Source organism: Pseudorca crassidens, chromosome 6 (genome assembly GCF_039906515.1).
Source record: "Pseudorca crassidens isolate mPseCra1 chromosome 6, mPseCra1.hap1, whole genome shotgun sequence".
Classification (NCBI taxonomy): domain Eukaryota; kingdom Metazoa; phylum Chordata; class Mammalia; order Artiodactyla; family Delphinidae; genus Pseudorca; species Pseudorca crassidens.
In genome coordinates, this window is record NC_090301.1 from 2,825,555 (window position 1) to 2,885,536 (window position 59,982).

The following is a 59,982-nucleotide window of genomic DNA, read 5'->3' on the forward strand; positions in this document are numbered from 1 at the left end:
TCTAACTCCTATAAAATTCAGCTGGATCCTGGAAAATGACAGTGGAGTACTGCAAACCCAAACAAGTAGTAGCCCCAATTATTGTATGTTTTCCAGAGCAGGTCAACACAGCCTCAAGTCCGCGGGAGGCAGCCAATACATTCTTTTCCATCCCTACTAAAAAGGAGGACGAGAGGCAGTTTACACTCATTTAGGATGGACAGAGGGCACATTGACGGTCTTGCCCAGGGTTATGTTAACTCTTCCCTCTGTCCTAACATAGTCTGGACTGTCTGGGTGCTCTGCCTGACACCATATTGGTCCAGCATGTTAACGGTATCATATTAATTAAACTGGATGAACAAGAGGAAAACACATCAGAGGCTTTAGTAAGATACATGCTGCAGAGGGTGGAGAGAAATCCTATGAAGACTCCGGGGCCTGCAGGAGTCCAGTGGTTTGGAGCATAACAGACACCTGCTCCAAAGGAAAGGACAAAAAAAAAAAAGGAGAGGACAAATACTGCATTTTGTACTTCCCACCACTTAGAAAGACCCACGACGCCTCGTAGCTTCTTCGGATGCTGGTGGCAGAGTGGGCCACACTTGGGAATAATGCCCCGATGCACTTGCCAAGTGGCTCTGGGAAAAGTCCCAGAACAGCAAAGAACTCTCGCAGGTGCAGAGGCTGTGGTACAAGCATCCCTGCCACTTAGACCATGTGATCTGGAAGATTCTGTGGTTCTAGAGGTGCCTATGCTGGGAAACGATGCCATATTCCTTTAAACCACTAAGCCTGTGGTAATTTTATGGCAAGCCCCAGGAGGAGAATCACAACGGAGACCCCTAGGTTTCTGGAGCAAGGCCACACACTACCTGCAGCAAAGACCCGTAGCTGCTGGCACGCCTCTGTGTCCTAGAGAAGGAGTGCCTGACCGCGAGACACCAAGTGGTCACCACGCCACTAGAGCTGGGTTCCACCAGACCCTCCAAGTTGCAAGGTCAGGCACAGCCAACTGCGATCCACTGGAAGAAAGTCGTATGTCAGGATCGGACACGCGCAGGGCCAGAGGACGCAAGCAAACCTCGTAAGCCCAGACCCTCGTATCACCGACTGCTGTTGCCCCAGTTACCTGTCCCTCACCTCCACCTATTGCTGTGTTGGGTTAGGGTGGCGCTTATGTCCAGCCGGCAGAGGAAGAAGGGAGCTGAGCTTCCTATGTGGATGGGTTGGCTCAGGGTGGGGCGCAAAGTGTGCCTACAAACAGCAGCGCTACCCTACAGCCTCACTCGGCGTCCCTGAAAGGCAGAGGTGAAACGAAATCTTCCCAAGCTCCCAGGGAGGAGAAACTTGGTGTGTTAGTTTCACTGTTGCTGCTACAACAAATTTCCACAAACTTAGGAGTTTAAAACAATATACATTTAATATCATACAATCCTGGAGGTAAGAAATCCAAAATGGGTCCCCCTGGGCTAAAATCACGGTGATGGCAGGGCTGTGTTCTTTCTGGAGATTCTTGGGGAGAATCCACTTCCTTGATTTTTCCAGCTTCTAGAAGCCACCTGAGTTCGTTGGCTTGTGGCTTCTTTCCAGCAATGACATCACTTCAACATCTGCTTCCATCGCCACATCTCCCTCTCTGACTCTGACCCTCCTGCCTCCCTTTTTCTCTAGTTAAATTGAGCCTGCCCAGATAATCCAAGATCACCTTCTCATCTAAAACTCCTCAACTTGATGACATCCAAAAACTCCCTTTAGCCATGTACCGTTACCTATTCCTAGGTTCCAGGGATCTGGACGTGAAGATCTCTGGGGGCCATCATTCTGCCCACCACCCTTGGGCAGCACACTTGGCTATTCGTTTTATGTAGAAAGGGATGTGACTTGAATGTATTCACACCCATGGACGGTGACTTAAGGCTTGGCTGCCGCTAGGCTGGGCCTGGAAGGATCCAAAGATTGAGGACCCCAGGAATTCTGTGGAGGGGCACGTGTGTGGATCGACCTGGGGGTGGGTGTGGTGCGAAGATCTTTGTCTTCCACGGTGACACCCACCAGAAAACACCCACCAGGGAACAGGCAATAACCAACCAAGCAGGCAAATGGTTTGACTGGTTGAAATCAACATGCCTCAGCCACGGGCCACTCAGCGATCAGCCGTGGTGGTGGGATAACAGGACGGCATGGGCCCAGCATGAGATCCTACCCACCGAGGCTGAGTCAGTTATGGCCTCTGCTGAAGTTCAACCTGACAGCACCAGGAGGCAGAGCTACCCCCATCCTAGCACCGCCCCTTGAGGAATCCCACAGGCTACTTTGTGGAAAGTTGATCACTTTGGACTCTTCCACCCTAAAGGGGGCAATGATTCATGCTGGCTGAATCAACGCAGAGTCCGAGTGTGGATTTGTTCTTCCTGCCTTTATGGTCACTCTCTGGGGCTTATAAGAATGTTCGATCGTCAGGTATAGAACAGCACATAATACTGCTCCAGACCAAAGGGCCCACTTGACAGCAAAGGGGGTGTGGCATTAGGCCCATGAGCGCGGGGTCCACAGGGTCTCTCATTTACCTCTCCACCCAGAAGCGGCGCGCCCAGGTGAGTGACGGAGCGCTCCTCTCGGAGGCTCAGCTGAGGTCCCAGGTGGGAGAAAATACCCTATAAGGATGCGACTCCATCCTTTAGGACACGGAATGTACCCTAAATGATTATAAATTGCTGTCTCCAATTGATAAAATGCATAGGTCCGGGAACCAAGGAGTAAGACTAGAAGTAGTGCCCTTTCCTTCACTTCCAGGCATTCACTGGGAGAATCTGTGCTTCTCCTCCAGAGGGAGACCACTTCCACCAGGGTACCCAGTAAGAGTGCCACTGAGCTGTGTCATGGCTGTCAGCAGTCACTTGGGGCTCTTTGTGCCCAGAGACCGGCAGGCAGGAAAAGGAGTCACCACCGGAAGGTGGGGTACCAATGTAAGGTCAGACCTCCTCAAGCACAAACAAATGGGAACGTGGTTGAATTTTTAAATAACCTTTTAAATAACTGTAAATCTGGCTACATGAACTATGAAACCCAAGCCGCTGTTCTGCACACTATACACAACATACGTTTTTTTGGATAAGATTAAAAAATAAAAACTAACCAAAGGATGCCCAAGGTTGCATCTCCTGTGAGACCTTCGACTCCCACCTCAGCTGGCCCCCAGGGCCCATCCACCCAACCCCTTTCTCAGGCCATGTCCTGGGGATCATTTTGATGGTCAGACCCCAGATGTCCTTCGACCCTCCCCTACCACGTCCCGCAAGGCCTGCACTGTCTCCTCCCCACCAACCCCACTCCTTTTCCTTTACTTTGTCCATCAAGTTGGTCTCTGATCCCCCAAACAAGCCTGTTTACCACCTTCTGAACAAGATTTGACATTCATTTCCCTCTGATGCACTCGCCTTCAAATCAAATCAACATTGTAAAAACAAAAATAACACAAGCCAGAGAAACAGGAAAATAACGTTTATATCAATTCCCACAATGCTCACTGTACGCAAACAAAAAGCTGAGGCGGAGGTCCAGGCGTGATGTGTTTCTTCAAAAGGCAGTATTTGGCTAACAATTTAAATGTTAGTCTTGCCCATTCACTCTGTGTGGTCCAAACAGATGAATTTTATATGTGCCCAGCAATTGTTACAAATTTAGGACAGCTAACACTAGGCATGATGGCAGCTTCTGGAAGAAAGCAGGGCTGCATCATTGTACGGAGCCATTAAGTGAGGCCAGGCCCACCCCTGAGACTCCTGGGGGTCCACACGCAGGAGGAGCAAGGAATAGTTTAAGAGTTAAAACAGGGCTTCCCTGGTGGCGCAGTGGTTGGGAATCTGCCTGCCAATTCAGGGGACACGGGTTCGAGCCCTGGTCTGGGAAGATCCCACATGCCGCGGGGCAACTAAGCCCGTGAGCCACAACTATTGAGTCTGCGCGTCTGGAGCCTGTGCTCTGCAACGGGAGAGGCCGCAACAGTGAGAGGCCCGCGCACCGCGATGAAGAGTGGTCCCCGCTCGCCGCAACTGGAGAAAGCCCTCGCACAGAAACGAAGACCCAACACAGCCAAAAATAGACAAATAAATTTTTTTAAAAAAGAGTTAAAGCAATTGGTTTTATTGTAAGTGCAATGAAATTTTACAAACAAACCAAAACCAATTCCACTTGCTGGGACTTAGTGGGCTCTCAGCAAATGCTTAGTGCACTCGGCTTGCCCTTCACTGAAGCTCTCTGCAAACTCAGGGCTCAGCCGTGTGCCAGAGCTGAGCCTGGCGCCTGTGAGGCGTTCATCACCACGGGGAACGGGGGCTTTCACGGGCCTGAATCCCAGGTACCAACAGGGGGTGATGTTTTCAGGGTATTTCCATTGCGCCCTGTTGACTTTATGCCTAAAGAGAGGCTTCCATTATGACTGAGCAAAAGGAAACCAGAGTCTTGTAAATTTTCCAGAAAGAAAGGAGGTGAGATTTCACAGGAGAGCCACGGCCAGGCTTCCTTCCCACCTGCTAAGCCCCTACCACGTCTCTTCAAAACAACCTGGCCCAGCTGGAGACACATTTCCGCTCTCCCATACACACTGAACAAAGGCTTCGTCGGCTGCAAGAAGGTGGCTGCAGAAAGTGGGTCAGTCTTTTGATGCCGGTGAAAGATGCTAGTCCCTGGTGATAGGCATTCACGCACACACATGTGCACGCACGCGCACACACACACACACACACACACACACACACAAACACCCCTCACTGGGCCATGCAGCCGGAGCCCCAGAGCCCCCAGGGACAGACATGGCTCTCCCAGATATCACACGCAGCCTTGGCCTGAGCACCCTCCAAAGACCTGGAGGGACAATTCCCAGTCAGAAGCTCCACGTACAAGCATGCCAGGAGCTCCTTTGCTGGCCGGCAAAGGGTGTCTCAGAGGAGAGTTCATCTCTGGAGTGACACAGATGTGGCCTGAAATCTTGGGGACCTGAACAACGAGGGGGAGAGAAGAGAATATTGAGGGAAAGGTAGGGGACAAAAGAGTTAAACAAAAACAAGGCAAAGGACTTCCCTGGTGGCGCAGTGGCTAAGAATCCACCTGCCAAGGCAGGGGACGTGGCTTCGAGCCCTGGTCCGGGCAGATCCCACATGCCGCAGAGCAACCAAGCCCATGTGCCTCAATTACTGAGCCCTCGTGCCACAACTACTGAAGCCCGTGCGCCTAGATCCCGTGCTCCGCAACAAGAGAAGCCACCGCAATGAGAAGCCCGCAAATCCGCAACGAAAAGTAGCCCCGCCCCGCTGCAACTAAAGAAAGCCCCGGCTCGGCAGCTAAGACCCAGCTCAGCCAAAAATAAAATTATTTAATTAATTATTTTTAAAAAGGCAAAAACATTTGGATAGGATGAGGTGAAGCTTGTCCTTGGAAAAAAGAGTGAGTTCCAAACAGATTTGAAGAAGAGCACTCTTAAACCTAGAGCCCAGGGTGGCGAGAACTTACTCCCTCAGAATAAAAAAGCCTCCATGATCCCGGGCAGGGACGCCATCAGATGTTTCCCGAAAGCGGCAGTTGGATGAGGAGTTCCGAGTGTTAGAAGAACGCTGGAGTCCCGAGGGTGAGGACAGAGAGGAGGACAGGAGAGGAAGTCGGGGACGGGTGGCAGGCATGGATGCGCAGTGTCCTTGCGTCAGGGCCGGCGGAAGGTGAGAGCCAGGGACAGATTCTGCACAAGGCGGCTTCCAGGATGCAAATCTGCCCGTACCCAGCGCTGACCGACGCTGTCGTTTTGGGGCCTGAGGTCTTCACCCAGATGACACCCAGGGCCTCGTCCAGTCTTCATGGACGGAGGAGCACGAGCAGGCAACCCGTGTTCCAACCCGGAGCCTGAGGGAGTCAGAGGAGGAAGGGGCTGAAAAGTGACCTGGAGCTGCGCTAAAGCCTCGTGGGTCCAGCTGTAAGCAGGTGGCGGGCAGGGGCTGGGTGAGCCCCCCGCCCGCCCCCAGGGCTCCCCCGCACTGCCCTGAACCGCTCCAGGAAGAGCCTCTTACCACATCTCTGCCTTAGCTCCCCAAAATCCCACTCTTGAGAGATGCCTGGTCTTTTTTTTTTTGAAGTAGAGTTGATTTACAATGTCGTGTTAGTTTCAGGCATACAGCAAAGTGATATATACATATAATATATATATTTATATATATATGTGCATAACTGAATATATATATATTCTTTTTCAGTTTTCTTTTCCATTAAAGGTTATTACAAGATATTGAATGTAGTTCACTGTGCTACACAGTAGGTCCTTGTTGGTTATCTATTTTATATATAGTAGTGTGTATCTGTTAATCCCAAACTCCTAATTTATCCCTTCCCCCTTTCCCCTTTGGTAACCATAAGTTTGTTTTCTCTGTCTATCTCTGTTTTATTAATAAGTTCATTTGTATCATTTTTTTAGATTCCATATGTAAGTGACATCATAGGATATTTGTCTTTCTCTGTCTGACATACTTCACTTAGTATGATAATCTCTAGGTCCATCCATGTTGTTACAAATGGCATTATTTCATTCTTTTTGTGGCTGAGTAATATTCCATTGTACATATGTACCACATCTTCTGTATCCATTCGTCTGTTGATGGACACTTAGGTTGCGTCCATGTCTTGGCTATTATAAATTGTGCTGGATGCGTGGTCTTTAAGCAAACATGCTTAGAAGGTTTGGTTTTGTTTTGTTTTGTTTAAAAGCTAGCTGAGAAAGCACAGGAATTAGCATCCCCTGTTTGTTTGTACAAGCAAAAGAGAGCTTGGAAAACAAGTGAGGAAGCCACTTCCACTCCACCCACCCGACAGAAGTGTATTCCTTTCACGTTTCCCCTCCCCACACTCCCCATTGGCACGTACGCTTCATATGGTTGTACGTGTAAGATACGTACACCCAAAAGCACAAATTTTGCTTTGTCTTTCCGCAATGTTGCCACATCTACATTCTTTGGTTTCACAGATACAGCCAAGCTCATCATTTTATTTATTTTATTATTTTACCTTTCTGTAGCATTTGTGTCTTGGCATCTTAAAAGCCCCCCAATATTGGGTGTTTTCTGTCCCACCTGAAAGCCCACTGCTCTTACTTCCATTGTTTGTTTGCTGCACTCATGGCTGTGCCTGACCTATGTCTGTCACATTATTTTCTGTGGTTTGTTTATTGTTCTATCATCTGACTTTGGCTCTGTAGAATATTTTATTTGTTTATCATTTCTGCAAAGGTGTGGACAATAAATATATGCTTGGTAAATCTCTAGCAGTGGTTGTTCAAAACAGCATGAAACTCATATTTATGTAATTATTGAAGACAAAAACTGGGAAATGAAGAGAAGTCAAACAAAAGTAGTAACTTCACAATATGAAGAATTCAGTGTCTTTGCTTTTCACTGCTCTGGTCCCAATTCTTCATCTCTATTGGAGTTACAAAGCCAGCCATTTTAAACTCATACTAAGCACCCTATTCAAAATTAATTTTTTAGCTCAACATATGCAAATCAATGTGATACACCACATCAACAAAAGAAAAGATAAAAACCACATGATCATCTCAATAGATGCAGAAAAAGCACTTGATAAAATTCACCATCCATTCATGGTAAAAACTCAAAATTAATTTTTGATTTATATTTAGTAGTTTATAACATTTAAAACTATATTTTTCTAATTATAAAAATTCTTATATAAATGTAGATTATCTAGAATTTATACAAATATATAGAACATGTAACGAATGCTTATTATAGAATATATGACAGACACTGAAAAGTATGGTATAAAAAAGAAAACTAATGCCACCCATATTCCACAACTCAGGGAAAAAAATCACTGTAAGAGTTTTTGTTTTTTTGCAGTACGCAGGCCTCTCATTGTTGCGGCCTCTCCCGCTGCGGAGCACAGGCTCCGGACGCACAGGCTCAGCGGCCATGGCTCACGGGCCCAGCCGCTCCGCGGCATGTGGGATCTTCCCGGACCGGGGCACGAACCCACGTCCCCTGCATCGGCAGGCGGACTCTCAACCACTGCGCCACTAGGGAAGCCCTCTGTAAGAGTTTTGATGTTCCTTTTTGGTTTTCTTCTATGTACACATTCACACAAACACACTCCCCTAAAAACATAGGCTGTTAACTGTGCACCTCATCTGGAAGGGAAGTCCATACTCTTTCAATAAAGTGCACGTCGGGCTCTCTCAGGCCAACATTCGACATCAAGGGCGGGGGGTTGGGTACAGCTCATCCCCTGCTGGCCATGCTCACCCCCCTGCCACTGAGGAACAATCTGTCAGGGACACTGAGACTTTCTGGTGACCTCCTCCTGACCTTTGACCCTGAGGACTGGCTCAGATGTGAGAGGCAGGGGCGGGAGGAAGCATCCCAGAGGGCAGGGGTCATTCCCAGGGGATGAGACAGGGGTGCCTGGCAGCCATTTCTCCTTCACTGGAGCCCTAATGACTTACACCGACACCTGGGCCCTCATTCAGGACGGAAACTTGAGCCGCCTCCTCTGTGCCGACAGCAGATTGTACAGCTGTGACGAGCAGGAGCGCTGTGGCTGCGGACTGGCCTGTCCTTGTCCCGAACAGCTTCTCAGGAGCCATGATTCCAAGCCCAGCGTGAACTGACTTACAGCAGAATCCTCTACAAGAGTCCTCAAGAACCCTGAGAAATGCTTGTACGATGAACGCTTTATTCGGATTATTCGGTAACACTTGCCTCTTCTTAAATCTCCTAAACAAAGAGTCGTGAAAAAGAGTCTTTTAGGTGTTGAACTTCGGAAGACCCATTTCTCCTTGCAACTGAGTGAATTCACTCTATTTTCTAAAGAAACGCTTCTGTCAGCCGTACTGGACTGAGTCCGGTGCGGATCTTTTCTCTTCACGGTGTGGCCTTGGTGGGCATTGCCGCTTTCCTAAGAGAGTCACATTGGTAGCTGGAAATTGGCCACAGTGGGGACACTTACACCATGACAAACATTTTCTCCCTCCAGAGACCCAGCTGTTAAACTTTTACCAGCACACCACTGGACTCACCCCCAAGAAATGATTAGAACAAGTTCCCGGTGTTCTTGCCAAAACGTTAAGTTCTAAATCACAGAAGAGTGCCCCACGCCGGTGAATCCTTCTCTAGCCACCGACCTAGCCTTGTAGTCCCCCCGCCCCCACTGCAGCACTCTGAAGACCCACCATCACACATGTACTTCAGGTCCTGTGGGTACAGGTCAGCCAGGCTTGCAGTTCCTTTGGCGTGTGGGCTGTTTCTTACCAGGGCAGGGCTTATCTTCCCCGCTCCAGCTATGCTGAAACCCGATCCCCCTCATAGGCCTGGAGTCAGAGAGGCGTGCTGAGAGTAGATCTTGAGGAGAACAGGCATCACTTTGCAGGGCACCTGCTCCAGGTGAGGCAACCAGCAAGGACAGTCAGTTCTCTGGAAGGCGGAAGTGATCGCTTCTGCCGACGAGGAGACTCCTGGGAACTTGGGGCTTTGAAAATTTCAGTTCATCCGTGACCCAGGATCATTCCCTATCTGACTCCTGACCTTGACATAAGGGACCTGTCAAGCCTGTGACTTGGTCTCCTTTGTAGCTCTGGGAACCTCACAATCAGAGTCTAGGCCTGATTTCCACCGGTCTACCCAGTGGCCGTGGGAGATGTGAATCTGCTGGGCTGCAAAGGGGCCCTCAGGCTTACAGACTTGGTCAAGTTGGCAGTGAGCTGTCCTAAGCCTACCATTTTCTTTTGCCAAGGTCTCCAGCCCCAACGTTAGGAGCCACCCTTCTCCATGATCAATATCATTACCGTTGTCCCCTCTGATGAAGTACCACCTCTGCTTGACTTCCCAGTACCTTGCTCTCTACCTGTGCCCCATCATAACCGACCACCCGTGAAAACCTAAGGAACTGCAATGCTACTGCGTGGTAAGTTATTACCAGCGGTCAGCAAACTTCTTCTGTAAATGGCCAGACAGTAAATAATCCAGGCTTTGTGGGCCTAGTGTGATCTCTGTAGCATATTCTTTGACTTTTTTTTTATTATTATTTCTTATTTTTTTTTGCGGTACGCGGGCCTCTCACTGTTGTGGCTTCTCCCGTTGCAGAGCACAGGCTCTGGACGTGCAGGCTCAGCGGCCATGGCTCACGGGCCCAGCCGCTCCGCGGCATGTGGGATCTTCCCAGACCGGGTCACGAACCCGTGTCCCCTGCAACGGCAGGCGGACTCTCAACCACTGCGCCACCAGGGAAGCCCTCTTTGACTTTTTTATTCCTCCTTTTTCCCTTTAAAAAATAAAAACCATTCTTGGGACTTCCCTGGTGGTCCAGGGGTTAAGACTCCGCGCTCCCAATACAGGGGCCCCAGGTTCGATCGCTGGTCAGAGAACTAGATCCTGCATGCCACAACTAAGACCCGGCACAGTCAAATAAATAAATACTAAAAAATAAAATAAAATAAAAATTAGAAAGAAAATAAAAACCATTCTTAGATCAAGGACCATACAAAACAAGCCACGGCCGAACCCTGGTTGTTACAATCCCGCTTCCCCCTAGGAATGGATAAAGCGGTGGCTTTAAGACAAGTGGGCAGTTCAATCCCAGAATGAAACCCTGAGGGTCTGCTTTCTAAAACCATTTTCAGTCTCCAGTGTCTTCGTTTAGATTCCCTGGAAAACAGAGCCCGAGGAAAAGCTTAAGAACCCACACTTTACCAGGAGGCGCCGTCCCAGGGCAGTGAGCGCAAAGGAATATGGAGGAAAATGCGAGATGCAGCATTTCCGTGGCCACCTCTGCTCCCCAATGAACCACGTGAGACACCCAGTCAGCAGGTTCACGTGCTCAGCCCAGGAGTTTCTCTGGAACAGCTGGGATTTTTGCCCCCTGGAGGGCGAAGGGTGAGGCACTGGTGAGCTGGCCCTCTCCCTCCTCTTACTGGAGAAGTGCAGGCCGGGTCCACAGTCCCACCAGGACAGCAGTTACCACGGTGGCCTTTCCTGGGCTCCACCTGGGACCCCAGGCCTAGGATCCTTCCCCTTTCCAGCGTATATGACACAGAGTCTTCAATCCCCACCCAGGCCCAAGGGAGCAGAGGGCCAGGACCTCGGTCCTCATCTTCTGGTTTGAAGGACTCCGGGCGTAGGGAGGCCCGAGCAGGACTGGTCTGGCTGCGTGGACCCTCCAGTCACAAGCCTTCCCTTCAGGAATGCATTTCAGTGTTGTCAGAAGCGGCATGCCAGCTCTTCGGCCGCACTCCCAAGTCCTTCAGAGGGGTAGGAGCTTTGCAGGGTCAGAGGTGAGGGTGATGGGCTCTTCTCTCCTAGGGAACCCCCGGCCCCAGGCTTCCTCTTGCCCTCCCTTCCTAGTTTTCACATTACTCTCCCTTCACCATCTCCCCACCCCTGTCCACACACTTCCTTACAAACGGTCCCTTCCCTACTCTCACCATGGGCCCCTTAGTCCTCCTTCCTGATCTACCAGCCTTCCACGGTGTAGGATTAGGCAGGCCACCATTTCCCTACTCAGCACCCTTTGTTCCCAAGCCATGGCCACACCGTTTGGGAGGGGGGCAAGTCCTCCCCGTCTTTGCTCCCCTTTCCTATCTCAGGCAGAGATCTGGGAGGACCGTTCCATCCCTGACACCGCCTCGGGACTGGAGGAGCAAAGCCGAGGACATCCCTCCTTGGAGGCCTCACAACATTAAATCACTTGGCATTTTCTGACTCCAGAAATTGTAGTCAGGGGTTCTTCCTGGTTTCCCACAAGTTCCCTCAGTAACGCCATGGCCTCAGTGGGGTGTCCTAGTTTATCCCGAGGTCTCAGGAGCTCCCCCAGGTAGAGCTGGGGGGGTATGACGGATGCCCTTGAGCACCCACTCCAAGACACAAGTGGGAATACTAGTCTGTCCAGACCACAGACTCCGAGGCAGGGGTCCTGGGTTGGCCCCCCACCTGCCCTTTGCTTCTCTCGGCAGCACCATTGCTGGCTCTCATTGTGCAGACGAACCCTCCCGGCTTCCTGAGAGTCCGGAGTGCTGGTGGCAGCAACGCCAGGGGGAGCCCATCTCTTTAATGAGCACCCACACATATCCCACCAACACGTGGTCTTCTCCCTGCACCACGGGGCCCCAGAAGCTTCAGTAGTGCCCTGTGGGTGGGGGTCTCCTATTTTCCCTTCCTCCTCCCTCGCAGGGCTTGATCTGTTGAAGAGGAGTGGGGGTATGGGCCCACAGCAGCCTTCTCCCCGCAACGGTCTCTTTCACGATGGGACCACCATGTGCCCCAAGGCTGCTGCCTTCCACAGCTAAGTCACCTGGGCTCCTGCCTTGGCAACTCAGCCAGGTGACCTGTCACCATCCCCAGAGGCGATGCTGCCCATCCTGAGAGTGGTCTACTCAGACCCCTTTGTTGCTTCCAAAAAGGTGTGGTCCGGGCACAAGTGGTATACTTTCCACGCTGGACAGCAAGGAGAAGCAGGTGAGCAAGGACCAACATGGCAGGTAACGCAGGTGAGACATACGCAGCAGTTTACTGGAGGGAAAACTTAGAGGTTCAGGCGGAAGGCAAGGGCCCTGCCATCCAGGGAGGCCCTGCGGGCGGCAGGGCCAGTGGTGGGTGGTGGTCCACGAGGGGGACCTGTGCTCCAGCCACTCCCACAGCCCATTCCCCACCACCGTGAGCCTCTATGTATTTAAAGGCGAGTGAGGAAGGGGCAGGCACCTGGCCAGCCACATCACAGAGGGAGATTTCGGGTGGGGTTAATGTTCTGGGGACGAGAGAGACATTGGGGTTTGGACTTTGGTCGCCTTGTTCCCAGGCTCTGCAGGAGCAAGCGGCCACGAGATCGTTCTGCAGACAAAGACCGTCTCTCCTTGATGACATGAGACACGGCTCTGCACGATTCCTTAGTGTGTCTTGACATCGAGGGTGTCTTTTGCAAAGGGACCGTGGGGATCTGGATACACGCCTCACAGAGCTGTGAGGATGAAAGAAGAGAATTCACGTAAAGCGCTGCCAGTGGTGAGCATGTGCTAAGTCGTAGCTCGTCCATAGGGTGAGAGGCAACCTGAGGTTCAGGCCGTGCATGAACATGGAGCTCACCTCAGCGTCCTGAAGGATCACACACCCTGACGGGGAGGGCCCCTCTTCGCCTCCCGAAGCACGCAGTGTTCCAATTCCAGACACTGCCCCAGGATATGGATGTTTGCGGGGGTACCGGCTGGGCTACACTTCAGCACCAACCCCAGCAATGCTAGCAGAACCAGCCTTGGGGACACACACCAGGCAGAGTGTGACAGGGCGAGAGACTCTGCCCCAGGGGCCTGCCTCGTCCAGTCCATGGCCCCAAAGACCAGCTGGATGGCATGCCAACCAGTGAGAGACCTTCTGCCCTCTGAAGAAAGGGGCACCTCGGACATGGGGGTCACCTTGGACATGGGGGGCCTTGTTGGTAAGCTGTCTTTCTTTGGGCCGTCCCAGGAGAGTGAGGGATATTAGTGGCCCAGAAACTCTAGGAAGGGGGCTCAAGCTTCCAGAGACCAGAAAATCTGACGCACAAATCAGCCATCAAAGTCACGAGGCAAAAATCTTTTTTTTTTTAACATCTTTACTGGAGTATAATTGCTTTACAATGGTGTGTTGGTTTCTGCTTTATAACAAAGTGAATCAGTTATAAATATACATATGTTCCCATATCTCTTCCCTCTTGCGTCTCCCTCCCTCCTACCCTCCCTATCCCACCCCTCCAGGTGGTCACAAAGCACCGAGCTGATCTCCCTGTGCTATGCGGCTGCTTCCCACTAGCTATCTACCTTACGTTTGGTAGTGTATATATGTCCATGGCGAGGCAAAAATCTGACCAGCAAACTCAACCTCCCCACTGCCACATCCCTCTCCCTTACCAAAGGGCACAGTTTTCACCTCAGGGAAACCCTCAGGTTACCTTTTAATGGCCTTGTGATTAGGAAGTTTGAAGTTTTAATCCCCTCTCAAGTGACACAATAACAAACAGTTTTTTGACTTCCGCTAAAACCATGCCTTTTATTTGCAAAACTGATAATAAGAGAATTCTGTTGGGTACACATTTAATCATTGGGTTCTGAGAGCAAAAAGAAGAAACTGACAACATGAAAAAGGCAGAGTCTTAGGCACTAATTTTTTTATTCATTAATATTTTTTGTTTTAAGACACAATCATGAAGTAAGCAAGTCTATACACAGTGTTGCATAGTAAAGATAAAGGTATGGTGATTTTTTTAAAAAGTTATGGTGACTTAAATTATTTGCAGATCTAAAACAATAGATTAGATTTATTTGGGAGAGATTTTTAAAATAATAATAATTGCCATGGATTAAAAGTCATTGAACCAATGTATGAGTTTAAAAAAAACTCTCAAAGGGATTTCCCTAGCAGTCCAGTGGTTAGGACTCCCCACTGCCGCTGCCAGCGGCCCGGGTTCGATCCCTGGTCTGGGAACAAAGATCCCACCCGCTGCGCAGCGTGGCCAAAAAAAAAGAGAAAAGAAAAATACTCTCAGCAAACTATACTAATAGAGAATAATATTTACATTAGTGCTATAATAGGTAATATGATTATATTAATAATAATATAACAGAAGGACACTTTCTCTATGTGACAAAGGACATGTGTAAAAAACTAAACACCTAAGGCTCACATCATACTTCGTGGAGAAACACTGAGCACTTTTTCTCCAGCTGGGGCCTGGGCATGATGTCCACCGTCACCGCTTCTATTCTACGTTGTACTGGAGGTCCTAGCCTGTGCCATCAGGACTGTGATGCTGGGGATGTCGCTTGCAAAGGGGCCATGGAGACACGGGGCCAACACTCCTGGCCAGGTAGTACTGTGCAGACTCGCTCAGTCATTTTCAAAGTCTCTTCTCCGGGGTGAGGTGAAGAAAGATGTTGGCTGCACACTCACTGTCGATGGCTCAGTCTACAACTTCCCGGGGGAGTACTGTGAACACACACATGCGCACACACGTGTGTCGTGCACACGCAACACAGACACACGGCTCCCCAAAACAAAGAACAGCCTTCCCTGCATCTATATTTAGTTTTAAAAAAACAAACAACAACTTTCTCAGTAGGTGGCTAGAACAATAAAGACACCTTCTTTACACTGGTCCCCAGAGCACCTCACAGCCACAGAGGAGGACCAACCCTCTGGTCACTGCCTGATTCAGGAGACTTCCCAACCATGAGGCGCAGGTAGGCCTTGTCTCACCCATGTCTTCAGACCCTGGACACAGCTGCCCATGCCTTTGGACCCACCTCTGGGAGATGGCTGAGGGTGTGTCCCCGACAGGAGCTGCCTCTGTGCCCAGTGCCCAGCATGAGGGAGGCTGGAGAGGGAGGGTCAGGGTCCGGTGTTCTCATCTCCAACGTCCCTAGAGCCAGAAAGATGCACAGTGTCCCCTCCATCTCCTTAGAGAGGACATGAGAGCCCCCTCCCCGTTCACAGACCTAATTCTCTTCCCGGCCCCTGTCCTTTGCCTCCCCAGCTCATGCCCCAGCTTGCCAACTCACAACCCACGTGATCCAGGAGGAGAGGAAGCAGTGGCCAGCACCGTGCCTGTCACATAGTAGTTGCCCAGTAAACAGCTGGCCGACTGAGTGCAGGAGCAAACGAGAGAGCCAGTGCCCTAGCAAGGGCACAGGGGCCCAGGTGCAGAGGGGCCCTCCAGGCAGGGCCCCGCAGGAGTGGGCAGGGCTGACCTGGGCCAGGCCCCCTGGAAGAAGCGGGCTGCTGGGAATAGACTGGGCGTCCGGGGAGAGCAGCTTGGCTGGGAGGTGGGGTGAAGGCTGAGACCAGAGGCCAGCTCCTTCCACAGACAGCACTCCCCAGGCATCTGGGGACCCTGGCTCAACACCCCTGCACCCAGGCTTCCTTCTCGCCAGCATGCCTCCCCCACTGCCCAGAGCTCTGCACTAGAGGTGACGGCTAATCTGAACACATTTCCAGGTCAGCGTAAACTGACCAGGAAAAGATATATCCCCCCCGGCCCCTCCAAGCTGAAAGCACTAATGTGTGTACCTGAGTGCACACACACACAATCTCTCATACACACACACACACACACACACATGCTCACACACCATCTTGGTTCAGTGAGAATGTCATCATGGACTTGGTCTGGTACTAGGAGTTTGCGCCCTATTGGAGCTGCAGTGGACACTTCCACCCAGGTCTATGCAGTTCTCCCAGGACTTACAACCCATCTTAGATGAAATTGCCTCCAGACCTGCCTCATCACCCCTTCTATGTTGCAAACTCCTTACAAGCAAAGGATCCAATGAGTTGCATTTTTCCACACCCCCCAATACTCAGGTGTCAACAAATATTTGTGGAGTGAATGAAAATTTCCAGAAACAAGAATAAAGAAACCAGCTGTGAGACATTGAAAATAGATTCAATTCCAAAGAGTTCTCGAGGTCCATAATGTTTGATAATTTCTAAAATAATGGATTTCACTTTTTACCAGATTTTTGGGTGGAAATACAAATGGCTAAATTTAAGGAGGAAATATGACATTAAGCTGAAGGCTGAATATGGAGCAAAAGACCAAAGAAAAGTGGAGCAGGGGGAGAATCTCTGTGTGATGTGAATGAGCTGTCTGTTTCCTCTCGCTTCCAGAACAATGGAGCTCACCATTGATGTCAATGTATGTGAAGAAACAAAAGGTCTTTGGGGGCTTCCCTGGTGGCGCAGTGGTTGAGAGTCCACCTGCCGATGCAGGGGACGTGGGTTCGTGCCCCGGTTCGAGAAGATCCCACATGCCGCGGAGCGGCTGGGCCCGTGAGCCATGGCCGCTGAGCCTGCCCGTCCAGAGCCTGTGCTCCACGACGGGAGAGGCCACGGCAGTGAGAGGCCCGCGTACCGCAAAAAAAAAAAAAAAAAAGGCTTTGGGTGTGTTCAGGGTGCAGCTGAGCCTGGATTTGGTTGGGTTTGTGTATGTGTATTTAGGGAGGGGGACGGGGAGGACGTCAATGTCAGAGAAACAGGAGGGGCCACTCTCACCAAGGAGTGTGCGGCACGCAGCAGGCCTGCTAGGGAAGGATTGTCCTGATGAACTTGGCATCGCTCCGCTTTGCATCTGTGTGTGATGAAGTTGCACACACACCTTGCCCAGGAGAGGGAAGGAAGTGACGTGCACATAGGAAATACTGAACGTGCATTTGGCTTTGGGAACAAGCAGCTTGGTTGTTGCAGGCCACCAGATCATAACTCTTCCCTCCCTCCCATCCCTCGTCCCCAGGAAAGCCCAGGAAGAAGAATGGACAAATGGAGGGAGATTCTACAGGCCCCTTCAGCCCTTCAGAGCCCAACCAGCCTCGCCTCCCCCATCAGACCCTGCAGTTTCAGAGCCTGCTGCAGCTGAGCTGCCTTGGAGTCTGCCCACTGTTTCATGTCCCACGGGGAAAGCCTTGGCCCTCTACCTGGTCTGAGAGGAAGTTCTACTCTCTCCTGACACTTTAGATGGAAGGCTGAGGCTTCATATGCCACAAACAATGCTCACTGAAGAACAAACGGCCACAGCCAAGGTACTCAGAGTACAGCGCTCTCTCCCAGAACTGCCCGCACCTGGCTCACTTGTCTCCGTGGCTTCCGCCTTCAGAAAACCCTCCTTCGACTTCCCTGGTGGCACAGTGGTTAAGAATCCGCCTGCCAATGCAGGGGACACGGGTTCGAGCCCTGGTCCAGGAAGATCCCACATGCCGCGAGCAACTAAGCCCTTGCGCCACAACTACTGAGCCTGAGCTCTAGAGCCCACATGCCACAACTACTGAGCCCGTGCGCCTAGAGCCTGTACTCTGCAACGAGAAGCCACCGCAGTGAGAAGCCTGCGCAGAGCAACCAAGAGGGGCCCCCCGCTCGCCGCAACTAGAGAAAGCCCACGCGCAGCAACGAAGACCCAACGCAGCCAAAAATAAATAAATTAATTTTAAAAAAAAGAAAACCCTCCTTTTCCAAAGGCCTTTCCCACTCTTCAAGCGCTGCCTCCTCCATGGAGCCTCGGGCATGACTCTAGCCCCGGTTAATTTATGATCCATACCGCCCAATTTAGTATTTGATTAAGTTCCCTTTTCATGAGACGTCCTTTCTCCCTAATGACGTGGTTGGGGGCAGAGACAACGTCATTTATTTCTTTTGTACATCCTTCCAGTAACAAGGACCCTATTTGCTGAACCAAACCTTGCGACACATGATCTGAAAAATAAGAAAGGCCACCTGGAGGCTAACTGTCCTGGCAGATCTGGGACAAGTGTCAATCTCAGTGGCCTGGGTGGGCGTGCACCGGGAGCTCCTGCAGGGCCGCCCAGTCTCCGGGGCAGCTACAGCGCCTAGCGATGAATGAGAGTGAGTAAATGAATGAATGTGAATGAGTGAATGAAAGATATCTTCGGGGGGCGCGCCTCTGGCCGGTTGCTCAAGGTGACAGTCTCTGGGGGCCTGGGCTTCAGCGGGGGTTCGGCTGCCCGGCGGACCGGCGCGGGTGCACAGGAGCCCCAGTCCCGCGCCCAACTCCCCCCGCCCCGCGGTGGTACGCGCCACTCCGCACTCCCTGAGCCGGCGGACCTGAGCTGTCTTGAATGGAAGGCACCAAGGCCGGAAGTGGAAGGGCCCACTCGGGAGGACAAGGAGGGTGGCACGAGCGCGCCGCGTCTTCATTGAGGAACCGAATCTGTGAACATGGAATTCCATGTGCGTCTTATGTAAAGAGAGCGACGGGCGCAGCATCCAATGGACGCGCGGCGTTTGCAGGCCCGGCCCCCCTGGTATGCAGATGAGGCGGCACCCCGGCCAATGGCGGGCGCCGGGGGCGGGCGCGGCGAGCGGTCACGTTTTCCACTATGTGACAGCGGCTAGTCCCCGGCGGCGACGGAGGCGGGCGGCCCTGCGGAATCAGTTCAGCTTTTGGCGGCTGCGGCGGCGGGGTCGGAGGCCGACTAGCAGACGGGCTGGCGGACAGGCGAGGGCGCGGCTCCGGTGAGTGCGCGGCGCGGCGGGAAGGGCGAGCCAGCCTGGGCGCCGACTGGCGTCCGGCCGCTGGTTACGTAACCGCCTCCAGGCCGGCCCCGGCCCCGGCCTCAGGCTGGCGGTCTGGGGTCTCGGCGGGCGGGCTGCGGGAGGCGGCAGAGGATCCTCTAGCCCACGGATGCACGATCCGAGGATTTCCTGGGCGCTTTTACTCCTCGTCTTGAAACCAGCCTCCTCGTCTCTTGAAACCGGCCTGGGGTGGGGACTGTTATTCCCATTTTGCAGATCAAGAAACTGAGGTCCAGAGTGGTTAAGCCCATGTCTGAGGTCACAGAGCTACTGAGTGGCTATATGTCGGACTGTCCTTCTCTAGACGATTTTCTTTTATGAACCCTCCTCTTCTCCCTCCCTGACCCCCTCCCTCCCCCTCCTACCCCCGTGGGAGAAGGCTGAGAAAGGCCAAGGCAACTGAGGGTCAGTGCGACAGTCCCTGGGAACACGGAGGGACCCTTGGGAAGCCAGCTTCCTGCTCTGAGGCCACAGAGTCAAGTCTCTGGCTGGGGAAGGGCTACTGCTGGGCACTAGTCTCGGAGCCCTACCTGGACAGCCCATGGGTCCCCTGGAGTGGGTGAGTAGAGAGACAAGACAGTTCCTGGGCCGAGCCAGGCCTGAGCACCTTTGTTCATCCCCTTTGCCCACCCTGGACCTCTCTGTATTTATTCTCTCTCCCCAGGTTGGGTGGAAGAAGGGAGAGGGTTGTACTTTGTGATGTAGCAATCCCATTAACCTTCTGGGGGGTACTTTGGCTGCCAAGTCCTGGACAGGAGCCAGGGGGTGGGTAGTGGCCTGCTTATCCCTCCAGGAAGGCCAGGATAAGGGATGACAACTCGGTTACCAGGGTTTCTGATATACAGAAGAAACCAGTTTGGAAAACTGATTCATACTCACAGAAAAAAGGAGCCAGAAGGTACCCTGGAAATCACCCAGGGTAACCCCTTAGCTTGACAGATGAGGAAACTGAGGCCCAGATGCCTGCTGGGGACACATCACGGCAGGGCCAGGCCCAGGCTCAGGGTGCCTGCAGTGTCTTTCCATTGTCCTGAAGGTCTTGATCTGGGTCAGGATGAGCTTCAGAAGTTCTGTTGGGTGCTGCTGAATCTTGAATGAGCTGGAGTTTAGGGAGAGGGGCCTCAGGCCCCGCAAACGTTAAGAACCCTAGCACCATGGCAGAAGCCCCTCCATGAATACCTCTCCCCTCCCACGTCCAGTGCAGCAAGGCCACTGGCCTTCTCTCTACCGGCAAAGGGGAGATGCCCATCCCCTGTCCCCAGCCGGGGTTCCTGGTCCTGGGCTGGTTTGGCTGGGGAGGGAACAGGACTCTACCCGAAGGCTTTCACTGGAAATTGAGCTTTTAAATACAAGGCTAATCACTTTTTATAAGGCGTCTGAGTAAAATGAGGAAAGGGACTCCTTTTTCTTAAGTGGAAGCTACGTGATATGCCAACAGGGATGGGACCGTGGGTGTTCGCAGTTATCTTGTCGCTGTCATCTTGGTGTGATTCACTGGTACGGAACCAACACAGCTCTGGCTTTCTGTGGAGGCTGGGGCGCTGGTGAGGAGGCGGGGTGGCCTGTCACCAGCCAGCGGGCTGCTGCTAGCTGACTCAGCTCCACCCTGGGGCTGGTCTGTACAGCGGGGCTCAGGGTAGGCGATCTTTGAGGTCTGTTTCCATCCCTAGCTTTTTGGATTCCTGTTACTCCACAGGTGATTTCCTTAGGCACCTACACAGGAGACACAAGTTTCTGACTCTGGGGCACATAATGTTACCCTGTGAGGCTTAGAAGGAAACAGGAAAAATTCCTCTCATTTGTACTATTTCTCAATCACACTTAACTTTCAGAAAAATGCTGGTGGGCACGCCTCTGTTTTTAAATGATGATGTAACCTGACGGGGCTTCAGCAAATCACAGGCTCTGGCAGGTCACTGAGTCTCTGGCGGGACCTCTCAGCATGCAGTCCAAAGAGAGAGTGACGCTGAAAACTGCCATATTCGGCAAAACTAACTAGAAACACATAACCTGGCATCTCTGCAGATGCTCTGCACCCCTGCCCAGTGACAAGCTGGCCCACCTGCCAGCTCACAGAGAACCAGGAAGTCTGGACAGGGCCTCTGATGGGCCCGCCCGGAAGCTTCTCTGTGAAGCCCTCCTTTCTTTTCAGCTCTGTGCTCTTTGCAGGCACCTCTGTAACAAGTTTGTGACTGTATTTCCAAGTCTAGAGCAAATCAGAAGCGGTAAGTAAGCGTCCCAGCAGTGCAGGTCAGGGCGAGGCCAAGGCCGCTGTGTTATCAGAGGCGGGCAGTTCTGAAGGTGGTGGGGCTCTCGGCTGAGTGCCGGACCCTTCCCAGGCCCCGGAGGCTTTGAGAATCCCAGCACTCTCCCTGGGGTGACAGAAAAATCAGAACAGCTGGGCTATTCCCAGGCCTCCCCACGCTGAAGCCAGGAAGCTGACGCCTTTGCATTATTGTTGTTTTAAATTCTGTGCTTCTCCGTATGTGAGGTTTTAAAGGCAGAGCTGAGGGTGTTTGAAGGGGTCTTAGTGCGGCGGAGACAAGCCTCTCCCCAGCCATCTTCCCTTCCATATTTGGACAGCTGCAGTCATTTTCCTCGGTTACCAGCCGTTTCCATGGAGAGTTGCGGGTGTTTATTCAGCAGGACAAACATTTTCTCCAGATTACAGCAGGCTGGCCTCCGGGAATTGGCTCCTACCAGGAAGTAGCAACCGTGTTATAATATTGGGGGTTGTAAAATACCGAGGTTTGCAGAAACAAAGTACAGGCTGTGACATCCCTGTTACATAAAGTTCGGAAACAGGCAGAATGAACCAGGCTGTGAGAATTCAGGCTCACGGGGCCCTGGGGTGGGAGGGGGAGGGGTGGGGGGACCACCTGGGGCCCCTGGGGGCTGGCAGCATTCTGCCTCCGGGGCTGGGGGCTCAGTTTGTGGACATGGAGCGAGGCCTTACCATCTCAAGTATCTTATCTTCCATTTCAAATCATTGATCGTCTTAAGTGATTGAACCTACACCGCTTTCCGCTTTCCACAGAGAAATGCACGTTCCCCCTTAGACTCAGGGGTACTGAGTGCAGGGAGCCTTTACCAGTCCTGGCAGTGTCAGTGGAAGGTGGCCCTGGGGCCCAGGCTGTGTTTTTGTTCTCCTTTTTTTTTTTTTTTTTTTAACTATTTATTATGGAAACTATGAGTACACGTGCAAGTAGAGAGGACAGGGTAATGGACCCATAAGCCAGCTCGGGTCTTGGCCCTTCTCCTTCTGTATCCCTGCCATTTCCTTCCCATCACGAATACTGTGAAGCCATCCCAGATGAAGATCTCATCGTGGACGGCACTTTCTAAGTGTTCCTCTGTCCAGTCAGGGCAGCCATCGCTGCTGCAGGTGTGGTCGGGGGCCCGGAGTCAGGGGTGCGAGCTCAGCTCCTTTCCTCCGGTCTGACCGTTTTCCGGGGCAGAACCCATGTGTGGATGACTGAGAAGCAGCCGCGATGGGCCTCTAGCATTAGGCGCTCGAGCTCACGCCCAGTGGCACACCCAGCTTCCCCACAGCCCCTTTGCAGCAGGACTGTCCTTTCCTTCGCGGGGCCCCTGGGCTCACGAGGACACCCCACTGCCCTGGTGGAAACACAGGTTTCCCAGGGCTTCCTTGGGGCCCTGGCAGTGCTGGCGCGAGCGGATGCTCAGTGGACGTTGGTGGAAGGCAGGAGGCAAAGTCTGCTTCGACGGGCACGTTGGTTTTGCCGACTTGGCAACATGCGGTTGGTCAGCTAGAGCTGTCAGTGCCGAGTGACGTGTTTTTCTGGAATAATGACGCTCAGATGGTTTGGTTTGTTGTTTCCCATTTCTGCCATGCTTGCCCTACCCTCTTAGCAAAAAGATTTACCTTCCACCGCAGGTCATCTTGTGACCCCTGCTCGATGAATCCTACTCAGACAGGCTCCCAGGGGTGGGACTGGTGAAAACCAGGAGGCCCTCCGGGGAGCTGAGCGGCAAGCCTGGGCGAGCGTGGAAGCAAAGCACGTGATGCACCCACCAAGGGTCGTCTGCATCGCCTGGGGCGGCCAGAAACAGCGCTCGTGACGATGCAATAGCAACTTTTTTTTTTTTAATTTGCTTTTTGTTACGCTGTCTCTTTTCCTCTAGTGATTGGCAGTGATAGTAAAAGCCAGCCTTTGCTGGACACTTACTGCATTCCAGATACTGCACTGCTGTCCTTTAACCCTCCGAGCAACCAGTAGGAGGCAGGTGCTGCTGCAGCCCCATCTCACAGATCAGGAAGCGAGGCCCCAGGACGTGTAGGAACTTGCCCAAGGTAACGGCCAGGAAGTGGAGGAACCCGTCAGAGGCCCTGCTGTCCAGAGTCTGCTCATTAGTCCTCTGCAGCTGCCCTGTCACCTTCATAACTTACCCAGCAGAGGACCAGCGCTGCTGCTTGTCTGGGGAGGGCTGTGGGATGGGACAGGTGGTGTCCAGGGAGTGGAGGGGACAGAGTGAATGTCCTCTGCACCCTGGGTGGCCCAGAGCCCCCTTAGAGGTGTCCTGGCTTCCACCTTGCCTCTACCCTGTAGCCCTAACACGTGAGTCATACCTTGTTGCACAGGACTCTACAGCAGTTCCCACCTCACTCAGAAAAAGCCAGGGCCCTGGCTCTGCCCTGCGAGGTGCCACATGACCTGGCTCTGACCTCACATCAGCTCCTACCTTCTGCCTTGCCCTTTCTGCTCCAGACTCGTCCATTGTCCTCAGACCCATCGGCCTCAGGACCTTTTCATGTGCTGTCCTCCTGCCTAGAATACTCTTCTTCCAGCACCCTCCCGGCCCATTCTGTCACTCTCTTCAGTCTGTCTTAGTTTGGGTTCTCTTAAAAGCAGAGTGCGGGCCGAGGCTTAAAGGCTAGTGCTTCCGGCAATCAGAGAAGAAAAAGAAATAAAAGGAGTACAAATTGGAAAAGAAGAAGTAAAACTGTCACTGTTTGCAGATGACATGATGCTATACATAGAAAATCCTAAAGATGTCACCAGAAAACTACTAGAGCTAATCAATGAATTTGGTAACGTTGCAGTATACAAAATTAATACACAGAAATCTCTTGCATTCCTATACACTAATGATGAAAAATCTGAAAGAGAAATTAGGGAAACACTCCCATTTACTATTGCAACAAAAAGGATAAAATACCTAGGAATAAACCTACCTAGGGAGACAAAAGACCTGTATGCAGAAAACTATAAGACTGTTGAAAGAAATTAAAGATGATACCAACAGATGGAGAGATATACCATGTTCTTGGATTGGAAGAATCAATATTGTGAAAATGACCATACTACCCAAAGCAATCTACAGACTCAATGCAATCCCTATCAAATTACCAATGGCATTTTTTTACAGAACTAGAACAAAAAAATCTTAAAATTTGTATGGAGACACAAAAGACCCCGAATAGCCAAAGCAGTCTTGAGGGAAAAAAATGGAGCTGGAGGAATTAGACTCCCTGACTTCAGACTATATTACAAAGCTACAATAATCAAGACAATAGGGTACTGGCGCAAAAACAGAAATATAGGTCAATGGAACAGGATAGAAAGCCCAGAGATAAACCCATGCACCTATGGTCAACTAATCTATGACAGAGGAGGCAAGGATATACAATGGAGAAAAGACAGTCTCTTCAGTAAGTGGTGCTGGGAAAACTGGACAGCTACATGTAAAAGAATGAAATCAGAACACTCCCTAACACCATACACAAAAATAAACTCAAAATGGATTAGAGACCTAAATGTAAGACCGGACACTATAAAACTCTTAGAGGAAAACATAGGCAGAACACTCTTTGACATAAATCACAGCAAGATCTTTTTCATCCACCTCCTGGAGTAATGGAAATAAAAACAAAAATAAACAAATGGGACCTATTGAAACTTAAAAGCTTTTACAAAGCAAAGGAGACTACAAACAAGATGAAAAGACAACCCTCAGAATGGGAAAAAATATTTGCAAACGAATCAACGGACAAAGGATTAATGTCCAAAATATATAAACAGCTCATGCAACTAAATATTAAAAAAACAAACAACCCAATCCAAAAATGGGCAGAAGAACTAAATAGACATTTCTCCAAAGAAGACCTACAGATGGCCAAGAAGCACATGAAAAGCTGCTCAACATCACTAATTATTAGAGAAATGCAGATCAAAACTGCAATGAGGTATCACCTCACACCAGTTAGAATGGGCATCATCAGAAAATCTACAAACAACAAATGCTGGAGAGGGTGTGGAGAAAAGGGAACCCTCTTGCACTTTTGGTGGGAATGTAAATTGATACAGCCACTATGGAGAACAGTATGGAGGTTCCTTAAAAAACTAAAAATAGAATTACCATATGACCCAGCAATCCCACTACTGGGTATATACCCAGAGAAAACCATAGTTCAAAAAGACACATGCACCCCAGTGTTCATTGCAGCACTATTTACAATAGCCAGGTCATGGAAGCAACCTAAATGCCCATGGACAGACGAATGGATAAAAAAGATGTGGTACATATATACAATGGAATATTATTACTCAGCCATAAAAAGGAACGAAATTGGGTCATTTGTAGAGAAGTGGATGAATCTAGAGACTGTCATACAGAGTGAAGTAAGAAAGAGAAAAACAAATATCGCATATTAACTCATATATGTGGAACCTAGAAAAATGGTACAGATGAACCGGTTTGCAGGGCAGAAATTGAGACACAGATGTAGAGAACAAACGTATGGACACCAAGGGGGGAAAGCAGTGGCAGGTGGGGGTGCTGGTGTGATGAATTGGGAGATTGGGATTGACATGTCTACTGATGGGTATAAAATGGATGACTAATAAGAACCTGCTGTATAAAAAAATAAAGAAAAGAAAATTCAAAAATTAAAAAAAAACCCCAAACACTAGTGCTCCCCTGGGAGGTGCAATCCCAGCACAGCTGGAGTGCGGAAGAGGGGGCTGTGGCACACGCACACGCACACGCACACGCAGGCACACGTGCGTTGACACCCTGCTTCACAGACACCCAGCTGGCCGCCCAGCCCCTTGGGGCCTCATCCAAAAAACTATCCAAAAAAAAGGAAGGAAGGACACAAAGAAGAGCTCCAGGACAGTCTGTTCGAGGGGGGGGTGGAGAGGGATGGGTGCTGTGGTCCGAGCTCACCCAGGGAGTACAGTCTCCCTGGGTTCCGGCTGCCTCACCGGCCCTTCGGCAGCAGTGGGGGAAGCAGGGCGCACCCCATGGTGTGGCGCTTCATCCAAGGTCACAGGCATCCGGCAGAGCCAGAGTCTCCTGATGACCTCAGGTGTGGAGCCAGGAGGGCCACATGGGTGTGTGCCTAGCAGTGGCCGGCGGGGAGTGAGGGGCTGCAGGCCATGGGGAGAGGGAGGCCAAGGGGCTCTGAATCACCACCACATGGGGGTGCAAGGCCAGACATCACTTACCCATGGGCCTTCCCTGGCCACCCTTCCCAATTCACGCCGCTGCTCCCACACGCCTCCTGGACTCCGGCTCTGCGTCTTTCTCTTAGCACTTACCCTAATCTGCTCTACGCGTCGCTCCCCTCTTGATGGTCTGTTTTCCCCACTAGAATGTAAGCTCCGTGAGGGCAGGAAAGATGGCTGTCCCGTTCTCTGCTGGCACGGTGGCCCTCGGTGCTGTGCACAGAGAGCAAGTTGATCAGCAGAAACAACCCTGGGGCAGTGCGGGCGCACGCCGAGCCCTGCCAAGTGCTGCCTGTCATTTTCACTGTCGCTCCCGCTGTTCTGTGACTTGTCCGTTTGTGCCCCAGAGTCTTCCCACATCAGTGTGTCTGGTCTCCGTCTTTTTGATGGAGTACGTAGTATTCCACAGTGCAGATGTCCCAGGGTTTATGCCTTCACACCACGTGCCAGGCCCTGGGGTACAGCCGTCAGCAAAAGCGCCCACGCGTCAGTGTGCAGTTGGGCAGTGTCGGTGCCACGGGAGAGAAAGCCGAGAAGGGGATGCAGGGCTGGCAGGGCCGGGGAGAAGGCAGGGCTGTTTGTGCAGGACGGTCAGGCCATCTGCCAGACAAGTGCTGCGGGCACCAGGGAGCAGCAAATGCAAGGTCCCCGAGGTCGGAGCACAGTGCCTGGGCCAAGGGGGTGGCTGCAAGGGAGATTCCAGGAGGCAGCTGGAGGCCTCGCTGAGCTGTTGACCCCTGTGCAGAGCAGGGCTGAGCTCTGTGCCCAGGGGAGAGAGGAGCTCACTTGCCCCGTGTGGACCGCAGTGGGGTCAGGTGAGGCAGGGGGCCCAGTTTGGAAGTTGCCCTGGACAGGATGCGGGTAGACTTCTTGCTGGTGGTTCTTTCCAGGTTTTTCTTCCTCCAAACCCCGTGCTCACACGTCTCTGTGCATGGACGAGCATTCCCACGGAGCAGCTTCCTAGGAGGGGGGAGGGGGAGGGGCTGGGGTGTAAGCATTGCTAGACACGCCCAGAGACCCCCCAGGAAGACTTCGTTAGTCCAACACAGTGCACAGGAGTCCTGCTCCTGGCCAACCCAGGATGCTGTCGGTCCTGTTAGATTTTGGAAACCTCGTGCTTTGCGTTTTCCTCGTGTCTAAAGGTTGGGCATCCTTCCAGGTTTATAGCTCTTACCTGGTGTTTCTCTTTGTGGGAACAGTCTGTCCTTAGTCTTTGGTCTCTCTCTTCCCAGATGTTAGTTCCCAGATGTTAGCACCTTTCATTCTTTCATCGAATTAGCTAGAACTTCCCTGAAATGTTGAAGACCGAGCAGTAGACTTGCTTATTTTGTTCCTGACTTTCACTGCAAAGAGCTGGCGTTTGAGGTTCTCTGTGATTCGGGACCAATAAACAGCTTCCGTCTAAAGCCATAGCAAGATCCTCTGAGACTTCCTGCCTGTGGCCGTGACCATCTCCTCTCAGAGTGTAGAGACTTTATCTTCTGAAAATTTAACATTACAGCAGAGATGTCCAAGACTAGCGTGACTTAGCATCCTTGCAGGTAACCTGTTTTTTTCTGTTGGGATGTGGGTAGAATTTTCTTTTTTCTTGAAAGCATCATTTTCATCAGGACATGGATGGGCTTTGACACTCCTCACATAGTTCTGCCTGGTCCTCAGGGAGTCCCGCAGCTGCAGCTCTGCCTCCAGGATGGTTTCCTTCACGTGTATCTTTCACTGTAGTTTCTGTTTCATTGCTATGGTGTCTTTTTCGAAAGAGATGTTATCTGCAGGTAACAATGTGCCTCTAACACCAGCCCTTTCCCTGGGCGTGTTTGAAAGGTTTCTCACTCTCATCCTCCCGTCGCTGAGTCTGAACTTCAGCTTTCTAATTGTCTGTTGTAATGTGACATTTGCACTTCAGTCTGCGGCGTTAGCTCATCCTTCATTACGTGTTTCATCGAATCCGTCGTTTTTTGACTTTCGCTTATGGTACAGAGTTGGTGCTGTCCTAAATTTGCTTGTTTCCTCGTGCCGTGGAGGTTGTGTGCATCTTGTCTTCATTGTACTTCTTTTCAGAAGCTGCATGTTGGCTCTTTTCTGTTTATCTGGTTCATGAACAAGACAGGGTCTGATCGGACCTGCTGTTTTCCAAAGCGTAATGTGGTTGGGTTCTGCGCGGGTCCCCATCTTTGGCGGGTGAGGGAGCCTGAATCCGGCACTGTCTTCTGCTGTATGTGGCCTCGGGCAGCTCACCGGCCTGTTTGCCCATCCCTGGAAGGGAATGCTGGTGCGCCGTGGATGGCGATCATGAGGGTTACACATCCTCAGCACAGTGTCCACAGAGGCCTCCCTGCGGCCTCTGGTCCAGGTGCCTGAGCGCAGGGAAGCTGCAGGGGCACATTCTGCTTTCTGGGGACCCCCCTCGGTGAAGGCGCCGCTGCCTGGGCCTCCAGATCTTCCCCCGCTGCTCGGTGACCGAGGCTGGCCTTTGGAGACTGTGTCAGTGGGTCCCTTTGCCTTCCGGCTTCCTGACCTCCGAGCTCAGGAGGTTGATGCCCCCCACGGGCCGCAGGTTGTCTGGGCGCCTCTGGTTTCAGTAGCCCTCCTCTTCCTGCCCCTCCAGGCCCAGAGAAGGTAACAGCTCCCTCCCCCTAACCGGTTGCCCCCGAGCTGCACATCATTTGTAGTTTCCTTAACCCTGACCACGCCCTTTCATGCTGGGCCTTCCTCGACCTCCCCGCTGGTGTGCATGAGTGCCTGCTTCCTCCCGGGACCTCGCGGGGGGCACCATCCCAGGTCCTGCTTTTACCCTGTGACGTCTAAGTCTCCCGTCCTTAGGCTTCTGGTCAACCCCTCCTGCCCTGGCTACTCCATGTCTTTACTCATCCCCGCCTGTGGCCGGTCGGTCTCTCATTTCAGCCCTGCTCCATCCACCTACCCCCAAAGCACCAAAGCTAAACTTGCTGTCCAAACGCAAGCGAAGTTATAGGAATTTCTGCTTCCAGTGCTCCAGCGGCTCCTCGTCAATCCCAGATAACTCCACGCCGGCCTCGTACTGGTCCCTCCACCTCCCCACCCCTCTCGCTCGGCTGGACCCCCCTGTGCCCGGACCCCCTGCTGCTGTAAGGGCCCCCGCCGCTCTGCCCTCCTCACGCAGTGACGCCTGCTCCCCGAAGCCACATTTCTCCCTGGCCCGCAGCCTGGTTCCAGGCTCTGCCCCTGCCCACAGCCTGGTTCCAGGGCCTCCTGTAACTTGTGATAGCCAAGATTTCTGAACCCCGCTGCCCCTGCACACTGCCTGGGGAGGCCGTCAGCAACTTGGTGTCTGAGGCAGCGGCCACCTGATTCACGCGCCTTCGCAGTTCATGGCAGGTGGGAGCCCTGTGGATACGAGCGCAGAAGACCCACGATTGACGGCACCTCCTGCCGGCTCCTCCAGCGAAACGTGGAGAGAGATTCCCACGGGACGCTTCACCTGATGGCCGCACGACCCCCTGCCCCCTGAACCTGATGACCTTCTCTCGTTTGCCAGCATCACTCAGGAGCCAGCATGAACGGATGCGCTGACTACGCCCCCAGCCCCAGTGACCCTTCCAAGGAGCCTGTGGAGCCCTGGCCCAGCCAAGCCCCCCTCCAGGAGGACGTGGACATGAGCGACGGCACAAGCAGGAATGAAACCAACGAGAACGGCTCGACGGGGCGGGACTCACGGGGCAGCAACTGTGACGACAGCGGCCGGGAGCTGGGGATGCTGGTGGGGCCGCCCGGCACCTGCCAGGGGTGGGTGTGTCTGAGGCCCCCAAGGCGAGGCTGGGCATTTGTTTTCTCAGTGTCTCATTCCGTGCTATTGCGATTACTTTTGCAGTCTTTAAATCTTGATGACCAAGTTTTTTAAGACTTCTGAAAATCTTATTGACTCAGAATAACTAAAATTTGCTAGGGTCTGTCCTTCCTTATGACGGTGATTTTGGGTGTCAGACCGCCAGTAGCTAGACACGTAGCACGGTGACCAGATCTTGGGAGGCGGAAGAGTCAGGGAACCCCTCGAGCAGCTACTGAACCGACGCCCTGTGGTTTATAGAAAGCGAACTTCTCCTCTAGTCTTGGGTTTATATCCCCCAGTACTTAGTTTCTCCGGTGTCCAGAGGTTTCTTGTTCTTTTTCTCTTAAGCTCGTATTTTTTCCTAATCGACTTACTGTGGTGTAATGCAGCCCGTCATCGCTGGGTGGATGGGGGGAGAAGTGGATGGACACACTCTTCTGAGTTTGGCCTTTATTTTTTGTTCTTTTAGTCCAGGTACATTTAGCGTGACGATGGTGAAGTCTGAGCACCACCCGTCCACAAGTGGCTGCAGGTAAGACCAATTAGAACTCCCTCAGTTTAGAGCCTTTAGAGAGATGGAAAGATTTGTCATGAGATAAGGTTTTGGGGGTGATGCAACTTTTTTCAGGCTTCTGCTAGAACCTGTTAGTCTGAGCAGCTGTCTGCCTTGTGAGCCCAGCCGCGCCCTTTCAGACGACCGTCCCCACGGGCCGCTCACAGCCCCTGATGTTGCCCCAGACCTGTAGCTGCTCAGCTCTCGCTAAGCAGACCTTGTCTGTGTCTTGGACGTGTATCTGGAACACGCACTTTTTTTTACGTGTTTGTAACAAACGCGTCCTTAATTTCATATTCACATCCCCACTGGAGCAAAATCCTGATCTCTGTCCTGGGCATATGGGGCCTTTGCCATCACCACCCGAGAGGCCTGACCCCGTCACTCTCTCGGTGCCCTCTGTCTAAACAGGCCCATCTCCCCCAGCAAGTGCCGCCTGCCCCTCCTCCTGCCCCTTCCACGTCCTTGAGTTTGAAGATCCTCCGTATAAACCCCCTTTCCTCTCCAAGGCTTCACACGTCATTTATGTCCTCGCCCCAGGACGCCACTGTGCTGCCCTCTGGGGTCTCCGTCGCTGTCTCCCTCTCTGTCTGAGATGGGGGTAGGCAGAGTTCAGCAGTGGGGCCTGCTGGCCGGGCTGTGGGTGGACCAGCAGGGGGGAGGGCACCCTCCAGCATTCACCTGGGTCAGAACACTGGCTCTCCCGGGCAGTTCCTCTCCCCGTGAGAGACACGAGGCGACGTCTGCAGACATCCCTGGTTGTCACAGCTGCTGGGGGCTGCTGTATCCTGCGTGCCCACCCAGGACCACGTGGGCCACAGTGTCCTCGCGCCCTGGTGGAGAAACTGGACCAGAGGCACGTTTCTTCCGAAAAGGGCACTTAGGGTACTGACGTTTTTCTTTAACTCCGTAGCAGCGAGCAGTCCACCACAGTGGATGCCCACAAAGAGCTGATCAAAACGCTGAAGGAGCTGAAGGTCCACCTCCCTGCGGACAAGAGGGCCAAGGGGAAGGCCAGCACCTTGTTGACCCTCAAGTACGCCCTGAGGAGCGTGAAGCAGGTGAAAGGTACGTCCGCCTCACGTGTTTGTTCCAACCTGTAGAAGTCGGTGTCACGTCTCCCCAAATTAGAGCTTCAGTTGTGTTGATTTTCTAAATTTCAGTCCTGAAGTAGCAGAAGGAAGTTGGGGAAGTCTGATGAAATCCCAGCTGCTTGGAAATCTCAGTTCATCGGAAGGTTTCTGTTGTACGTTTAGGGGAAAAGCAGGTAGAGAACCAGCTGATAAAAGAAACCTATTACAACATGAAGCTTTCGTGCCCGGGGCTGGGGTCAGGTCACGGTCAGGAATGTCCAGCACCTTCCAGGCTCTGGCTGGAGAGTTGCGACGTGTGTGTACGCTGGCGACGTGGATAGCCCCCAGCATTTAGCTGAGGGCTTGCCCCTCCTTTAAAAAATAATGTGGGGGGGGCTCTCCTGGTGTCGCAGTGGCTGAGAGTCCGCCTGCCGATGCAGGGGACGCGGGTTCGTGCCCCGGTCCGGGAGGATCCCACATGCCGTGGAGCGGCTGGGCCCGTGAGCCATGGCCGCTGAGCCTGCGTGTCCGGAGCCTGTGCTCCGCAACGGGAGAGGCCACAGCAGTGAGAGGCCCGCGTACCGAAGAAAAACAAAACAAAACAAAATAACGTGAGGGGGAAGAAAAGGAAACAAACAGCAACAAAAAAGAAGGAGAAGATACAAGGAGGGTATTGCCTGATCTTATCCTTAAAGGACAGTATTTTCGAGCTGCTTCAGATTCAAGACCTTGGGCAGTTCATCTCTCGTTTTTCTAAAAATACGTGAATTTCCATCGTGGTGGTCTTTGCACCAGGAGGGCGGGCAGGCGGGACCAGGCGCCCCCTTTCCGTCACAGGCACACAGTGACAGGACCCACGTGATCCGAGTCCTGCTTACCTCTGGGGTATGTTCGGGTTTTACTGTTGGGTGGAAGAACTCGTAAGAGCTTTCAGAGCCGGTCAGTGGAATCGACTGAGGCTTTTACCTGAGATGTGTGTGCAGAACTCTTCACAGATGCAGTGCAGGAATCCACCAACACACACTGCAGATTCCAAAGGACTTGCGTCATCAAGCCGCTTTACGTTGCATAAATTCCAGGTCCCTGCCGTAACTTCCAATAGCGTGCGGTCTTCCTTCAGTTGCTCCTGTGGCTGGCCCTTCCATTGAGCTGGGGCCCCTTCCCTGGGTCTCAGGTAAACGCAGGTGCCTCTGTCTCCGGGGCAGGTAAGGAACGCACCGCTGTGGAGGGAGCACCGGCATCTCCAGTGCACTGTTCTGCCAACAGCCCATCCCCGGAGACCAGGCCCAGGACACCCACGCCGGGGGTCACCTCAGCACGGTTTAGCTGTTGAAGTCGGGCATCCTGGCTTCCCCTCGCCTGAGGGCTCCCCTCTGGGTGGAGATAGCTTTGTCACCCTGTACGGGGTGTCCCGGGATGAGTGGTCCTCGTCTTCAGTTCTGTTCTGAGCAGTTCATTCTGAAAACAGGGTTGTTTCTCATGCCCGGTGTTGCTAAGCGTCGATTCTGTCCGGATGGGAGCGTCTGACCCCCGAGGGAGCAGATGCAGGGGCTGTCACGGCTGCCCTGCGCGGAAACATTGATGCTGTGTCGCGGTTACAGGCCTTTGGGGAAAGTGAGGCTTAAGCAGAACCGTGTGGTCGTGTTACCGAAAAGAATGTGTCTTTATCGTTTTAAAAATTTCTGTAATCAAAGGCCTTCTGATTTTTCAGGGAAAAGAATCCCGGATGTCTGTTTGTCTAGCCTTCACATTTCTCTGTGTTCTGTGCCCACTTTCTCATGGGAAAGGTAGAGCCCAGCCATGAGTTAGGGCCGCCCTCAGCCCTCCCCTTGGTCTCGCCTACAGCCAGTGAGGAGTACTACCAGCTGCTGATGTCCAGTGAGGACCACCCCTGCAGTGCCCACGTGCCCTCCTGCACGGTGGAAGAAATCGAGAGCGTCACCTCCGAGTTCATTGTGAAAAACGTGGTAAGTGTCCTGACGAGCGAAGTCTTCCCCCAGGAGGCTCAGCTCAGGTGGCCGAGGTCTTCACCCAGGGGAGCCGGCTGAACCTCGGTTCCATAGCAGCAGGGTGGGGAGTCTCAGGAAATGAGTTCCTTCCTTAAAAGAAAAGAAAGTCAGTCAGGGATTCCGAAGTGGCGGCCGTGTTGCCGACTTGCGCTGTTCTCTGAGGCTGTCCTCGTGCGCTGACTGCACCCCACACCCCGAGTGTGTGTGAGTGAGCCCCCCTTGACTGAGGGGGGGTGGGGGGAAGGGACACACTAGGTGACTGTCAGTTCACTTGCAGGGCGGGCGCTTATGCATTTTTAAGCAACCCATAAAGGTGAGGCTTCCCTGGAGGTCCGGGGAAGGGGAGGGAGTTACCCCCAGTTCTCAATTAATGAGAGGAAACCAGAGGGCAAGTGGGGACCCAGAGGTGCGGAATCGCAGCAGTGATGGCCTGCAGAATGGGACTGCCCGGCCCTTCCCGTCTCTTTCCTCCCGTGCCCTCCCTGCAGCTTAACCCCCAGGGAGCCCCACCCCGAGCTCAGAGGGCCAGCCAGCGTGGGGAGAGCCCGTGGTGGGCCAGGGGGCCTGAGGCCTCCAGCCCGCCAGGCAGCCCTGAGCCCCGGGAGAGAGAGGAAGAGGCCCCCTTCCCCCTCCCGAATCACCCAGGCTGGACGCCAGGGAGCTCTGTGCCCAGAAGACGGAGCAGGTGACAGCTGCAGGGAATCAGCACAGCTGGGGTTCCTTTTGGCGGTGGAGCCCTGATGTGTTTTTTCAGATAATATCCCCCTGGGACCCCAGTATATGTAAGAGGGGAGGCAGTTATCCTCGTCAGGGCTGAGGAGAGGGGCCCAGAGGCTTCCTCTGACCCTTCACGCGTCCTGCTCCCTTCCCGTCTGTCAGCCCCGATTCTCTGCCCTCTGGGGAGGGTGACCTGTCCAGTCCCCTCCAGCCCGGCCTCACCAGAGTCGTGTTCTCCATTCCAGGACATGTTTGCTGCGGCCGTGTCCCTGGTGACCGGGAAAATCCTGTACATCTCTGACCAAGTGGTCTCCATCTTCCACTGTAAGCGGGGCACCTTCCACGACACCAAGTTTGTGGAGTTCCTGGCGCCCCACGACGTGGGCGTGTTCCACAGCCGCACGACGCCGTGCAAGCTGCCGCCCTGGAGTGTCCGCCACCGAGCAGGTGAGGGCCCCGCGGCCGGGCTGCCTTGTCCTCCTCCACAGGCAGCGTGGGGAGGGGCCGGGCGGGGCCGCCCCCAACGTGGGGCTGCTGCCCACCTCCCCTCCGCTGGAGGCCTGCAGTAGGTCCCCGTGGAGGGGCCTGAGGCTGCCCTGTCTGTCCAGGTGCAAGATTAAAGGTGGTTTGCTCAGAATACATTTAGAGAGAGAAAAAAGTCTTTTCATAAATTTCAGAAAGGGAAAACTGCTTCAGAAGATTTTAAGACATGTCAGGCATTTTAGAAAGGAAGTTGATCGGAGCTGGAGTCTGGACATGCGGCTGCAGGGTCGGGGGAAGGACGGAGGTACATCTGGAAGGCTCTCTGCAGGTGGTGCAACGATGTCAGCATAGCGGGGGGCTCTTCACCTCCACCAGAGGCCGCGCCATCCTCCCGGGCTCAGACCCCGGCCTTCCAGGCACTTCAGGCTCCAGTCTGCGCCCAGGTGGCTGCTTCCTCGGACCTCGGGTCCCCCACCCACCCTCATGTTCCTGGCCACAGGGCTCTCACGGTCAAGTGTCGTGTGTCCTTGTCCTCCTGCAACATGGTTGGGGAGACATTGCGTCTGGAAGGCATGGAAGCTCTCTCGTGACCAGCACAGGCCTTCACATGAGTGGGGGCAGGAGGGGACCGGTTGACCAGACAAGTCTCAGCAGAAACATGGCACGGGGTCCTGGCAGAAGGTACTGGAGAGAAGAGGGTCCCCACCAGCTCAGGCCTTTCAGTGACCAGGTGGCTGACAGCGTAGGTCCTGCAGCGTCCGTCCACCTACACCTTGACTGTCATCAGCTCCTCGGTGGGCTCCGATTGCTCAGAGCTGAGATGGACCCAAAGAGGAGAAGCCACGAGAGACGAGCAGGAAGCGGACGGGGCCGGGAGTCCCCCCAGAACAGCTGGGCCTCAGTCGTGATCTTCACCAAGAGCCAGCCCTGGCCGCGCCACCCAAAGCTGACTCCCATCTCGTCCTTGGCTCCTGGGTCAGCATCTCTGCTCACGTCGAAACGCTCCTCAGCCCACTATCACCACCTCCTGGATCTTGGGTCCCTCCACGCCATGGTGCTCCCAGGCAGCCGGCAGCGGGGCCGTCACTGTCACAGCCACCTTTCAGCAGCTGTTCCTCCCTGACAACAGACAGCCCGGGGCCAGAAGCGCAGTTTGCTTTAGGGTTGACTCATTAAAGGAGACACTCGCCTGGCGTTTCAGAGGTAGAGCTGTCTGCTTTCTCCCAAAGTCCCAGCCCAAGGGCTGTGCGGTCAGATCGCTAAAGTTTGTGGTGCACGTTACTAGGACCTGTCAATGCTGGGTCACTGCGTGGAGGGAGGCAGCTCTGCGTGTGGATTCACAGCACGAACAGGCCGGCACCATCTCCCCAGGATGCTTGCCACTGAATTTTTGTCTGAATAGAAAAGAAGGACCAGGTGACTTCTTGAAGGCCTTTCCAGGCCGGAAATTTTATATCATTTTCCCCAACCAGCAATCATCTACTTCTCCTCATTTCTTTTGAGTAGAAGAAGCTTTACCTGAAAGACCAGAGTCTAAGATTTCTTTTTCTAATATGCGTTTATTGTGGAAACACCATTCTGTCATCTCTGATGAGGTCACCCAGTCGAACTCGTGTTTTTACTAGACATTTTAAATTTTAAAGTAAGTTAATATTTAGGAAAAGGATTGATGTAAGCTGTGAAATGCCCTGAGTTGCTTCTATTAGAATTAAATATCCCCCAAAATATGTAGGTTGAAATGTCCAGGGCTTTATATGCAAAAATTCTGCACGTCAGTCAGTACGTCTTCCACAGTTAAATTGGTCGTTAATTAGTGTGTTTGTAGCAGCGCTTTTCGCACGGCATAATTTGGTGAGTGCACGCTCGTGAAATAGATTTCTCCTTAGTCAGAACTGTGGTACAAGGTCTCTGACCTAAGGGCTCTGCTCAGCGCCAGGTAAACGTGCATCCCACCTTGACTCTCGATCCTCCTGCCTCTGCCTGGTCTGTGGGAAGTAAGAGCACTGTCCCTGGTCAGTGGTGTAACTGGGTGAGTGACTGGGGCCTTTTCTTTTAGACTCTTTTACTCAAGAATGCGTGGAGGAGAAATCTTTCTTTTGCCGCGTCAGGTAAGCCCAGGTTTTCCTGAATTTCATTGCACAGACGTTTCATCATGAGGGCCTCTCGCAAAGGCGGAGGAGGTGCAGGGGTGCCCTCCGCATGCCGCCAGCCGAGGCCACAAGCCTGCCCAGGCCCCGTTCTTTGGGGCTGAGGTGCTGCAGGAGCATCTCTGCCACATAGCATGAGTGTTCCTGGAAAGTCCGCGTGAAGACACGTTTCCACAAGCGGAGTTATTTGTTTTGTTTGGGGAGGGGGGGTGCCACTTGGCTTGTGGGATCTTAGTTCCCTGACTCGGGATTGAACCCAGTCTCCGGCAGTGAAAGCGCCGAGACCTAGCCACTGGACCGCCAGGGAATTCCCAAGCCGAGTTTTAAATGTGCACAAGATATTAAGACAGCCTGGTCAACGCTGGAGCGCTTTGCCTGCTCCTTGGGGGAGTGTCGGCCTGGGGAGCCCGGACTTGCTGTCCGTGACCCAGGAAACCGGCCGGCAGCCCCCACCTGGGAAGGCATGAACCCCGTGGTCCGCGAGGACCCCAGAAGCATGTGTGGCCTTTGGTTCGAGTGTACCTTTTTTCAGGGAGAGCCCCATAGCTTTCCCAACAGGTTTTTGGCCCCAAGTCGCGTGACCAGTTGAGCATGCAGCTGCGGTATCAGGAGTGACCCTGGCCAGACACTGGCACCCTCGGAAGCTGGGGCTGGGACCCCCCTGTTGGAGCAGCATCCTCTCCCCAATTAAAATGCAAACTACTCCAGAGAAGGGCCCCTGAAGCTCCCATGACTCAGGCCGGTGACTCTCCAATTGACCCCTCACTGTCACCGGACGTCTGAGGGTGAGGACAGAGGAGCAGGGTTGGGGGTTCCAGACCCTCGGGCGGGACGGAGGCACAGACCACAGACCGAGGGAGCACGTGCGGCTCGGCCTGGGTCCCCAGGTGAGGGGCCTGGCTCTGCTCTGCAGGCGTCCATGCAATAAATAAAAGGATTGCTGAGACGTAACAGCTGTCGCTGGGGGCGAGATAACCAGCAATAAAGGAGGACTCCTTCGGTCGTAATCCCAAACCTCTCGTCGTGCCCTCCTCTGCAGTGTCGGCAAAAACCACGAGAGCGAAATCCGCTACCACCCGTTCCGCATGACGCCCTACCTGGCCCAGGTGCGCGACCAGCAGGGCACCGAGAGCCAGCTGTGCTGCGTGCTGCTGGCAGAGAGGGTGCACTCGGGCTACGAAGGTAACGGCTGGCCCAGGCCACTCCCTCACTTCCTCCCGTGGTTCACATACTTGTGTGTGAGGTGGGCTCCCGGCCCCTGCCTCTCCCCAGCCTCGGGCAGGGCCTCCATCTCCCTCAAGGCTTGGCACCCACCTTTGTCACCTGGCCCCCCCTGTAGTCCCATCCACACCACCTACCCTTGTCGGCTAAAGGCTCCGGGCCCTGGCATCTCTCACCTGGGTCCAGCCCGTCACTGGACCGTGGATGCCTTCACCTTTCCCTGGCCACGGCCTTCCGTCCACGTAGCCTCGATGGGTCCAGGGCCCACGTCCCTTCTGTCCTCGCACTCCCCGGCCTCTGAGGTGCGGAACCCCAAAGCAGCCACCGCCTAAGAAGTAAGTGCTGGGTTTTCCTCCCTGCTCACCTTGGTCCATCCCACCTCCTGCTGGACGTCCCGCCCTCCGGTACGGCCTGGCTTCTGCGGACCAGCTGTGGAGCCTCCAGAGCCCAGCGTTCCCCTGACCCCCAGTCTCTGTCCTGCTGTTTCCTCCCCTAGGGCTCCTCCCCTCCACCTCTGCCTGTAGAAACCCAGTCATCACAGCAGGCTTACCTCACCTGGTGTCCTTTTCTGGACCTGCTGGCTCCTCAGGCCACCCCTCCCAAAGGACCCAAGGCGCTTTGCCACGCTGCTGGTATCCTCCCAGCAGCCCCTTCTCATAGGCTTTCTCGTGGCACGGCCTCGCGCTGGCCACGAGACCTGGCCAGGAACCTAGGTCCTCGCCATGGCGACTCAGCAAGTCACGAGATTTCAAAATTCTCTGGAAGCAGGGCCATCTGTAAGTCCTGAACCACAGGGGTCCAGTTTAGTCCAGGTTTAATTGTATTTATAATTGTCTCTCAGTGGTTAATGATGTCTTTTTTAAAAAGGCATTTCTTAAAAGTGATAGAAATGTTTTAGGTATATGAGTTTCTTTCAGATGTTTGCTGGATTCCCACATATAGAACATTCTCTTCTAAATATTCAGTAAAGGTTTAGAGGGGTTACTCAGATCTCAGCACGTTATTCCCCAAAATGATCAGCGTCTCCTTCAAGAATGAAAAGTTTTGGAATTTTGAATGTTTTGCCCATGAATTTGGTAGTTGAGGAAAATTCTGCATATGTGACTTCCTTTATGAAAATTACTCTTATCACCTCTGCCCATCTTTGAAACTGTGAAGTCCCAATACAATGACGTTTGCTGAGAATTTTGAATCCAAATACTTCACTCCTTTAAAAAATATAATCTGTTCAGTTCCCTATCGTTGGATCTTAAACATCATGAAGACGGCCTTCCAGCAGGATTTTGCTGAAAGAAGCCAAAACCTCACCACGTGGTTCTGCTAACATGGCAATCCCTAGCTTTCTAGACTAAAACTGGTCCATAAGAAGTTGAGAAGCCTGGCTGGTGGTCACCAAGCGTAGGGTCTGTTCTTCACCCTTCAGTACGTGCTCTGTCGTTCAGAGTCCACTGTTAAGTTTTTCTCTAGCTACCCGTCATTCTGAATCTATCAACACATGGTGTTTTCCAGTAGTTGTAGTATGACTACATAAAGTACGTATGTCTTAGAATCAGAAATCCGTGCAAAATTCTTTTCTTTCAGCCCCTAGAATCCCTCCTGAAAAGAGAATTTTTACGACCACACATTCGCCAAATTGTTTGTTCCAGGACGTGGACGAAAGGTAAGCGATGCGGCGCCGTCCCCCTGCCAGCGCTCGCCTCTGCCGCGGTCCTGGCCTTGGAGTCAGTATCGCGTCTGCAGCCGGTTGCCCCCCTCCCCAGATATTTTGTGTTTCAGCATTGTCGTGGTAGTTACTTAATAACTAAATAAAGCTCCATCGATTTTCATGTTTTTGACACTGAAGCTGTTTAGCTAAAGCTAAGGCTGCATGTTATGTGTAATAATCAATTAAAACATTTAATTATACATAGACAATGAGATAATTATGGAATTACACTGAAAACCTCCTAAGGTATGGACGCTGTGTAGATGGGGCATTCTAGGGAGCTGGTCATCATTCTAACTGAGCCTGTCTTTATTACCTTGTTTAATAAACCTGTTTCAAAAATTGGGCACATGAGTAAAGGCTGGTACAACCAGGGACCGTGTGCCTGGGGCAGTGTTAGGACACCCTTGGCAGGATCCCAGCACAAGTGCATCCTCCAGCCTGCGTGCCACAGGCTGCTACAGGGAGGGGGCCACCTCGTACCTCTGCCCGGAGCCCACTCGGACTCCCCTCCTGCGTCTCGCACCCAGGGTGCTGTAGCTGGTGCCCATGGCCCCGCTGGAGTCGGGAGCACTGACCATTCTGAGAGGGCTCTGGGTTCTCTGGCATCGGGTCAGGGGCCCTGTGTGACTCCCCTGGCTCCTGGCAGACGCACGAAGACGCAGAGAATGCCGCGGCTGCCGGTGTGATCAGGGAGGAGTCTCCTGGGAAGACACACGGGAAACACGCTGGGCTTCATGCAGTGGCATCCGTGGAGGGTCAGGACCTCCTCGCAGCCTGCACCTGGCCTGGGACACGAGGTGCCCCCTCGGATGCAGGCCACGGGGCCTGCTGGACGAGTTCTGCTCTTGGGCAGCCAGGGCCCGTCAGCCTCCACCAGCCCCTGACTGCTCAGGTGTGCCCTGCCGGCCACCTGCGGCAGAATCTCCGGAGGGACAGCGTCGGGTGCAGGTTCCCAGGCCCCGCCCAGCCCTGCCCAACAAGATCTTGGAGGTGGGGGACTGGGAGCTGCATTTGTGTAGCAATCCCAGGATAATTTTTATTCCTCCAAAAGACTAAGAACTCCTGTCTGCAGCTGCCCCAGGTGCCCACTCATTTGTGTGCAGGAGGGCTGGTGAGCAGGTCGTTACAGGCCAGCAGGCTGCAGAGCCTTCCTCAGCAAAGCCCAGTGGGCAGCCCAGCCCACGAGCCCAGGCTGGCCGCGGCTCCCCCCTCTCCTCCGGCCAGGCCTTGGCCAGGGACATGCTGTACATCCTGTGCAAAGGAAGACACGAGGCCCAGAGAGCATGCCTCAGACAAGGAGGAGGGAATCCAGGAATGGCGCCGGGCCCGTGAGGAAGTTCCACCCCACACAGAACAGGCAGCCTTCACTCTAACGATGCAGGAGGACATCCTCCACCAGAACAGAAGGGTTTGGGAAAACAGCTGTTGGGATGAAAGAAGATGGGCCTGAGAAGGGGAAGGCCGAGCTGCAGCTCAGAAGCGGGGACGGCAACTGAGCGGGGACGGCAGAGGGTGCTGGACACACAGAGGGGGCGGGACACGACAGAGGGAAGGGGGACTACAGAAGTTCAGTGCAAGACATTGCCCAGAAAGAAAACAGCTCCCAGGGAAGCCCTGACGGGCACAGAGCGAAGGTCCCCCGCCAGTGGTGGCCACTCCTGGGGAGCCGTGGTCAATTGGACCGGACACAGCGACCACACTTAGAGCTGGAGCAGAACACCTTGAGCTGGAAAAGACGCACACGGGCGGGGTTTTCCTGGTCCCAGCAAACTTGTTAAAAAAAAAAGTCCATGTCAGGCCACGTCTAGCCAAACTCACGAACGACACAAAACAAGAAAAAGGTCTTAGGAGAAGAAAACAACATTGTCATGATCGATTCAGGATATAGACGCAGAGCTAGAGCACTGAGCCTGTAACGGGCAGGCACTTGTAGGGCCTTATTTCCTATCGCAGACCCTCGGCGATGCTGCCGTCGTCGGTTTGCTAATTAGTTAGAAAACTGACCGTTTCTTTGTTAGCATGAGACCCACATTTTGGTCTTTGGGGGATTTGGAGTCGGACTTGTTCCTGGAGGTGGTCGGCTGCCCCGTTGGGAGGCTGCGTTCTGGCTCGTGTCCTGAAGCGCAGCCGTGACCCTGTGTGCACTTGCTTTGCAGGGCGGTCCCCCTCCTGGGCCACCTGCCCCAGGACCTGATCGAGACCCCTGTGCTCGTGCAGCTGCACCCCAGCGACAGGCCCCTGATGCTTGCCATCCACAAAAAGAGTAGGTCCCCTTCTCACGGTCCTTCCCGGGGGCATGGACAAAGCTAGTGCACTCTGGGGGTGTCTTCCCGAGGTCAGCACCCACCGGGAGGGGTCCAGTGGGCTGCGGGCAAGGGGTGCCCCGCCCCCGGCCTGAGTTCCGGCGCTGTCGGTTGGTTGAGAGTCGCCCTCGGCCCGAGTCCTCGGCCTCTCATCTTTTACCATTGGCTTCGCCAGCAGGCGGGAGGAGGAGAGACAGGGTCAGCTGCGGTGGGGGGTTGGGGGGTGGTCTGCCCAGGCCAGGGGCTGGACGACACGTGTCCCCAGCAAGCCCAGGCCTCACCGACACAGGTGACACTGAGCGTCCCACTGGCAGCAGACCTGTGAGGCTCGAAGGGAAGTGTGTCCTAAAACGTGTAAGGACACTGCCGCAAACAGTCCCCGGTCGCAATTTAAAGCAAGATGGGAGATTGAAAGTGGTGGCTTTGAAGAGGTATTGGCACCTCCTAAGTTTTCAGATGATTCCAGAATCAAGTGCATCTCCACGTGTCTTTTCTTGTACCGCGAACACCGGTTGGATCTCTTCGCTCCCTGAACTCTGTTTTCGCTCTCCTAGTCGTGCAGTCCGGCGGGCAGCCTTTCGACTATTCCCCCATCCGGTTCCGTGCCCGGAACGGGGAGTACGTCACGCTGGACACCAGCTGGTCCAGCTTCATCAACCCATGGAGCAGGCAGATCTCCTTCGTCATCGGGAGACATAGAGTCAGGGTGTGAGTGCCCCCAGTGCCCGAGGGGCTGGGAGACCAGGACCCCGGTCACCTCCCACCACGTGCTTGTGCTGACCTGCCCCCTTCCCCCTGGGGGGCCCCAGCCTCGTTCAGGCAGAGCAGTGAAGCGGGGGAGGCAGGTGGCAGGCCGGGGGTCTGCAGAGAGGAGGGCGGGGCCCCGACTCACAGAGACAAATGAAAACCACGCAGGGGGCCTTTGAATGAGGACGTGTTCTCGGCTCAGACGCATGTGGAGGAGAAGGCCCTGCAGCCCAGCACCCAGGAGCTCACGGAGCAGATCCACCGGCTGCTGCTGCAGGTGGGTGTACTGCCTGCACGCCCTCCCTCCTGCCCCCACAGGCAGCCCAGAGCTGCCCTGAGGCCTGGGGCCCCCCCACCCCCCGTTCTCAGGCCCTTCTCCTCCTTCCAGCTCTGCCCTGCGCCCTGCTGCGCATGGTGGTGGTCTCTGTCCCACCCGCGTGGGCCTTGCCCGCGTGGGGGCTGCCCCCGCCTCGCACATTCAGGGCATCTGTGTCTGAACCACAGCTCTGGGCAAGTGGCTGAAGGGCGCACCCCAGCCCAGTCCCCACGTCCCAGGCGCCAGCCCACACGTGACCCCCGTGGGTGGAAGGGGGCGGGGGCATCCCTGCAACACGACGTCGTGCTGGCCCCAGGGGGAGCTGAGGACGCCCCTCCCTGTCCCTGGGGACACAGCACTCAAGACAGATTCCTGCAAGCACGTTGGCCCCACGAGGAGTGGCCTCCTGCCTCTCGGTTCCGGGGGCTGTGGGAACCGTCAGGCACCTTGTTTTGTTTCTAAGCCCCGTGGCCATGGACTCCCTGTTGGTGGAGTCTCCTGGGGATTGGGATCCAGGACCATCCCCGCGGGTGGAGCCTGGGAGCCCACTGCAGCCTGACCCTGGGTCCAAGCCCAGCCCCACCTGGTCCCCGCCGAGGGCCCCCGGGCAGGTCGCGGCGCCTCTGAGAGAAGGCGGGCGCGCCCCGGCCCGTCCAGAGTCCTTCTGTTGCTGTCCCCCCAGCCTGTCCCACACAGCAGCTCCAGCGGCTACGGGAGCCTGGGCAGCAGCGGGTCCCACGAACACCTCCTGAGCCAGACCTCCTCCAGCGAATGCACCGGCCAGGAGGACCCCTGCCGGAGGAGAGCCGTACGTGCCCCTCTGTCCCCCTCTGTCCCTCTCTGTCTGTCATCTGTGACTCAAATGTCTGAGCACTTCAGAAACAGCCCTCGCCGGGGCCGAGCCTTTCCGACCTCACCTGCTCCTGGCTGCTCTGAACTTGGCTCACCTGGGACTTGTTGTGTAACTTCGAAAGGGTGGAGGCAGCCACAGACTGGCTAGAGGTTCAGGTGAAAATTATTTAACAGGCCAATCAAGCAAAAGTGAGGAGTTAACTGTAGGGTTAGGGTTAGAAAGAAGAAAGTGTAACCTGCCGTTCCCTTTACTTCCTATTCTTCCGAATCGTAAAATCAGCTGTCTCTAGTTCTGCCTCTCAGGTCTCATTCAGAACTTGCTGCTGTTGCTGGGATTAATCCTGCTTTTCTCTTTCCAGGGTGGGGCAAAGGCTGCGGGGGCTCCCAGGGTGAATGATGTGTTTTTCTTCCAGGAGATTTGTAAAAATGGTAAGAAGGTCAAAAGCAAAAGCCCTTGTCCGGATGAATCTGGAGAACAAAAGAACGAGTCTGCTGCAGGTAACAAATGATCCAGCATTTCCTTAGTGAGACTTCAGCGTGGTGAGGCGAGGAGACGGAAAGCTGTACTGCCGGCAATTATGGTTACAATTGTTATTCCCGCCAAGTCATGTTTGAAAAGACCAACCCTCCCCAAGGCAGGGAGTGTCGACCGACCATAAGGCGCCTGTGATCTTATTGGCCCTGAAAGTTTCAGGAGTTCAAGTGAAGAACTGACCTTTCCCACTGCCGAGTCCCTGACCCTGGGGACAGGCCGGACCGAGTGCCGCAGAGAGAGCGCCCCCCAGGCCCCCCTGCGGATGGCATAGCAGTGCTGCATGAATAGCAGGCTGTCTCGGGGTCTCTGCGTCCATGAAGCGTATTCTGAGGCCCCAGCCCTATCTTTAGGTAGAATTAAGGTGCTTTGTAAGTATAGAGTGTACTCCGGGGAAAACAAGGATTAACTGAAAAAACAATGTTGTCGTTCCTCCAGAAATGCAGAGCAGTTCCCCGGCTCAGATGAAAGCTCTTGCAGCCACGGAAAAGGACCGCTCCAGGGCCAGCCTGCCCGAGGCCGGCCTTCCTGAGGAGCTGGCCTTCAAGAGCCTGCTTGCGGGCTCCTACCAGCAGATCAGCTGCCTGGACAGTGTCGTCAGGTGCGGCCCTCTGGCCTCCCTCCCCGCCCAGCTGCTCACGCTGTGGGGCTCTCTGTTACATGAAGCCCTTTATCACCCGCCCACAGGTACCTGGAGAGCTGCAGCAAGGCCACCACCCTGAAGAGGAAGTGTGAGTTCCCGGCACACCTCCCCACGCGGAAGGCCAGCGACAAGCGTGAGGCCACCGCCGGCCCCGGGCCACATGCCGCAGGTACCTGGTTCGTTTGAGCTGTTAACTGCGGGATAACTTAGACCCTCTCTGGTGGGATCAGGCGTCATTTGAGGTCCTGGAGCCCCTTTTTCCAGGTGGATTCTGAGCGGCTTCAGGGACACGGTATTAGGGTATAGGCTATTTTTTACATGACCAGAGTAGCTCAGAACTTCTTATGAGCTGGAGATAAAGGTGGTCCTGGGCTTTGAGGGCTGGATCCTGCGGGGCTGCTGGAGGCTGGGGCCTCTCGGGCTGTCATTCTTGGGCGTCTCAGAGGAGGCCTGGCCTCTGAGGGTCAGTGACCCCACGAGTCAGATGAGACCTCAGGCCCTTCAAACATGAGGGCGTTGCTGGCGGCCGCCACCAGGATCAGAAGTAGGGTCTCCCATTGTAGACGGAAGCCCAGGCGACCGGACAGCCGTGCCCTGGTGGAGTCTGGCCCAGCCCGCAGGGAGGGAGCGCCACCTGCCTGCCTGCACTCAGCAGACGGGCTCCTGACTGCCGGGCGGCCCTCCCCGCAGGCCCACGGCAGAGGCCCTGACCCAGGGCACCGTGGTCACCTGCCGCCTGCCGCCTCCCTCCTCCCAAAGGACTCAGGAGGTCAGGGCGGCGGCGTTTCCATTTCAGAATCTCCTCCTCTCCGCCATCCCCCGTGAATAAACCCCTGAGGACACAGTGTCACCTGCCAGGACGTGTGCAGACTTGCAGCTGCCCCCCGCCCCCGCCCCCGCCCCCGGTACTGGGCACCACCTAGGCCTCCACGCGGCTCATCCCTACAGTACGTTTTTATCACATTTTTGTGTCTTGCTTCCATTTTCCCTTATAAAGAGACCGCGTCACCCTTCAAGGTGAACAGCCACACGGACGTCAGCACGCACTTGACCTCGCTGACGCTGCCCAGCAAGGCACAGAGCGTGGCGTCCCTCACCAGCCAGTGCAGCTACAGCAGCACCATCGTCCACGTGGGCGACAAGAAGCCGCAGCCTGAGCTCGGTACGCGCGCTGCTCCTCGGGTGATGTCAGGAGGAATCGGACTTGAACGATAGAGATGAGAAGCTTCGGCTGCCGTCCTCAGATTCTCTTTAAGTTTATCCAAGTGTGGAGGTGGCTACACAGCCCAGTGACGGGGGTGCAGGAAATCCGTGCGATGCCGGGCGGGGGTGGCCACGCCTGTCCTGCCCCCGCTGCGCTCTGGCTCCACCTGTGACAGGTGTCTGCTCAGGTGTCGATACAGAGGGGCCTCCCAGGACCAAGCAGGGGTCCCAGGACTCCCCCTTCGCTGGTGCCGAGAGAAGCCTGGGGACGAGCCCCCGCCCAGCATCCCGCTTCCTTGGATGGGATTACAAGCCTTGCCCTCCCCATGTGAGGACAGGAGCCAGTGCGGGTCGTAATAGCAGGACAACCAAGGGTGTCACACTGAGCTGTTCTTCAGATACCACAAGTAAAACGAATCCTGAATTCGTTCTTTGCTTGGAAGGGGGGCGTGATGAGGGCAGAAGTACACATCAGAGAGTCAATGTCCAACCCCTTCCAGGACGGTCTGTGGTCCCACCTGCCCCATCCTGTCTGCACCCGCAGTCCCACTGGCCACACTGTCAAGCCCGTGATCCTGAGCCAGGATGAGGCTGTGCGCCAGCCTTAGCCTCTTGCTCTGAAAGCACAAGACAGCCTGGAGTGTCTGCAGCGTCAGAGGCTGAAAACCCCCCGAGGTGCCCCAATTTAGAGGACTGATCCCGGAGCCCCTGGGTGATGGGGCTTCCTACCCCTTTTGTCATTAACTTTCTCAGAAAGCTAAACAAATACGTCATGTTGTGGGCATCGTGAAGGAATCTTATCCCCATGCTGTGGGCCTCGTGAAGGAATCTTATCCCCATGCTGTGGGCCTCGTGAAGGAATCTTATCCCCATGCTGTGGGCCTCGTGAAGGAATCTTCTGTGCGAATGATTTCTGTTCTTCATAGGTGCAGTGTGCATTTTTTCAGCCGTTTTAAAATGGAAGGGCCCTTGCAGATGAGAGCTGTGCGTCTTCTGTTACAGAGACGGTGGGAGATACTGCCAGTGGGCCCGGGTCTCTGGACTGCCTGGCGGGCTCCGTGCTGCCCTGCGGCCTTGGCCACGAGCAGGGGCCCTTCCGGAAGCTGGGCCTCACCAAGGAAGTGCTGGCCGCCCACACCCAGAGGGAGGAGCAGAGTTTCCTGCTAAAGTTCAGAGAAATAAGAAAGCTCAGTGTCTTCCAGTCTCGCTGCCATTACTACTCACAAGACAGATGCAAGGGGCAGTCGAGTGAAAGAGGTAAGTGGTAATACCTGAGCTAAAAGTGGATTTCTTTTTTAACTTTATTCTTAACGTTACTGAATCTAGCGCTGCTTTCAGAAGGCGAAACGTCCCCAGTTTGGGACACGTGGGTTTGTAAGAAGCTGTTGGAACTTGACCAGTGACGTTCTCAAGGATGTCACTTTGTGTTCCCAAGGGAGCAGTGCTGTCAATAGTGGTGGCAGTCCCAGCCCAGCCCCTGTGGAATGCAGGGCGGGCAGGTGCAGTGCTGCCATGCCAGACATTTCTTGCCTGGGTGACTTTGAGGGGCAAGAGACCCTACCCCACCTTCCCACCCAGACAGGACCCTCAGAGGACCAGCTGGGCTAATGCACTGCCCAGAGAAGGAGATGGCACTGACGGGGCGTTCGGGGTCAAGCCCCTGAGGGAGGAGGTTAGCCCCGGACGACACCGTAGGAGGGAATGGCGCCCTCCTCCCCAGAGCACGTACGCTCCTGGCGGATCGGCCTCCGGGCCAGGCTGCCGACTCCAAGCCCGACAGAGCCCAGGGGTGCGTGAAGCTGCCCTTCAGGCTGAGAGCCATCAGGTGGTCAACGGGCAAGGGATGAAGTGGAACAGACGAGCTTCCCTGCCCCTTTTCTGGTCCAGGAGCCTGGCTCCCAACCCCCAGCCACCTTCCCAGGCCCCCCTGACAAGGCCAAGCTGATGAGAGATGCCGCCTCTTCCCTGGGCTCCCAGGCCGTGACACAGGGATCAGAGCTGAGAGCTAGTGAGCCCAGGGGACACACACCATGAGGACCCAACTCCCCCTGGTCTCTGGGCAGACACACCGAAACAGATGTCCCAGAAGTGAGAGGCTGACACACTCCTTAAGGAGTTTATCCCCAGACCCAGGGTTACTGCCAGCACATCGGGAACCTCTGTGGAAATCAGGAAACGGTGTCCACACCACCGTAGAGTTCCAGCCCCCTCTTGCCCCCTTGGCCACACATTTTGTGCAGTGCACAGACTGCACAGCTGTCCACAGCAGCCCCTCCCAGACCCTGGTGTGGCATCCCAGGAGCCCAGTGCCGTAGCTCCGGGTCCCAGTAGGGGGCAGATTTCCTGTAGGAAGAACACCAGGCAGAGAGGCTGAATGGCAAAACCTCCACCCACTTAGCAGTCTGCTTTGGGCTGGCCCATTTGCCTTTATCGTGTGGCACGGCCGCCAGGGGATGTCCTCGCACACCTGCTGCAGGAGCCCAGAGTTACCCTCTGTGACAGGAGAGGAGAAGCTGAGGTTCCTGGGACCCGTTCCATTGCCCACCCCACCCTCCCCACCCCAGCTCGGCATGACCCCCGAGCCCACAGTACTCCCAGCGCCGGCCGGTGCCCAGGGGAGGTGGGGGGGGGGGACATGCCCAGGGTCCCTTATGTGACTGGGTGGAGCCCCTCCAGTCTCCTGAGAAAGGCCCTCTCAGCAGCACTCACCGTCAGAGAGGAAGACCTTGGTTCCAAGGGCGAGCGGCCCTTTGACTTCCCTGGGCTGGAATCACAAGCTTTCTAAGCAGGAAACATCTCTTTTTAGGAACAGCAGCGATGAAGCTCGTAACACTGACAGATAAGGTTAGACGAGACCAGCGGTTCTGCCTCTAAGGTGTCACAAACCGCCCTTGGGGAATAGCATCGACTTCCAGCTTTCTTACTGTTCTGGACAAATAAAACCTTCTTGATGCCACTTATCACTATTACTTCATGAAAGAAACGGCATTTTAATATGAGAAGAAAGCAAGGAATGTGATCTCGCAACAAAGGGTGGTCCTTTAAATGGATTGAATCTAGTTTTATGAAAACCTAACGTTTTGCCCTGATTTTTCTCACTTTCCTGAGGATCCGGGAAGACCGGGTGGTGGCCCCGTGATCCCCAGGCTGGCGATGGGGAGAGTGGGACTCACTGTTGAACTGGGAGGCGCCTTCAGGTTTCTGAGGTCCTACAAATCTCTGAAAATTGACGTAACAGGAAACATAACATAATTTTTACGTTTTAACTCTTGTTTTCCCATTATTTTAGCTGCTCCCGGACTCAGAAATACCTCTGGAATAGATTCATCTTGGAAAAAAACGGGGAAGAACAGAAAACTTAAGTCCAAACGGGTCAAGCCTCGAGACTCCTCGGGGAGCCCTGGGTCCGGGGGGCCCCCGCCCCAGCGGCTGCCACTGGTGGGCCTGAATGCCACCGCCTGGTCACCGTCGGACACATCCCAGTCCAGCTGCCCCGCGATGCCCTTCCCCACCCCGGTGCCCGCTTACTCCCTGCCCATGTTTCCAGCCCCAGGGATAGTGCCAGCTCCAGGGACCGTGGCAGCGGCACCCAGAACTCCCCACGCCGGCCTCGCGCTGCCCGTGGACACCCAGCACGAGTTCGCAGTCCAGCCCCCACCGTCTGCCGGCCCCTTGCCCCCGGTCGTGGCCTTGGTCTTACCCAGCTGCTCCTTCTCCCCGGTGACCCCGAGCCTGCCCCCAGCTTTCTTCCCCGGCCAGCCGAACTTGCCGTCCGAGGTGATTCCTGCCTTGCAGCCCGAGTTCCCTGGTCGGACCTCATCCCCCAAACACCCGCACACGTGTGCCCTGGCAGAGAGCGGGCTGCCCGTGTTGCATGTGGCCGCCCAGGCCGCCCTGCCCTCGGCCGCGGGGTCTGCAGGCAGGACCTCACCACCGCCCTTCCAGTCCCGCGGGAGCTCGCCCCTGCAGCTCAGCCTGCTGCAGCTGGAGGAGGCCCCCGAGGGCGGCTGTGCGGCCGCAGGGCCCACGGTGCCCACAGAGACCGTGCGAGCGGGGCCCGACTGCCAGCCTGGCTCATCCTGGGACCGGCGGCCCGAGGCACCGCCAACCGTAAGGATCTCCTGATGCCCTTTGTCTAACGAAGGCAGGTGGCGAACGCGGCCGCCTCGGGCGGGTCACGGACATCCTCACCTCAGGTGGTCCCTGCACTGAGGTTACTACCAGACCATTTCAATTCCGACATAAACAAGTGTGCTAGGAAATAACACTTTCCGGGTAAAAGACCCTATCAGAGCAGACCAGTTTTTATTGTCTTGGGATCTGAAGGGGAAAAGGGAGATCGGTAGTCTGCTGGCGGATGCAGGCGCCAAACAGCCACAGGTGATTTCGTGACTCGTCGTCACAGGCCTCCAGGGTTTCAGTGAATGCTTCGGGGATAAAGCGCAGTCAGGTGACAGGTCAGAACGGAGGCGCCTTGGAGGGCAGCTGGCAGCAGAGGGGCTCACGGTGAAGGAGCAGGGCCAGGAGGGAGCTGGAAGCCAGTGCCGTGGGTGTGCATCCTCCCACGTCTTGAGGGACGTTGGCGTGTAGTCGTACTCGGTTAATGAAATTGTAGTTTGATTTCCAGTTAATGCTTCTGTGTCCTGAGAGCTTCGGTGTGTGGTCGCATCCGCTGAGGCAGTGTGATCCGTGGGCCCTCCGAGGAAGGAGCTGCGCGGGGCTCCCCTGCCCGTGCTCCTGGGAGAGCAAGTGGGAACAGGGTGGCTGTCCCAGCACGGCTGCTGCCCTCCTGACTCCCGGGCCTACAGTCTGGGTTCCAAGGATTGGAGGGTTGGGGCGCTCCCAGGCCAAGCCCCCCTCATGTCCAAGCCCGTCCCCACTCTGGGGGCACGGGAGCCGGGAAGCCAGAGCCCTGCCTCTGCGAGGAGCAGCTTTGGGGTGCTGCAGGAGACACTTGCCCGCCTTGGCGGAGGAGCAAGCCTGAGGCTTCCCCCGCAGGGATCCAAGAGCTGCCGTCTTTAGTGGGACTCTCCCCAAACTAAATTTAATTAGATGGCATCTATCCCACTACCAAGAGTCCCGCTGTGGTCCCAGTAAGCACGGGGTCTGCGCATGTGGCACGTGGAGGAAGGGCCAGCGGTCCAAGGAGGGCGCACCCGCTGTGTCCCTGAGAGTCTGGTGCAGACCAGACACCTGACTTGGTGTCTCCTCCCTGTTCCCAAAGTGCGACAAGCCCAAGGACGGCCAGAGCAGCGACGCCCTGTGCACGCCCAGCGGCCTGCTGCACCTCCTGCTGCGCGAGGACCTCTGCTCGGCCATGGGCTCAGCCCCGTCCGGGAGCGGGGCCTCCGTCACCTCCTACTCCCTGGGCTCCGGCTCGCTGGGCTGCGATGCATCTGCAAGTGGGGCCGGTATGTAGGTGGTGCTGGGAGCACCTGGGAGTCGGGGCGGGGTGGGAGGTGGCAGGTGTGTTTGGAAGATTCTCACGTGATACACCTGGGTGTCCTTGACTCTCCGGCCCCCAGGGAGCCAGTCACCCCAAAGCCGCAGGCTGACTTGGGCAGGACCCCGACATGCAGGCATCCAGCTGCACCCCGAGCAGCTCCTCGGGGCCCTCGGCCGTTCAGACAGGCAGCTGGGTTCCTCCTACCCGCTCCACCCGCGCGGACGGCAGCCCCGGCCCGCCCCACTTCCCTCTGTTGCCCGTCACTCTCGACCTCAGCGGCACTGCAGGCCCCCCACCCCAGCTGGCCCTGCTTGGACTGTCCCTGGGGCTCCCCGGGTGTGCCGGGAGGGCTGGCAGCGGCTCGCCTTCCTGAGTTAGATCCCCTGGTGAGAAGCTAGCGTGTGGACCGACCGGGATCGTTCAGGTGTGATCTGGAACCGCCCCACGGGAAGAGCACACACTCTCCCCAGACTGTAAGACCCCCGCTTCCCTGAAGTGAGCGGGCCCCTCTCCCTGCGGGAGGCCTGCCGGGAGGCGCTCCGGGACAGCCGCCTGCCGCTCACAGGGGCGGCTTCTCTGTGGCCTGGCTTAGTCCGGAGGTAGTGAGCCTGGGAGAGAAGAGCACGGCTTCTAAGATATAGCCCCACCTGGACTCCTCGGGGCCTCCCCAGGAGAGAATCACCTCCATGGTACCAGCTGATATCCTGTTTTTAAATTACCCAGACAACTCGAGAATTGGAAAGAGAAGGGAAGGTCCACCAACCCAGGCACCAGTTACCAAATAAAACCCTTCAGCTCTGTAATGCTGCCATTCCTTTACACGAGCACAACGTGCACGGTCAGCGCAGTAGTCAAGGTTTTGACCTGCCATGCTTTGTGTTTTTAAAGGCAGCAGCAACACAAGTCACACCAGCAAGTATTTTGGAAGCGTCGCCTCCTCAGAGAATAACCACAGAGCAAAAGTGAAGGTGGACATGGTGGAGAGTGAGCGCCTCAAGGACGTCCTCCAGGACCCCGTCTGGCTGCTCGGGGCCGACACGGACGACAGCGTCATGATGGCATACCAGATGCCTTCGCGGTAACCGTTCGCCGGCGGCTCGGGACAGTGAAGGGCTGGGTGCAGTTTCCCCAGAACCACAAGGCCAGAGGCCTTCCCTCGGGAGCCTTATCTCAGATTGAGCTGAGTGCACAGAGAGAAGCAGGGCTCCTCTAGATGGTGCCGCTGGCCACACAGAGCCCGCAGAGTGACCTGCTACAGGCCTCCAGGATGACGGGCTCTGGGGACCCACCACGGTGTCACAAGACGTTTACAAAGCATTCGTGCCAACGTCGTCTCTGGGTCTGTGCCTCAGCTCTGACCACTCCAAGGAACCTGGAACCTATCAGGGTCCATGCCCCTGTGCAGTGCCCCCTCGGTGGAGGGACATGGGGGGGAGGAAGGACAGATTAACCCTGAGGCTCAGAACAGCCAGGCCTCTGGGCCAGGGGAGCCCAGGGCTCTGTCTCCAGGACTGCTGCGGGGCAGGCCAGTGTCGGCAGGTGGCAGGGGAGGGCTTGTCTACCTACCACCTCGCTGGTGAGAACCTCCCGGGCACAGAACCAGGTGTCTGCAGATACCCGGCTCCCATGGCTGCGCTAAAGTGAAATGAAAATCAGAACTCGGTGTATCATCTTCATAGAAAAACTACAGACTATCTACTAGGGAGATGACGTTACCTTAAGTAGGGTAATTTATTTTAAATGGAAAGGAAATTTAAACAAAATCATCTAAAATTACATGATTAACACTGGAAGTGTTGGTAGAAAACGAGTATATTCTTTAAAAAACAAAGCCCTTGAGACGTTCTAAAGCTTTCTTATTTCTAAATATTTCATGAAGGAATTTAGAAACGGTCCTGCAGGAGGACAGGGAGAAGCTGAAGGTGCTGCAGAGGCTCCAGCCCAGGTTCACAGACAGGCAGAGGCAGGAGCTGCAGGACGTCCACCCGTGGATGCGGTCGGGCGGCCTGCCCGCGGCCTTCGACGTGGCGGTGAGCTCTGGAGCGGGTTTTCTGACTTTGCGGTAAAAGGCACTGTGATGAGAAAGCTCTGTGCTATCTTTGCAACTGTTCTGTACATTTAAAACTTCTAAGATTAAAAGTTCATTAAAGGGCTTCCCTGGTGGCCCGGTGGTTGAGAGTCCGCCTGCCGATGCAGGGGACGCGGGTTCGTGCCCCGGTCCGGGAAGATGCCACATGCCGCGGAGCGGCTGGGCCCGTGAGCCATGGCCGCTGAGCCTGCGCGTCGGAGCCTGTGCTCCGCAACGGGAGAGGCCACAGCAGTGAGAGGCCCGCATACCGCAAAAAAAAAAAAAAAAAAAGTTCATTAAAAAAAAAAAAAAATACCACCACACTGTCAGGTTTCCTTCAAAGAACTTTCTTCCAATGGCTTTTCAACACTGTTTCCAAAAAGGTCTCCTAAATATCTAGTCTCAATCACATGCTGAAATTTGAATTTTTTTTCTTTCAATTCTGTTTCCAGTGAAAACACCCACACACACACTTCCTCTGTCATAAACCCTCAACATCCACGTAGACCATTAAGTAACAGGGAAACAGCAGGTCCCCACCCTCCCTCCCACTCTCACCAGCCTGCCCCTCCTGTCTCTGTTCCTTCCCGAGGGTCCCAGAGGTGTCACTGTACCCCAGCTCCTCTCCCCCGCTCCCCTCAGAGCACCCCCATACCAGCACTGCCCGGGAGGCTGCTCTCGTCAAGGCCTCCAGGTCCAGCAGCTGAATCCACTGACGTCTCCGTCCTCACCCTAACCGACCCACTCGCGGCATTCAGCGACGGCCGGCCCCTCCTCTGAGAGCACCCCTCCCTTGGCCCCGGCCCCTTGGCCCCTCGCTCTTGTACGCATCAGTGTGGATGCGCCCAGGCTCAGGGTTTGCACCTTCCTCTTCTGTCTACACTCCCTCTGGCGCTGTCAGCTCTCTCCTCCTGACCGAAAGCAGTGTCTCCGTGCCGAGACTCCCTAGCATCCACCTCTGTCGAACTTCATCTGCTGTCCTGGTTATGCTCAGAGAGAGCCAGCCCACCCACTGTCTTCCCACCCACTCAAGGGTGACTCCATCACCCCTCTTGCTCAGTCCACAGCCCTCTGGACTCTCTTTCTGTCGTGCCCCATCCAGTCCACTAGCAGGTCCTACTGGCTTGACCTTCAAGGTGGCTGGAAACCAGCCCCTTCCCATCACCTCCAGCATCACCACCCTGGTCCACGCCACAGTGCTGCTTCACCTGATTGTCACAGTATCCCCCCCGCTGCACTCTGTTCCCCCTTGTCCCCTACAGTGAGATCACGTCACCCCTCAGCTCTGAGCCCTTCCAGCGGTGCCCCTTCTCAATCAGAATAAATTGCTGCAAAGCTGTTAAAATATGACACCCCCTCCCCACAGCTCCCATCTCCCCTCACTCCCTCCTCTCCAGTTGTTCCCTGAAATCATTGAGCAGGCTTCTGCCTCAGGGCCTTTGCACCTGCCCTTCCCTCTGCTTGGACTCCTCTTTCCTCAGACAGACACATGGCTCACTCCAGCTTCCTTCAAGTCTTTTTTTCACATGCTGCTGTGTTATTTATCTAATACTACCTAGCAAATAACCCCAAAGCTTAGGAGCTTAAAATAATAATCATTTATCATCTCCCACTGTTTCTTTGGGTTGGGAATTTAAGAGCAACTTAGCTGGGTGGTTCTGGCTCAGGGTCTCTCCTGAGGGCAAAGGTGAGATATTGGTCGGGGCTCGTGCCATCTGAAGACAGGATGGTGACCGGAAGATCCCCTTCCAAGGAGGCTCCCTCACGTGCCTGCACATTGGTGCTGGCTGTTGGCAGGAGGCCTCAGTTCCTTGCCGTGTGGATCTGTCCATCGGGCTGCTTGTGTGTCCTCGTGACACGATTCCGGCCTCCCCAGAGAGAACCGAGGGGCTGCAGTGCCTGTTACGACCCACGTGTCACCTGCATCACCTCCTCTTTGTTAGTGGCAGGTCACCGAGTCCAGGCCTCCAGCTTCTGAGGAAGGGGTGTCAAAGAATTTGTGGGTGTATTTTAAAACCACTACAGTCACTCTCTCAGTGGAACGTCAGTAAAATTACAGACGTCCTCACATGCCTCATTCCGTGTCAGCCCCGCATTTCCCATCTTTTAATACACTGTGGAGCATTTCTCATTCGGCTACTAGGAGATCACCTCCGCTGGGACACAGATTTTCCTCTTTGTTCACTGCTGACTCCCAGTGCTTAGAACGTGCCTGGAACACGACAGGTGCTTAACAGATGGGAAATGAACAAATGAGACAGTACGTTGTTGCTGTCCCATTCTACAGATTAGAAAACTGAGGTTAGAGAAGGTCGGTAGCAACTCCAGGTCCCACAGGCAGAAAGAGGAGGAGCTGGCACTAGAGCCTCTGGTTGATGCTGTCCCCTCGCTATGTACAGCCACCTCGCAGACAAGGGAGGGGCCTGGGGAGCTGGGAGCAGGGACCTCTTGGGAAGAGCTCTGGCTCCCTGGAGAGCAGGCAGGGGTCCCACGCCCAGTGGCACCTGCTCACCCTCCAGCAGCCTCACTGCTGACACCTGATCACCTGCACCTCTCTCAGCTTGAACTACTTTTTCGTACCAAAGATCTCATTTTTGTTACTGATTTGCATTTTTTCTTTTAAGGAATGCGTTTGCTGTGAAAACAAGGGAAAAGACAACGTTTGCATGCGGTATGAGGAAGCTACCCCTACTCTGGGACTCAGCGGAACAACCGACACCACAGAAGAGGAAAACGGACCCTCCCTGAGTCACAGAAACGAAGGGCAGACGTAACCCCCCGCAGCGGGACAGCCGGTGGCATACATTAGGTGGTGCTCTGAGGAGGGGGAGGGTCTTCACCTGTGTTTCTAATGAAATGGACGGATATACTTACATGACTTTTTTTGTTCTAGAAAAAACCCATCGTTTTCCGAAGGGGTGATTTAAAACCGTGGCGGGTAGGAGAAGTTTGGGAAGAAATAGCTTTTTGTATTTAAAATATAAATATGGAGTTTTCGGGGACAGGGGAGGAGATTTTCATCATTGTTTAACTTGAGAAGGACTGCTTCCCTCCTTGTGTCGGGGAAGCGGCTGAGTGTTCTCAGCCAGAGCACCAGTGTCTGCTGGCTCCCCGTGGGCGGTCCCGGGGCATCGCACCGGGCTGTGACCCACAGCTAGGATGCCACAGGTGACTCCGCGCTGAGGGGCCGGCCTTTCGGAGCTTCCCCAGAGTGTGTTTGGATCAGATCAAATTATGTCCTCTCTGGGGGGCTGCTTTTTATCTAAATTATTTAGTCAGACTAGATGTTTTTAAAACATACCAAGTGGAGATCACAGCCTCTGCTAATCTTCTTTCAACATGTTTTGCATTAAATGGCAGACCAGCAGCTTCAGCTTCAAGTGTGGTAGCAGCAAACATTTCACCTGACGTAGCTTAAGTTTGGGGTGAACGAAGTTGAAATGCTCGCTCTGGACTAAAGATGCCTAGTGGTTTGTGTGACCAACTCCATCGTAGAAATATACATCCTCAGAAATACACAGACCCTTGTGTATATTTTGACATCATTCTCCTATCCTTTTCAGACCGGGATAGCCAATATGTAGATAAAAACACATTGTCGGTCATCCCCTTATTGTGACTTCCCTCTGCAAACCAGGCTTTGATCGCCACACTTGGGACCCACCCGTATTTATTCTTTGATCGGCACTTCCGAGACATCAGCTCTGGCCCAGCTGAGCCAGTGCTTTCTCCTGACTTAGCTGGTGGCTGCATCTGTGTTTTCCAGGGTGCCGTGATCTAACCGCTCTCACCACACCTGGGCTGGGACACCGGCCCCTAATTCTTTTCATGAACCTGACCTCATTGGTGCCATTTCCGGTCTCTGTGGTGATGTCCACTAGCACTTTCAGGTGAATGGGACACTCGGGGAAAAGTGAGACCAGACGGCCCAACTTTTTGCAAAACCTCATACTGCATCGTCTATCCCAAAGATTGTCTGCAAAAATGTTACATTGGTCCCTAGGGTGAATGAGAAGCTGCCAGTGATGAAACAACTGACTTACAATTGCATCGCGTCTGTAGAAAGTTAAAAGGGGGCAGCTTCCCCTGTTCTTTGCTGGAGAAGCAGCTACTAGAACAGGTGACGTCTCCTTGTAATCCAGTTGGTTTTCATAGTCAAACCACTTTATGCCTGAATATCAATCCTATTTTTCATAAACTCGAACACAGAAAGTTTAATTTTTTATTTTTTTTAATTTACAAAGCAACATCACCTGCAGATACCCAAGACAAGGTGTAGTCTATGCATTTGTGTGGAGACTAGATGCTACAAACTGCTTCCTGCCACTAGTCAGATCATTAAGGGATTAGATGGGAGCGAAAGTTGCATTGACTTTCCCTAAACACAAGACTGCCAACACGTTCCCTCCTGTTAGCAATGTTTACTGGCAGCATTATCTTAGCATTTATGTATATTCATTGATTGTTAACTGCTGCGTAGCTTTGACGTGCGCTGAGAAGTTGACAGCAGGAGCATTTTGTGAAATTGTTTACACGGTGCCACGCATCGGGTCTTACATTTTCGTTAGTATGTGTGCTTACACGGGTGTTATAAAAAACTTCTTCTCGATTTTAAACTGAGCCTTCTTTTTAATATATTCCTAAAAAGATATGTAAATAAGCTCTCAGAGTCTGTGTAACGACGTGTTAAGCCTTGCCGGACAAGTGGTTTGTTTATGTGCAAACCAGACTTTCTTCACCCAGTGCAATATGTTTGTTGGACTGCTTGTGTCTTTTTATGATTTTTTGCCTTTTAGAAAATTGGTAAATAAAGCAAGTATATTTTTATTTTTATTTGTGTGTATTTTTAATGTAGCACAGAGGAACAGGAACCTGAATAGAGATCAAAGATTATCAAAATCTTCTTTAAAAAAAAAGAACCCAGGCTTCCCTGGTGGCGCGGTGGTTGAGAGTCCGCCTGCCGATGCAGGGGACGTGGGTTCGTGCCCCGGTCCGGGAAGGTCCCACATGCCGCGGAGCGGCTGGGCCCGTGAGCCATGGCCGCTGAGCCTGCGCGTCCGGAGCCTGTGCTCCGCAACGGGAGAGGCCACAACAGTGAGAGGCCCGCGTACCGCGAAAAAAAAAAAAAAAACCCTAGAAATTCTGAATTAGGAACTCCTCTGTCACAAAGGCCCCCCCTCACCTCTTCCCCTGCACAGGGTGCCTCTCGCTGGTCCCTTCCTGTCTCTATGTGTCTCTCTGACATGCAGCCCCACCCCAGTGAACTCCCAACGATTTAGATCTAATCCTGCAGTCCCGTTCCCCCATGGTTTTTCACTCACAGATGGGGAGTAGGGCCACTCAGCTCAGCCCCTGGTGCCCCTGTCCACTCTGAGGTGACCCCAGGCACCTGCTCCATTCTCTTCCTGCCCCCTCCAGGATAGTCTGTCTCACCTTGGCTGGCTGCCTGTGTGCTGGCCACGGGGCTGAAAGCAGAGTGGTCTAAAGGACCTCGCGTCTCCATCAGAGGTGATACAGGCAGCGTGGCAGCCTCCTCCCACCCCACCCCCCAGTCCTTCCTTCCACAGCGATGAAGTCATGCAGGGCCTGGTCAAACAGTGGAGGCCTG

The 59,982-nt window shown here is 54.3% G+C and overlaps 1 protein-coding gene across 4 annotated transcripts; it reads left to right on the forward strand.

Annotated features, from left to right (window-relative positions):
* The first annotated feature begins 18,847 nt into the window (after nucleotides 1-18,847).
* On the forward strand, nucleotides 18,848-59,207 carry PER2 (period circadian regulator 2). 4 transcript variants are annotated; one of them, XM_067740038.1, is made up of 24 exons: nucleotides 18,848-19,016; nucleotides 23,223-23,391; nucleotides 30,063-30,310; nucleotides 30,823-30,885; nucleotides 31,820-31,974; nucleotides 33,825-33,946; nucleotides 34,951-35,152; nucleotides 37,245-37,296; nucleotides 38,375-38,517; nucleotides 40,138-40,216; nucleotides 42,421-42,527; nucleotides 43,122-43,275; nucleotides 43,483-43,591; nucleotides 44,313-44,438; nucleotides 44,896-44,980; nucleotides 45,453-45,615; nucleotides 45,702-45,826; nucleotides 46,655-46,819; nucleotides 47,863-48,117; nucleotides 50,150-50,970; nucleotides 52,085-52,271; nucleotides 53,195-53,384; nucleotides 54,186-54,336; nucleotides 56,999-59,207. In XM_067740038.1, exons 3-24 carry the CDS (start codon nucleotides 30,081-30,083, stop codon nucleotides 57,146-57,148), a joined length of 3,834 nt encoding a protein of 1,277 aa, XP_067596139.1. In that variant the 5' UTR covers nucleotides 18,848-19,016; nucleotides 23,223-23,391; nucleotides 30,063-30,080; the 3' UTR covers nucleotides 57,149-59,207. The 4 variants fall into 4 exon arrangements, with proteins under 4 accessions (XP_067596139.1, XP_067596140.1, XP_067596138.1 ...); XM_067740039.1 differs by lacking the exon at nucleotides 23,223-23,391 and having other exon boundaries at nucleotides 56,999-57,183; nucleotides 57,938-59,207; XM_067740037.1 differs by lacking the exon at nucleotides 23,223-23,391.
* The last annotated feature ends 775 nt before the right edge of the window (nucleotides 59,208-59,982 follow it).

Coding starts and splice junctions, on each gene's coding strand:
- PER2 (XM_067740038.1), top strand. CDS start 30,081: ATGAACGGATGCGCTGACTACGCCCCCAGCCCCAGTGACCCTTCCAAG. Junction 31,975..33,824: donor GAGCGTGAAGCAGGTGAAAG/GTACGTCCGCCT, acceptor TCTCGCCTACAG/CCAGTGAGGAGTACTACCAG. Junction 44,439..44,895: donor ACCCCTGCCGGAGGAGAGCC/GTACGTGCCCCT, acceptor TTTTTCTTCCAG/GAGATTTGTAAAAATGGTAA.